A 72,089-nucleotide genomic window follows, 5' to 3' on the forward strand; every position below is an offset into this window, starting at 1 on the left:
GGCCGCCTTTCGTTCCAGTTCTCTGCTGCCTGTGACTGGAACGAATTGCAAAAATCACTGAAGTTGGAGACTTATCTCCCTCACCAACTTCAAACATCTGCTATCTGAGCAGCTAACCGATCGCTGCCGCTGTAAATAGTCTATCGGTAAATAGCCCACCCATTTTTACCTACCTCATCCCCATTTTTACCTACCTCATCCCCATACTGTTTTGATTTATTTTATTTTCTGCTCTTTTGCACACCAATATCTCTACCTGTACATGACCATCTGATCATTTATCACTCCAGTGTTAATCTGCAAAATTGTAATTATTCGCCTACCTCCTCATGCCTTTTGCACACAATGTATAGACTCTCCTTTTTTCTACTGTATTATTGACTTGTTAATTGTTTACTCCATGTGTAACTCTGTGTTGTTTGTTCACACTGCTATGCTTTATCTTGGCCAGGTCGCAGTTGCAAATGAGAACTTGTTCTCAACTAGCCTACCTGGTTAAATAAAGGTGAAATAAAAAAATTAAAATGTCCCCAGTCCACCTGGCCGTGCTGCTGCTCCAGTTTCAACTGTTCTGCCTTATTATTATACGACCATGCTGGTCATTTATGAACATTTGAACATCTTGGCCATGTTCTGTTATAATCTCCACCCGGCACAGCCAGAAGAGGACTGGCCACCCCACATAGCCCGGTTCCTCTCTAGGTTTCTTCCTAGGTTTTGGCCTTTCTAGGGAGTTTTTCCTAGCCACCGTGCTACTACACCTGCATTGCTTGCTGTTTGGGGTTTTAGGCTGGGTTTCTGTACAGCACTTTGAGATATCAGCGGATGTACGAAGGGCTATATAAATACATTTGATTTGATTTGATATATACAGGGGGTACCGGTACAGAGTCAATGTGGAGGCTATATACAGGGGGTACCGGTACAGAGTCAAAGTGGAGGCCATATATAGATAATAAACAGTGAGTAGTAGCAGTGTAAAAACAAAGGGGGGGGGGGTCACGTGGCTATTTGACTAATTGTTCAGCAGTCTTATGGCTTGGGGGTAGAAGCTGTTAAGGAGCCTTTTGGACCCAGACCTGGCACTCCAGTACTGCTTGTCGTGTGGTAGAAGAGCAAACGGTCTATGACTTTGGGCCTTCCTCTGACACCGCCTGGTGTAGAGGTCCTGGATGGAATGCCGAGCAGTTGCCATACCAGGCAGTGATGCAACCAGTCAGGATGCTCTCGATGGTGCAGCTGTAGAACCTTGATGATCTGAGGACCCATGCCTCATCTTTTCAGTCTCCTGAGGGGGAAAAGATGTTGTCGTGCCCTCTTCACGACTGTCTTGGTGTGTTTGGACCATGTTAGTTCGTTGGTGATGGGGACATTCACTCTCGATCCCCTACAGTACAGCCCCGTCGACACGAATGGGGGCATGCTCCGTCCTCATTTTCCCGTAGTCCACGATCATTTCCTTTGTCTTGATCACGTTGAGGGAGATTGTTCTCCTGGCACCACACTGCTAGGTCTCTGACCTCCCTACAGGCTGTCTCGTCGTTGTCGGTGATCAGGCCTACCACTATTGTGTCGTCGGCAAACTTAATGATGGTGTTGGAGTCGTGCCTGTTGTGGGTGAACAGGGAGTACAGCAGGGGACTAAGCACGCACCTGAGGGACCCCCATGTTGAGGATCAGCGTGTTTTGCCTACCTTTACCACCTGGGGGCGGCCAGTCAGGAAGTCCAGGATCCAGTTGCAGAGAGAGGTGTTTCGTCCCATGGTCCTCAGCTTAGTTATAATCTTTGAGGCCACTATGGTGTTGAACACTGAGCTGTAGTCAATGAACAGCATTCTCACATAGGTGTTCCCTTTGTCCAGGTGGGAAAGGGCAGTGTGGAGTACAATAGAGATTGCGGCATCTGTGAATCTGTTGGGGCAGTATGCAAATTGGAGTGGGTCTAGGGTTTTCAGGATGATGGTGTTGATGTGAGCCATGACCAGCCTTTCAAAACTCTTCATGGCTACAGACGTGAGTCATCTGTAAGGTCCTTTAGACAAGCAGTGAATTTCAACACAGATTCAACCACAAAGACCAGAGAGGTTTTCTAATGCCTCGCAAAGAAGGGCACCTATTGGTAGATGGGTAAAATGAAATGGAATATCCCTTTGAGCATAGTAGCTCCACAATATTAACCTAATTGACCGAGTGAAAAGAGGAAAGCCTGCACAGAATACAAATATTCCAAAACATGCATCCTGTTTGCAACAAGTCACTAAAGTTATATTGCAAAAAATGTGGCAAAATGATTAACTGTTTGTCCTGAATACAAAGGACCACTGTCCATATGTTCAAGCATAGTGGTGGCTGCATCATGTTATGGGTATGCTTGTCATTGTTAAGGACTGGGGAAAAAAAATAAAAAATGAATGTAGATCAGCACAGGCAAAATCCTGGAGTAAAACCTGGTTCAGTCTGCTTTCCACCAGACACTGGGAGATGAATTCACCTTTCAGCAGGACAATAACCTACAACACAAGGCCAAATCCTAGAGGAAACCCTGGTTCAGTCTGCTTTCCACCAGACACTGGGAGATGAATTCACCTTTCAGCAGGACAATAACCTACAACACAAGGCCAAATCCTAGAGGAAACCCTGGTTCAGTCTGCTTTCCACCAGACACTGGGAGATGAATTCACCTTTCAGCAGGACAATAACCTACAACACAAAAGCTCTTAGAGATTTACCCAGAAAGACTCTCAGCTGTAATCGCTGCCAAATGTCCTTCTACAAATGATTGACTCAGGTGTGAATATTTATGTAAATGAGATATTTCTGCATTTCTGCTTTCACTTTAATATGGGGTATTGTGTGTAGATGGACGAGAAGAAACAGGATTTTTAAAAATCCATTCTGAATCCGGACTGTAACACAACAAAATGTGGAACAAGTCAAGGGCTATGAATGCCTTCTGAAGGCACTGTACAGTATGTACGTGGAATATGTCCACTGGGGAAATGTCTGAAATGACGTGCCTGCATGTTTTCTTCGTGTTTTTTTAACCCTCTGGAATTTATGTCTGGTTTATCGTCTCCATGGTGAAGACGAAGAGAGAGAGAGAAACCTAAGCATGACAACCACAACCAACAACAGACATGACTGATCCAGGCTCTGATGTATGGCCCTGGCTTTGCCTTGGCGTCTAGGAACATTCTTTGCTCAAGGATGTAGTGTTGTCTACTCTGTAACGATTAGAAACCCTTCAAACCGTTAAATTGGTTCATGTGTTGGAGAATAAAGAATGTGTGTTTTGACTACAAACTGCTTATCATTTGTTTTGGGTAGATATGGTAGATTCCTGTGATTTATTATTCAGTTAGATTACCACTTTAAGACCAGTGTAACAGTACCGGCATTCCCTCACAGCTCATTAAAAACAGTTTACCAAGAGTGGTGAAACAGACGTGCTTACTATACAATACTGACTACTGAATGGTGATCTGGGAGATCGCTAGAGAATGTGACTGACAGATTATCGGAGGAGCTAGAGAATAGAATGCCTCAAGGAAAACACTGGTTCTTAGAATAGAACCTGGGTGGCTGCCCTAGATTATAAATATGAGGACATTTCTTCACTCTTTGGTTTTGGAGAGAAGTGCAGCAATTTAATACAATACAATACAATACATAGAAGGAGCAGACTGACAACAGTGAGACCGTTAGGAAAGGACCTGACCGTTAGGAAAGGACCTGACAGGAGACAGTTAGGAAAGGACCTGACCGTTAGGAAAGGACCTGACAGGAGACCGTTAGGAAAGGACCTGACCGTTAGGAAAGGACCTGACAGGAGACAGTTAGGAAAGGACCTGACCGTTAGGAAAGGACCTGACAGGAGACAGTTAGGAAAGGACCTGACAGGAGACAGTTAGGAAAGGACCTGACCGTTAGGAAAGGACCTGACAGGAGACAGTTAGGAAAGGACCTGACAGGAGACAGTTAGGAAAGGACCTGACCGTTAGGAAAGGACCTGACAGGAGACAGTTAGGAAAGGACCTGACCGTTAGGAAAGGACCTGACAGGAGACAGTTAGGAAAGGACCTGACAGGAGACAGTTAGGAAAGGTCCTGACAGGAGACAGTTAGGAAAGGACCTGACAGGAGACAGTTAGGAAAGGTCCTGACAGGAGACAGTTAGGAAAGGACCTGACAGGAGACAGTTAGGAAAGGACCTGACAGGAGACAGTTAGGAAAGGTCCTGACAGGAGACAGTTAGGAAAGGACCTGACAGGAGACAGTTAGGAAAGGACCTGACAGGAGACAGTTAGGAAAGGACCTGACAGGAGACAGTTAGGAAAGGACCTGACAGGAGACAGTTAGGAAAGGACCTGACAGGAGACAGTTAGGAAAGGTCCTGACAGGAGACAGTTAGGAAAGGACCTGACAGGAGACAGTTAGGAAAGGTCCTGACAGGAGACAGTTAGGAAAGGACCTGACAGGAGACAGTTAGGAAAGGACCTGACAGGAGACTGTTAGGAAAGGACCTGACAGGAGACAGTTAGGAAAGGACCTGACAGGAGACTGTTAGGAAAGGACCTGACAGGAGACAGTTAGGAAAGGACCTGACAGGAGACTGTTAGGAAAGGACCTGACAGGAGACAGTTAGGAAAGGACCTGACAGGAGACTGTTAGGAAAGGACCTGACAGGAGACAGTTAGGAAAGGACCTGACAGGAGACAGTTAGGAAAGGACCTGATAGGAGACAGTTAGGAAAGGACCTGACAGGAGACTGTTAGGAAAGGACCTGACAGGAGACAGTTAGGAAAGGACCTGACCGTTAGGAAAGGACCTGACCGTTAGGAAAGGATTAAACATTGAATTTGTAGGTTTAAAATATCCCTCTAGTGGCCAGGGTTGACCCCTTCTGCCTTTGGTTGGTGGGTATAAAGTCACCTTTGATGTGTTGATGAAGAATTTGTTCCAGGATATAATCACTGCCACCTGAGGTTAGCATAGGGCTAACACGTGCCATGTTATCTGATGGGATCAGCTACAATTTAGCATTTTGTCACTTGCAAGCAAATCAACGATTTAAATTGGCTGATTCACATTTTGAAAACCGTTTCCACATTTTAAATGGTTGCTTATCTTTGCAAGTATGGGCCCATAGTGTTGAGGAATGTGTTTCAAGCCAGGTCCATGTGCCTTGCATCATGTCCTCCCACCGCCACCGTCAGCCTGCCGTAGGGGAGACACACACACACACAGTCAGATCCACAACACTGAATCAATACCACGGTTAAATATCAGTCTGATAAACAGCATAGGGCCACTGAAGCACAGCCTGCAAACCTTTAGCGATCGACACACTGACTTAAGAGACTTTTAGAATCCATTCTTTAATATTTAAAAGATTTTTTCTGATATGAATGCAATCATAAGGCCTTTAAAGAACCCAATAAATATACTTATACATACTTATATGAACTAAATGTTTCCAAAGTGTGCAAGTGGTTCAGCATTTGGAAAGTATCCAGACCCCTTGTCCTTTTCCACATTTTGTTACATTACAGCCGTATTATAATAATTATAATTCTCCTCATCAATCTACATACAATACCCCATAACGACAAAGTCAAAATAGTGTTTTTCTAAATGTTTGCAATTTGGAAAGGTACACACCTGTCTATATAAGGTCCCACAGTTCCCATTGCATGTCAGAGCAAAAACCAAGCCGTGAGGTCGAAGGAATTGTTCGTAGAGCTCCAAGACAGGATTGTGTCGAGGCACAGATCTGGGGAAGGGTACCAAAACATTTCTGCAGCATTGAAGGTCCCCAAGAACACAGTGGCCTCCATCATTCTTAAATGAAAGAAGTTTGGAACCACCAAGATTCTTCTTTGAGCTGGCCGCCAAACTAAGCACTCGGGGGAGAAGGGCCTTGGTCAGGGAGATGACCAAGAATCTGACAGAGCTCCTCTGTGGAGATGGGAGAACCTTCCAGAAGGACAACCATCTCTGCAGCACTCTACCAATCAGGCCTTTATGGTAGAGTGGCCAGATGGAAGCCACTCCTCAGTAAAAGGCACATGACAGCACGCTTGGAGTTTGCCAAAAGGCACCTAAAGGACTCTCAGACAATGACAAAAAATATTCTCTGGTCTGACGAAACCAAGATTGCACTCTTTGGCCTGAATGCCAAGTGTCACGTCTGGAGGAAACTTGGCACCATCTCTACGGTGAAGCATGGTGGTGGCAGCATCATGGTGAGGGGATGTTTTTAAGCAACAGGACAACGACCCTAAGCCCACAGCCAAGTTAACGCAGGAGTGGCTCTATGAAAAGTCTCTGAATGTCCTTGAGTGGTCCAGCCAGAGTCTGGACTTGAACCTGATCGAACATCTCTGGAGAGAACTGAAAATAGCTGTGCAGCAATGCTCCCCATCCAACCTGACAGAGCTTGAGAGGAGCTGCAGAGAAGAATGTGAGAAACTCCCCAAATACAGGTGTGCCAAGCTTGTAGCGTCATACCCAAGAAGACTCAAGGCTGTAAACTCTGATAAAGTTGCTACAAGAAAGTAAGGTGAATGCACCAATTTGTAAGTCGCTCTGGATAAGAGCGTCTGCTAAATGACTTAAATGTAAAAATGTACTGAGTCTGAATACTTCTGTAAATGTTTATTTTATGCAAACATTTCTAAAAATCTGTTTTTGCTTTTTCGTTATGGGATATTGTGTGTAGATTGATGATGAAAAAAACAAACAATTGAATTAATTTTAGAATAAGGCTGAAACATAACACAATGTGGAACAAGTCAAGGGGTCTGAATACTTTCCTAAAGCACTGTATAACCACTCAAACAGAGAATTTTACATTACAGAACATGTTTAAATGTTTTAAAAATCCACAGGGAAAAAAACCCATGAATAGAAGTAGCATAGTATTTGCATATTTCAAGTGCAGAACAGTATATCTAGAACAAAGCACTTGATTTGATAAAGACAAAGTTCCCCATAGTTCCTTGGAGCAGGGGGCATTATGCCATGTCGATACATTTCAGGTCACTAGTGGTCAGAGACATGGAGGGTTAATCCCAGGCTGAGGTTCAGGGTCGGAGAGCAGCGCGGGCTCTCTCTAGGATCTCTGTCTGTATCAGAGGGTAGTCTGGGTGCTCTGTGAGGACCTGAGGGAGAACAGGCAGGTCAGGTAAAACACTCTCTCACTACACCGATCCTTAATCAATCATCCTCATCCTCTAAACTAAACTATGTCCTTTCCAATATTTCCAGTAGTGATAGCCTGGTACCAGATCTGTTCGTGCTGTCTTGCAGATCTGGGACCAGGCTACAGTAGTAATATTATCCACAGTACAGACCTTGTGACAAACCTCTATGGTCTCGTTGTACTGCTTGAACTTCAGGTAGTTGAAGGCCAGTCTGAAACCTGAACGGAGGAAGCAGAAGGGACACAACCATTAACATTACAGACCTTAAAACTTTAAAAAGGTGCACTATGCTGACATCACTTCTACATTTCCTGGTTGCAAAAATTATAATAGTTCACCTAATTTCAGTTAGTGACAAAACAAGCAAGTATAGTCCAGATAATCTTCTAAACTGCTGTACAACATATTTTCCATAACCAAAAATAATGTATTTTCAGCTGATGTACAAAACCGAAAGTAAAAGATACAAAACGAAATTTAAGAATGGGAAGCATAGAAATAGCACACATAGAACATATCTACAGATTATTAGAATGGCTTTCAATGAGAATGACAGATCTATAACACATAGAACATATCTACAGATTATTAGACTGGCTTTCAATGAAAATGACAGATCTATAACACATAGAACATATCTACAGATTATTAGACTGGCTTTCAATGAGAATGACAAATCTATGACGTAAATGTCTATGTGAATTTGGTCGGGTCGCCCAAAAAGTGAGAAAATGCAGCTTAAAGGGTGTCCACAGACTCACCCACGCTGGGGTTGACTCTGTTAGTGTAGAGCCAGGCGTGATCGTAGAACACTGATGCATCATGGTACGAATGTTCCTTCTCCCTGATGTAGCCCATGTACTCATACGCTCTGCTGCACGACTACAAACACATACATTACATACTCACTACTACACTACTGTCTACACTAATACACACTACTGTCTACACTAATACACACTACTGTCTACACTAATACACACTACTGTCTACACTAATACACACTACTGTCTACACTAATACAAACTACTACACACTACTGTCTACACTAATACACACTACTGTCTACACTAATACAAACTAATACACACTACTGTCTACACTAATACACACTACTGTCTACACTAATACACACTACTGTCTACACTAATACAAACTAATACACACTACTGTCTACACTAATACACACTACTGTCTACACTAATAGTTTTAGTTTTAGTTTAGTTACAGGGACAGTGCACATTAATCAACGTTTCAGTAAAAGTGCTGGTTTTAGCCAGCCGGCTAATTTTCAACCGCAGTCCCTGGGCAGGTTATTAAAAACAATTACAATATAGACAATAGCACCATAGAACAAGCAAGACATAGCAACATAGGACAAGCAAGACATAGCATACAGACAGAGCAACATAGAACAAAAAGCAGCAAAACAAAATTCATAAAAGCAACAAAGTGTTTCCACACCTCACAAGCTACAGACAACAGACAACATGGAAAGCGGCAACACACAGCTAGGTCGCCTTCTGGATGATAGCGGGGTGACCATGTTCACAAATCTGATTGACCTTTAGCCATGTCTTCAAGCATTTTGTGAAAGTGTGATATGTGGTGCAGTTATGTGTGTCTGATGGCAGTGTATTCCAGACATGGGAAGCTCTCACAGAGAATGCAGATTTACTAAAGGTGCTTTTCCTTAGGGGAACTATACAGTCACCTCTCATGGCAGACCTTGTGGATCTGCTGCCATATGTCTGGGTTTTCTGTTTAACAAAACTACTGATTGGAGGGGGAGCCAGGCCATTAAGGATCTTGAATACAAGACATGCGTCGGTGTATTGCACGAGATTTTCCCAACTCAAGAGCTCATGCTTTCTAAGGATGTGACAATGATGATGGCTATTGGGCTTCCTATCAAGCACTTTGAGAGCCTGTTTGTAGACAGACTGAATAGGTTTTAATATTGTACAGCAAGCTTGGGCCCAACTAGTCAAGCAGTATGTTAAGTGGGGGAGTATCATAGAATTGAAGTACAGTTTTGCTACCTCTGTAGTCAAACAATTTCGTATAAATCGGAAATTAGCTAGGTTGAATTTGGTTATTTGAATGACCTTTTTCACATGCTTTTTAAAAGAGAGGTTGGAATCAAGTATGATGCCAAGGTACTTAAAATCAGATACCACCTGGAGCTTCCCTACACACTTCAGTCTACACTAATACAAACTAATACACACTACTGTCTACACTAATACAGACTACTGTCTACACTAATACACACTACCTTCTACACTAATACAGCACTACTGTCTACACTAATACGCACTACTGTCTACACTAATACACACTACTGTACACACGAATACACACTACTGTCTACACTAATACGCACTACTGTCTACACTAATACGCACTACTGTCTACACTAATACAGACTACTGTCTACACTAATACACACTACTGTCTACACTAATACACACTACTGTACACACGAATACACACTACTGTCTACACAAATACACACTACTGTCTACACTAATACACACTACTGTCTACACTAATACACACTACTGTCTACACTAATACACACTACTGTCTACACTAATACACACTACCTTCTACACTAATACACACTCCCGTTTACACTAATACACACTACTGTACACACGAATACACACTACTGTCTACACAAATACACACTACTGTCTCACTAATACACACTACTGTCTACACTAATACACACTACTGTCTATTAGGAATATAATACACACTACTGTCTACACTAATACACACTACTGTCTACACTAATACACACTACTGTCTACACTAATACACACTCCCGTTTACACTAATACACACTCCACACTAACAGCATACAGCTCATCCTACACTGACACCTCAGACTCTGCTGGCTGGCTGTGTGAGTCTCCGTCCGTCCATCTGTCACTGTCTCTCTGTGTGTGTGTGTGTGTGTGTGTGTGTGTGTGTGTGTGTGTGTGTGTGTGTGTGTGTGTGTGTGTGTGTGTGTGTGTGTGTGTGTGTGTGTGTACCTGGTTGTATTTAATACAACGTTGCAGTAGATCACAGGCGATATCATACTTCCCAGACTTGATGTAAACATCAGCCAGCAGCAACCAGGCCGTCTCCAGGTCCTCTGACAGCTCCCAGCTCCACTCCACCTGTACAATAACCATATACAATACTGGAGTCCTCCAGGGCTCTGTTCTAGGCCCTCTGGAGTCCTCCAGGGCTCTGTTTTAGGCCCTCTGGAGTCCTACAGGGGCTCTGTTCTAGGCCCTCTGGAGTCCTCCAGGGCTCTGTTCTAGGCCCTCTGGAGTCCTCCAGGGCTCTGTTCTAGGCCCTCTGGAGTCCTACAGGGGCTCTGTTCTAGGGGCTTTGTTCTATGTCCTCTGGAGTCCTCCAGGGCTCTGTTCTAGGCCCTCTGGAGTCCTACAGGGCTCTGTTCTAGGCCCTCTGGAGTCCTCCAGGGCTCTGTTCTAGGCCCTCTGGAGTCCTCCAGGGCTCTGTTCTAGGCCCTCTGGAGTCCTACAGGGGCTCTGTTCTAGGGGCTCTGTTCTATGTCCTTTGGAGTCCTCCAGGGCTCTGTTCTAGGCCCTCTGGAGTCCTCCAGGGCTCTGTTCTAGGCCCTCTGGAGTCCTCCAGGGCTCTGTTCTAGGCCCTCTGGAGTCCTCCAGGGCTCTGTTCTAGGCCCTCTGGAGTCCTACAGGGGCTCTGTTCTAGGGGCTCTGTTCTATGTCCTTTGGAGTCCTACAGGAGCTCTGTTCTAGGCCCTCTGGAGTCCTCCAGGGCTCTGTTCTAGGTCCTCTGGAGTCCTACAGGGGCTCTGTTCTAGGGGCTCTGTTCTATGTCCTCTGGAGTCCTCCAGGGCTCTGTTCTAGGCCCTCTGGAGTCCTCCAGGGCTCTGTTCTAGGTCCTCTGGAGTCCTACAGGGGCTCTGTTCTAGGGGCTCTGTTCTATGTCCTCTGGAGTCCTCCAGGGCTCTGTTCTAGGGGCTCTGTTCTATGTCCTCTGGAGTCCTCCAGGGCTCTGTTCTAGGCCCTCTGGAGTCCTCCAGGGCTCTGTTCTAGGCCCTCTGGAGTCCTCCAGGGCTCTGTTCTAGGCCCACTGGAGTCCTCCAGGGCTCTGTTCTACGCCCTCTGGAGTCCTCCAGGGCTCTGTTCTAGGTCCTCTGGAGTCCTACAGGGGCTCTGTTCTAGGGGCTCTGTTCTATGTCCTCTGGAGTCCTCCAGGGCTCTGTTCTAGGCCCTCTGGAGTCCTCCAGGGCTCTGTTCTAGGTCCTCTGGAGTCCTACAGGGGCTCTGTTCTAGGGGCTCTGTTCTATGTCCTCTGGAGTCCTCCAGGGCTCTGTTCTAGGCCCTCTGGAGTCCTCCAGGGCTCTGTTCTAGGCCCTCTGGAGTCCTACCAGGGCTCTGTTCTAGGGGAGTCCTACTCTGTTCTATCTGTCCCTTTGGAGTCCTCCAGGGCTCTGTTCTAGGCCCTCTGGAGTCCTCCAGGGCTCTGTTCTAGGCCCTCTGGAGTCCTACAGGGGCTCTGTTCTAGGGGCTCTGTTCTATGTCCTTTGGAGTCCTACAGGAGCTCTGTTCTAGGCCCTCTGGAGTCCTCCAGGGCTCTGTTCTAGGTCCTCTGGAGTCCTACAGGGGCTCTGTTCTAGGGGCTCTGTTCTAGGGGCTCTGTTCTATGTCCTTTGGAGTCCTCCAGGGCTCTGTTCTAGGCCCTCTGGAGTCCTCCAGGGCTCTGTTCTAGGTCCTCTGGAGTCCTACAGGGGCTCTGTTCTAGGGGCTCTGTTCTATGTCCTCTGGAGTCCTCCAGGGCTCTGTTCTAGGCCCTCTGGAGTCCTCCAGGGCTCTGTTCTAGGCCCTCTGGAGTCCTCCAGGGCTCTGTTCTAGGCCCACTGGAGTCCTCCAGGGCTCTGTTCTAGGCCCTCTGGAGTCCTCCAGGGCTCTGTTCTAGGTCCTCTGGAGTCCTACAGGGGCTCTGTTCTAGGGGCTCTGTTCTATGTCCTCTGGAGTCCTCCAGGGCTCTGTTCTAGGCCCTCTGGAGTCCTCCAGGGCTCTGTTCTAGGCCATCTGGAGTCCTCCAGGGCTCTGTTCTAGGCCCTCTGGAGTCCTACAGGGGCTCTGTTCTAGGGGCTCTGTTCTATGTCCTCTGGAGTCCTCCAGGGCTCTGTTCTAGGCCCTCTGGAGTCCTCCAGGGTTCTGTTCTAGGTCCTCTGGAGTCCTCCAGGGGCTCTGTTCTAGGTCCTCTGGAGTCCTACAGGGCTCTGTTCTAGGCCCTCTGGAGTCCTCCAGGGTTCTGTTCTAGGTCCTCTGGAGTCCTCCAGGGGCTCTGTTCTAGGTCCTCTGGAGTCCTCCAGGGGCTCTGTTCTAGGCCCTCTGGAGTCCTCCAGGGCTCTGTTCTAGGCGCTCTGGAGTCCTCCAGGGGCTCTGTTCTAGGCCCTCTGGAGTCCTCCAGGGGCTCGGTTCTAGGCCCTCTGGAGTCCTCCAGGGGCTCTGTTCTTGGTCCTCTGGAGTCATCCAAGTGCTTGGTTCGAGGCCCTCTGGAGTCCTCCAGGGGCTCTGTTCTAGGCCCTCTCCTCTGACTGTCTCTGAGTGTCTGCTAAGCTACAGGACCAACATGTAAATCTACAAGAGTCCTAGTAAAAAAAGTCTACCTTGGTGAGCCTCTTGAGCTGGTTCCTGGCCCGAGGAGTTTGTTTTAGTAGCATGAAGGCCTGGCCCATCGCCAGCAAGTAGGGAACGTTGTTCACCTGAGGAGAAGAAGGTACAGGAGAAGAAGGTGGTGAAGGTACAGGAGGAGGAGGTGAAGGAGGGGGAGGAGAAAGAGGAAACCGTACCTGAGTAGAGACCAGCCAAGTGAAGGGGGTCCTACCTGAGTAGAGGCCAGCTCAGTGAAGGAGGTCCTACCTGAGTAGAGGCCAGCTCAGTGAAGGAGGTCCTACCTGAGTAGAGACCAGCTCAGTGAAGGAGGTCCTACCTGAGTAGAGGCCAGCTCAGTGAAGGAGGTCCTACCTGAGTAGAGGCCAGCTCAGTGAAGGAGGTCCTACCTGAGTAGAGGCCAGCTCAGTGAAGGAGGTCCTACCTGAGTAGAGGCCAGCTCAGTGAAGGCCTGCAGGGCTCTCTGGATGTGTTTGGGGTCTCTGGTGGCCATGAGGCAGAGGTTGACCAGCAAGGTGATTCTGTCTGACCGCTGACCTCCTGATGACCCATGACGTGGGCGGAACTCCTTCACCAGGTTCTGAGCCGTGGCCACGCCCACCTGCTCCCTGTGCTCAGCCCCGCCCAGCTGGCTCATACTGACCAATCAGAGACGAGAACAGACGTAAACATTTTATATCATGTATTAGTATCTCAATCAGGAACAATCAAACTAGGCAACACGGTATAGGATGTATACATCCTAATGTCCTCTATCCCAGACTGTCCACATTGGAGACAAAATACTGGAGTCTGTATACAGTACATCCTAATGTCCTCTATCCCAGACTGTCCACATTGGAGACAAAATACTGGAGTCTGTATACAGTACATCCTAATGTCCTCTATCCCAGACTGTCCACATTGGAGACAAAATACTGGAGTCTGTATACAGTACATCCTAATGTCCTCTATCCCAGACTGTCCACATTGGAGACAAAATACTGGAGTCTGTATACAGTACATCCTAATGTCCTCTATCCCAGACTGTCCACATTGGAGACAAAATACTGGAGTCTGTATACAGTACATCCTAATGTCCTCTATCCCAGACTGTCCACATTGGAGACAAAATACTGGAGTCTGTATACAGTACATCATAATGTCCTCTATCCCAGACTGTCCACATTGGAGACAAAATACTGGAGTCTGTATACAGTACATCATAATGTCCTCTATCCCAGACTGTCCACATTGGAGACAAAATACTGGAGTCTGTATACAGTACATCATAATGTCCTCTATCCCAGACTGTCCACATTGGAGACAAAATACTGGAGTCTGTATACAGTACATCCTAATGTCCTCTATCCCAGACTGTCCACATTGGAGACAAAATACTGGAGTCTGTATACAGTACATCCTAATGTCCTCTATCCCAGACTGTCCACATTGGAGACAAAATACTGGAGTCTGTATACAGTACATCCTAATGTCCTCTATCCCAGACTGTCCACATTGGAGACAAAATACTGGAGTCTGTATACAGTACATCCTAATGTCCTCTATCCCAGACTGTCCACATTGGAGACAAAATACTGGAGTCTGTATACAGTACATCCTAATGTCCTCTATCCCAGACTGTCCACATTGGAGACAAAATACTGGAGTCTGTATACAGTACATCATAATGTCCTCTATCCCAGACTGTCCACATTGGAGACAAAATACTGGAGTCTGTATACAGTACATCATAATGTCCTCTATCCCAGACTGTCCACATTGGAGACAAAATACTGGAGTCTGTATACAGTACATCCTAATGTCCTCTATCCCAGACTGTCCACATTGGAGACAAAATACTGGAGTCTGTATACAGTACATCCTAATGTCCTCTATCCCAGACTGTCCACATTGGAGACAAAATACTGGAGTCTGTATACAGTACATCCTAATGTCCTCTATCCCAGACTGTCCACATTGGAGACAAAATACTGGAGTCTGTATACAGTACATCATAATGTCCTCTGTCCCAGACTGTCCACAACATCAACTCAAATGTTATTTGTCACATGCGCCGAATACGACAGGTGTAGACATTACAGTGAAATGCTTACTGACAAGCCATTAACCTCTCTGGGATATGTGGGACACTAGTGTCGCAAAAGCCAGGGGAAATGCAGAGCGCCAAATTCAAATACATTTCTATAAAAATCCAGCTTTCATTCAATCACACATGCAAAATAGCAAATTAAAGCTACACTCGTTGTGAATCCAGCCAACATGTCAGATTTCAAAAAGGCTTTTCCGTGAAAGCAAACAATGCTATTATCTGAGGACCTCCGTAAACAAAGAGAGAAACCATATTTCAACCCTGGAGGGGGGTACCGGTACAGGGGGGTACCGGTACAGAGTCAATGTGGAGGCTATATACAGGGGGGTACCGGTACAGAGTCAATATGGAGGCTATATACAGGGGGTACCGGTACAGAGTCAATGTGGAGGCTATATACAGGGGGGTACCGGTACAGAGTCAATATGGAGGCTATATACAGGGGGTACCGGTACAGAGTCAATGTGGAGGCTATATACAGGGGGGTACCGGTACAGAGTCAATGTGGAGGCTATATACAGGGGGTACCGGTACAGAGTCAATGTGGAGGCTATATACAGGGGTACCGTACAGAGTCAATATGGAGGCTATATACAGGGGTACCGGTACAGAGTCAATGTGGAGGCTATATACAGGGGGTACCGGTACAGAGTCAATATGGAGGCTATATACAGGGGGTACCGGTACAGAGTCAATGTGGAGGCTATATACAGGGGGTACCGGTACAGAGTCAATATGGAGGCTATATACAGGGGGTACCGGTACAGAGTCAATGTGGAGGCTATATACAGGGGGTACCGGTACAGAGTCAATGTGGAGGCTATATACAGGGGGTACCGGTACAGAGTCAATGTGGAGGCTATATACAGGGGGTACCGGTACAGAGTCAATATGGAGGCTATATACAGGGGGTACCGGTACAGAGTCAATGTGGAGGCTATATACAGGGGGTACCGGTACAGAGTCAATGTGGAGGCTATATACAGGGGGTACCGGTACAGAATCAATGTGGAGGCTATATACAGGGGGGTACCGGTACAGAATCAATGTGGAGGCTATATACAGGGGGTACCAGTACAGAGTCAATGTGGAGGCTATATACAGGGGGGTACCGGTACAGAATCAATGTGGAGGCTATATACAGGGGGTACCAGTACAGAGTCAATGTGGAGGCTATATACAGGGGGTACCAGTACAGAGTCAATGTGGAGGCTATATACAGGGGGTACCGGTACAGAGTCAATGTGTACCCCTAGAAGCCCAGTCGTACCCCTAGAAGCTCAGCCGTACACCTAGAAGCCCTGCCGTACCCCTAGAAGCCCAGCCGTACCCCAAGAAGCCCAGCCGTACCCCAAGAAGCCCTGCCGTAACCCTAGAAGCCCAGCCGTACCCCAAGAAGCCCAGCCGTACCCCAAGAAGCCCTGCCGTAACCCTAGAAGCCCAGCCGTACCCCTAGAAACCCAGCCGTACCCCTAGAAGCCCAGCTGTACCCCTAGAAGCCCTGCCGTACCCCTAGAAGCCCAGCCGTACCCCTAGAAGCCCTGCCGTACCCATAGAAGCCCAGTCGTACACCTAGAAGCCCAGTCGTACCCCTAGAAGCCCAGTCGTACCCCTAGAAGCCCAGCCGTACCCCTAGAAGCCCTGCCGTACCCCTAGAAGCCCAGCCGTACCCCAAGAAGCCCAGCCGTACCCCAAGAAGCCCTGCCGTAACCCTAGAAGCCCAGCCGTACCCCTAGAAGCCCAGCCGTACCCCTAGAAGCCCAGCCGTACCCCTAGAAGCCCAGCTGTACCCCTAGAAGCCCTGCCGTACCCCTAGAAGCCCAGTCGTACACCTAGAAGCCCAGTGGTACCCCTAGAAGCCCAGCCGTACCGCTAGAAGCCCAGCCGTACCCCTAGAAGCCCTGCCGTACCTCCACTCCTCCTGGGGTGTCTCAAACACCTCCCCTCCGATGACCTCGTTGTCTGGGTTGAGACAGATGCGGATCATGAGCTCCATAGCCTGATCTCCCCACTCGTTGTCCCGCCGGGCCTTGTTCAGATGAAACAGAGCCTCACTCACCCTGTACACATGCCTGGAGGGGGGAGAGTTCTAGTTATCTTTGAACCATATCTTATTGTCTGCCAGTGGTTCTATACAGCTAGAGACTAGACACATGCTATAGACCTAGAGACTAGACACTCACTAAACAGCTAGTTCTATACAGCTAGAGACTAGACACTCACTAAACAGCTAGTTCTATACAGCTAGAGACTAGACACTTAATATACAGCTAGTTCTATACAGCTAGAGACTAGACACTTAATATACAGCTAGTTCTATACAGATAGAGACTAGACACTTAATATACAGATAGAGACTAGACACTTAATATGGTCCTGTGTAGCTCAGTTGGTAGAGCATGGCGCTTGTAACGCCAGGGTAGTGGGTTCGATCCCCGGGACCACCCATACGTAGAATGTATGCACGCATGACTGTAAGTCGCTTTGGATAAAAGCGTCTGCTAAATGGCATATATTATTATTAATATACAGCTAGTTCTATACAGCTAGACACTCACTAAATAGCTGGTTCTATACAGCTAGAGACTAGACACTTAATATACAGCTAGAGACTAGACACTTAATATACAGCTAGTTCTATACAGCTAGAGACTAGACACTCACTAAACAGCTAGTCCTACACAGCTAGAGACTAGAAACTTAATATACAGCTAGTTCTATAGAGCTAGAGACTAGACACTCACTAAACAGCTAGTTCTATACAGCTAGAGACTAGACACTTAATATACAGCTAGTTCTATAGAGCTAGAGACTAGACACTCACTAAACAGCTAGTTCTATACAGCTAGAGACTAGACACTTAATATACAGCTAGTTCTATAGAGCTAGAGACTAGACACTCACTATACAGCTAGTCCTACACAGCTAGAGACTAGACACGTAATATACAGCTAGTTGTATACAGCTAGAGACTAGACATTCACTAAACAGCTAGTTCTATAGAGCTAGAGACTAGACACTTAATATACAGCTAGTTCTATACAGCTAGAGACTAGACACTTAATATACAGCTAGTTCTATGGAGCTAGAGACTAGAAACTTAATATACAGCTAGTTGTATACAGCTAGAGACTAGACATTCACTAAACAGCTAGTTCTATAGAGCTAGTTCCGTAGCACTCACTTCCGTCATCATGAAGTGCTTTGAGAGACTAGTCAAGGACCATATCACCTCCACCCTACCTGACACCCTAGACCCACTCCAATTTGCTTACCGCCCAAATAGGTCCACAGACGATGCAATCTCAACCACACTGCACACTGCCCTAACCCACCTGGACAAGAGGAATACCTATGTGAGAATGCTGTTCATCGACTACAGCTCGGCATTCAACACCATAGTACCCTCCAAGCTCGTCATCAAGCTCGAGACCCTGGGTCTCGACCCGCCCTGTGCAACTGGGTACTGGACTTCCTGACGGGCCGCCCCCAGGTGGTGAGGGTAGGCAACAACATCTCCTCCCGCTGATCCTCAACACGGGGCCCCACAAGGGTGCGTTCTGAGCCCTCTCCTGTACTCCCTGTTCACCCACGACTGCGTGGCCACGCACGCTCCAACTCAATCATCAAGTTTGCGGACGACACAACAGTGGTAGGCTTGATTACCAACAACGACGAGACGGCCTACAGGGAGGAGGTGAGGGCCCTTGGAGTGTGGTGTCAGGAAAATAACCTCACACTCAACGTCAACAAAACTAAGGAGATGATTGTGGACTTCAGGAAACAGCAGAGGGAACACCCCCTATCCACATCGATGGAACAGTAGTGGAGAGGGTAGCTAGTTTAAGTTCCTCGGCATACACATCACAGACAAACTGAATTGGTCCACTCACACTGACAGCGTCGTGAAGAAGCGCAGCAGCGCCTATTCAACCTCAGGAGGCTGAAGAAATTCGGCTTGTCACCAAAAGCACTCACAAACTTCTACAGATGCACAATCGAGAGCATCCTGGCGGGCTGTATCACCGCCTGGTACGGCAACTGCTCCGCCCTCAACCGTAAGGCTCTCCAGAGGGTAGTGAGGACTGCACAACGCATCACCGGGGGCAAACTACCTGCCCTCCAGGACACCTACACCACCCGTTGTTACAGGAAGGCCATAAAGATCATCAAGGACATCAACCACCCGAACCACTGCCTGTTCACCCCGCTATCATCCAGAAGGCGAGGTCAGTACAGGTGCATCAAAGCTGGGACCGAGAGACTGAAAAACAGCTTCTATCTCAAGGCCATCAGACTGTTAAATAGCCACCACTAACATTGAGTGGCTGCTGCCAACACACTGTCATTGACACTGACCCAACTCCAGCCATTTTAATAATGGGAATTGATGGGAAATGATGTAAATATATCACTAGCCACTTTAAACAATGCTACCTTATATAATGTTACTTACCCTACATTATTCATCTCATATACATATGTATATACTGTACTCTACAACATCGACTGCATCCTTATGTAACACATGTATCACTAGCCACTTTAACTATGCCACTTTGTTTACTTTGTCTACATACTCATCTCATATGTATATACTGTACTCGATACCATCTACTGTATGCTGCTCTGTACCATCACTCATTCATATATCCTTATGTACATGTTCCTTATCCCCTTACACTGTGTATAAGACAGTAGTTTTGGAATTGTTAGTTAGATTACTTGTTGGTTATCACTGCATTGTCGGAACTAGAAGCACAAGCATTTCGCTACACTCGCATTAACATCTGCTAACCATGTGTATGTGACAAATAAAATTTGATTTGATTTGATTTAGAGACTAGACACTTAATATACAGCTAGTTCTATGGAGCTAGAGACTAGAAACTTAATATACAGCTAGTTCTATACAGCTAGAGACTAGAAACGTAATATACAGCTAGGTCTATACAGCTAGAGCCTAGACACTTAATATACAGATAGTTCTATACAGCTAGAGACTAGGCACTTAATATACAGACAGAGACTAGTCACTTAATATACAGATAGAGCCTAGACACTTAATATACAGCTAGAGACTAGACACTTAATATACAGCTAGTTCTATACAGCTAGAGCCTAGACACTTAATATACAGCTAGAGACTAGATATTCCCTACACAGATAGAATGAAAAGTAGAAGAGAGAAAAGTCACCTGTGTCATATTCCTCTTCCTAAAAAAATATATATATTTTTTTTACAACTTTTGGATATAAGACACTCACCAGTAGTAAAGGTCTTTACAGTAGTTGTTATATTAGACACTCACCAGTAGTAAAGGTCTTTACAGTAGTTGTTGTAATAGACACTCACCAGTAGTAACGTCCTTTACAGTAGTTGTATCCAGGCTCAGTGGTAGCTCCGTGGTTGTGGTGCTCACAGGCCTGAAACAGAGCCAGGGCGTCATCCAGTCTGGCTGACCGTCTCAGCACCTGGATGCACTTGGCCAGGAACACGTAGTTATCTATGGGACAGTAACAACACCATTACACAGCAGTATACAATATATGCTGCTATACACTGAATTCAAGATCCCTCAACTCTGGAACAGGACGCAAAGGGGCCTGATTTAGACCTGGGACACCAGGTGGGTGATTCCCCTCTCATCAGGGACTGATTTAGACCTGGGACACCAGGTGGGTGATTCCTCTCTAATCAGGGACTGATTTAGACCTGGGACACCAGGTGGGTGATTCCTCTCTAATCAGGGACTGATTTAGACCTGGGACACCAGGTGGGTGATTCCCCTCTAATCAGGGACTGATTTAGACCTGGGACACCAGGTGGGTGATTCCCCTCTAATCAGGGACTGATTTAGACCTGGGACACCAGGTGGATGATTCCTCTCTAATCAGGGACTGATTTAGACCTGGGACACCAGGTGGGTGATTCCCCTCTAACCAGGGACTGATTTAGACCTGGGACACCAGGTGGGTGATACCTCTCCAATCAGGGACTGATTTAGACCTGGGACACCAGGTGGGTGCAAATAATTATCAGGTAGAACAGAAAACCAGCTGTAATCTGGACCTCGTAGGGTCAGATTTGAATACCCCTGGGTACATAGGTAAGATACCCAGACAGAATCCAAATAAAGTCAAAATAAACATGAGACCCAGTAACAGTAGTCTGTTTAAAATATAACATGTTCCTTGGCATCATGTACCTGGGCATCTGTCCATCAGTCCAAGGAATATCTCCACAGACTCATCAAACTTCTCCTCCTTCAACTTGATATCTCCGTACACCTTCAGGCAGACACAGGAACATGATGCTTATGTCAACCTTCCCAGTGTACTCTAGCACGTATAATGTACAAAGAGGAGAGAGGACTAAACCATTGTGGCCTCTGGGGGATGTTAAAAAGAGGAGAGAGGACTAAACCATTATGTCCTGTGGGGGATGTTATTTCGAGGAGAGGACTAAACCATTGTGGCGTCAGGGGGTGTTATATAGAGGAGAGAGGACTAAACCATTATGGCCTGTGGGGGATGTTATATAGAGGAGAGAGGACTAAACCATTGTGGCGTCAGGGGGATGTTATATAGAGGAGAGAGGACTAAACCATTATGGTCTGTGGGGGATGTTATATAGAGGAGAGAGGACTAAACCATTGTGGCGTCAGGGGGATGTTACATCGAAGAGAGAGGACTAAACCATTGCGGCGTCAGGGGGGTGTTATATAGAGGAGAGAGGACTAAACCATTATGGTCTGTGGGGGATGTTATATAGAGGAGAGAGGACTATAAACCATTGTGGCTTCAGGGGGGTGTTATGTAGAGGAGAGAGGACTAAACCATTATGGCCTGTGGGGAATGTTATACAGAGGAGAGAGGACTAAACCATTGTGGCGTCAGGGGGGTGTTATATAGAGGACTGGATCTTTATATTTCCCACTTGGATCCTGTTTCAGTAATAATGCAATCAGGCCTTGTTGTTGAGTGTCTGATAATCTACTGTTTATATAAGAGTGGATAAAACACGCTAATAACGTCCTCTGAGTATGTCAAAAAAAAGATTGGTAGACCTCCACTGGTATATATCCACTGGTAGACCTCCACTGGTATATCTCCACTGGTAGATCTCCACTGGTAGACCTCCACTGGTAGATCTCCACTGGTAGATCTCCACTGGTAGATCTCCACTGGTAGATCTCCACTGGTAGACTTCCACTGATAGATATCCACTGATAGACCTCCACTGGGTGACCTCCACTGGTATATCTCCACTGGTAGACCTCCACTGGTATATCTCCACTGGTAGACCTCCACTGGTATATCTCCACTGGTAGATCTCCACTGGTATATCTCCACTGGTAGATCTCCACTGGTAGATCTCCACTGGTAGACTTCCACTGATAGATATCCACTGATAGACCTCCACTGGGTGACCTCCACTGGTATATCTCCACTGGTAGACCTCCACTGGTATATCTCCACTGGTAGACCTCCACTGGTAGGACTCCACTGGTAGACCTCCACTGGTATATCTCCACTGGTAGACCTCCACTGGTATATCTCCACTGGTATATCTCCACTGGTATATCTCCACTGGTAGATCTCCACTGGTATATCTCCACTGGTAGATCTCAACTGGTAGACCTCCACTGGTATATCTCCACTGGTAGACCTCCACTGGTAGACCTCCACTGGTATATCTCCACTGGTATATCTCCACTGGTAGACCTCCACTGGTATATCTCCACTGGTAGACCTCCACTGGTAGACCTCCACTGGTATATCTCCACTGGTATATCTCCACTGGTAGACCTCCACTGGTATATCTCCACTGGTAGACCTCCACTGGTATATCTCCACTGGTAGACCTCCACTGGTATATCTCCACTGGTAGACCTCCACTGGTATATCTCCACTGGTATATCTCCACTGGTATATCTCCACTGGTATATCTCCACTGGTAGACCTCCACTGGTAGATCTCAACTGGTAGACCTCCACTGGTATATCTCCACTGGTATATCTCCACTGGTAGACCTCCACTGGTATATCTCCACTGGTATATCTCCACTGGTAGACCTCCACTGGTATATCTCCACTGGTAGACCTCCACTGGTATATCTCCACTGGTAGACCTCCACTGGTATATCTCCACTGGTAGATCTCCACTGGTATATCTCCACTGGTAGACCTCAACTGGTATATATCCACTAGTAGACCTCCACTGGTATATCTCCACTGGTATATCTCCACTGGTAGACCTCCACCGGTATACCTCCACCGGTAGACCTCCACTGGTAGACCTCCACTGGTAGACCTCCACTGGTATATCTCCACTGGTATATCTCCACTGGTAGACCTCCACTGGTATATCTCCACTGGTAGACCTCCACTGGTATATCTCCACTGGTAGACCTCCACTGGTAGATCTCCACTGGTAGATCTCCACTGGTAGATCTCCTCTGGTATATCTCCACTGGTAGACCATCCATCCCTGGAGTTTTCCCCAGCCTTAAATGTTTTAATTGTATCTAGAAGTTCCTCCACTGGTAGATCTCCACTGGTATAATTGTATTAATTAAATGTATCTAGAAGTTCCTCCTCTGTAATTCACCTGAGTCTTTCTGTACAGATGTGAATATTACATTATTAATAGAAAAAATATCAGTACAATTATCATCAGATAGAGGTAATGGAGGAGACAAACAATAACATACACTTAAAGTACTTTGCTTCCTCTTTCAAAATATAATTTGGTGACTAAATTGTTTTTGGTAGCATTTCTATGTTTAAGTATTTTTCCACAAATTCCAAACTGTTGCCACAAAGTTGGAAGCACAGAATCGTCTAGAACGTCATTGTGTGCTGTAGCTTTAAGATTTCCCTTCCCTGGAACTAAGGGGCCTGAACCATGAAAAACAGACCCAGACCATTATTCCTCCTCTACCAAACTTTACAGTTGGTAGTGTTCTCCTGGCATCCGCCAACCCAGATTCGTACGTTGAAATGAGTTTCCACTGCTCCAGAGACCAATGGAGGTAAACTTTACACCACTCCAGCTGACGCTTGGCATTGTGCATGGAGATCTTAGGCTGCTCGGCCATGGAAACCCATTTCATGAAGCTTCCAATGAACAGTTCTTGTGCTGGTTTGCTTCCAGAGGCAGTTTGTAAACTCTGCAGTGAGTGTTGCAACCGAAGAACGACAATGATAACGCGCTACAGCACTCGGCGGGTTCCATTCTGTGCGCTGGTGTGGCCTACCACTTCGCGGCTGAGCCGTTGTTGCTCCTAGACGTTTCCACTTCACAATAACAGCACTTACAGTTGACCGGGGCATCTCTAGCAGGGCAGAAATTTGACGAACTGACTTATTGGAAAGGTGGCATCCCATGACGGTGCCACGTTTGAAGTCACTGAGCTCTTCAGTACGGGCCATTCTACTGCCAATGTTTGTCTATGGAGATTGCATGGCTGTGTGCTCAATTGTATACACCTGTCAGCAACGGGTGTGGCTGAAATATCTGAATCCACTAATTTGAACGTATATTGCATATATAGTGTATATAGAGGAGAGAGGATTGTACCATTGTGGCGTCAGGGTGGAGGGCATCCTTCGCCAGCACTTCTTCAACCTGCATCAGGGCTTCGTCCGTCTTCCCATTCTCCAGGTAAAACTGGGCTAACTCCAGACTGATCTGAGAGGGGAGCACAGATCAGATCTACAGAATATAGATACAGTTGAAGATATAGATCAGATCTACAGAATATAGATACAGTTGAAGACATAGATCAGATCTACAGAATATAGATACAGTTGAAGATATAGATCAGATCTACAGAATATAGATACAGTTGAAGTCGGAAGTTTACATCCACTTAGGTTGGAGTCATTAAAACTCATTTTTCAACCACTCCACAACTTTCTTGTTAACAAACTATGGTTTTGGATAAGTCTGTTAGGACATCTACTTTTGCATGACACAAGTCATTTTTCCAACAATTGTTTACAGACAGATTATTTCATTTATAATTCACTGCATCACAATTCCAGTGGGTCAGAAGTTTACATACACTAAGTTGACTGTGCCTCTCAACAGCTTGGAACATTCCAGAAAATGATGTCATGGCTTTAGAATCTTCTGATAGGCTAATTGACGTCATTTGAGTCAATTGGAGGTGTACCTGTGGATGTATTTCAAGGCCTACCTTCAAACTCAGTGCCTCTTTGCTTGACATCATGGGAAAATCAAATTAAATCAGCCAAGACCTAAAAATAAAAAAATGTAGACCTCCACAAGTCTGGTTCATCCTTGGGAGCAATTTCCAAATGCCTGAAGGAACCACGTTCATCTGTACAAACAATAGTACGCAAATATAAACACCATGGGACCACGCAGCCGTTATACCGATCAGGAAGGAGACGCATTCTGTCTCCTAGAGATGAACGTACTTTGGTGCAAAAAGTGCAAATCAATCCCAGAACAACAGCAAAGGACCTTGTGAAGATGCTGGAGGAAACAGGTACAAAAGTATCTACATCCACAGTAAAACGAGTCCTATATCGACATAACCTGAAAGGCTGCTCAGCAAGGAAGAAGCCACTGCTCCAAAACCAACATAAAAAAGCCAGACTATGGTTTGCAACTGCACATGGGGACAAAGAGCATAATTTTTGGAGAAATGTCCTCTGGTCTGATCAAACAAAAATAGAACTGTTTGGCCATAATGACCATCATTATGTTTAGAGGAAAAAGGGGGAGGCTTGCAAGCCGAAGAACACCATCCCAACCGTGAAGCACGGGGGTGGCAGCATCATGTTGTGGGGGTGCTTTGCTGCAGGAGGGACGGGTGCACATCACAAAATAGATGGCATCATGAGGACGGGAAATGATGTGGATATATTGAAGCAACATCTCAAGACATCAATCAGGAAGTTAAAGCTTGGTCGCAAATGGGTCTTCCAAATGGACAATGACCCCAAGCATACTTCCAAAGTTGTGTCAAAATGACTTAAGGACAACAAAGTTAAGGTATTGGAGTGGCCATCACAAAGCCCTGACCTCAATCCTATAGACAATTTGTGGGCAGAACTGAAAAAGCGTGTGCGAGCAAGGAGGCCTACAAACCTGACTCAGTTACACCAGCTCTGTCAGGAGGAATGGGTCAAAATTCACCCAACTTATTGTGGGAAGCTTGTGGAAGGCTACCTGTAAAATTTGACCCAAGTTAAACCATTTAAAGGCAATGCTACCAAATACTAATTGAGTGTTTGTAAACTTCTGACCCACTGGGAATGTGATGAAAGAAATAAAAGCTGAAATAATCATCTCTCTACTATTATTCTGACATTTCACATTCTTAAAATAAAGTGGTGATCCAATTTACCTAAAACAGGGAATATTTACTAGGATTAAATGTCAGGAATTGTGAAAAACTGAGTTTAAATTTATTTGGCTAAGGTGTATGTAATCTTCAGACTTCAACTGTATATATACACACACACACACATGCTAGATCAGTTCTCTAGTCACAGAGAAAACAACAAGACAAACTACCCACACTCCTCACCTCCTGTCTGTTCTCCTGATGGCTACTATAGCCTGGTTGTAGTAATATTAACCTTGTCTGTTCTCCTGATGGCTACTATAGCCTGGTTGTAGTAATATTAACCTTGTCTGTTCTCCTGATGGCTACTATAGCCTGGTTGTAGTAATATTAACCTTGCTGTCTGTTCTCCTGATGGCTACTATAGCCTGGTTGTAGTAATATTAACCTTGCTGTCTGTTCTCCTGATGGCTACTATAGCCTGGTTGTAGTAATATTAACCTTGTCTGTTCTCCTGATGGCTACTATAGCCTGGTTGTAGTAATATTAACCTTGCTGTCTGTTCTCCTGATGGCTACTATAGCCTGGTTGTAGTAATATTAACCTTGCTGTCTGTTCTCCCGATGGCTACTATAGCCTGGTTGTAGTAATATTAACCTTGTCTGTTCTCCTGATGGCTACTATAGCCTGGTTGTAGTAATATTAACCTTGTCTGTTCTCCTGATGGCTACTATAGCCTGGTTGTAGTAATATTAACCTTGCTGTCTGTTCTCCTGATGGCTACTATAGCCTGGTTGTAGTAATACTAACCTTGTTGTCTGTTCTCCTGATGGCTACTATAGCCTGGTTGTAGCAATACAAACCTTTTCTGTTCTCCTGATGGCTACTATAGCCTGGTTGTAGCAATACAAACCTTTTCTGTTCTCCTGATGGCTACTATAGCCTGGTTGTAGTAATATTAACCTTGTCTGTTCTCCCGATGGCTACTATAGCCTGGTTGTAGTAATATTAACCTTGTCTGTTCTCCCGATGGCTACTATAGCCTGGTTGTAGTAATATTAACCTTGTCGGTTCTCCTGATGGCTACTATAGCCTGGTTGTAGTAATATTAACCTTGTTGTCTGTTCTTCTGATGGCTACTATAGCCTGGTTGTAGTAATACTAACCTTGTTGTCTGTTCTCCCGATGGCTACTATAGCCTGGTTGTAGTAATACTAACCTTGTTGTCTGTTCTCCCGATGGCTACTATAGCCTGGTTGTAGTAATACTAACCTTGTTGTCTGTTCTCCCGATGGCTACTATAGCCTGGTTGTAGTAATACTTGGTCCTGTCTACAGCGGTCCTGCTACGGTAGTGTCTGGCCAGCTGACAACAGATGGAACACAGCACGGTTCTCTCCTGCTCCAGCAGCTCTGGGTGCTCTGTCTGACACCGCTTCAGGACACTCACCTGGACACTGTGGGCCTGGGAGAGACAAACACCGTGGAACACAGCCCATTTGTAAAGGAAGTGCTCCTCACACGAGGTACCATTAGTGAAAACAGATCACCACATAGCACAGTCACACACTGGCTACAGTCATACTGAGAGATACTAGTTACTGTACTGTCTGTTACGGACAACATTAACACAAGTGGAAAATGACTGTATCAACATGTCATTGTTCTAAGACCTTCTCCAAGAGGTCCTGGACTGATCAGCGTAGTGAGTCCAACCTTCTCCAGATAACCCTAACGCTAACCTTCTCCATAGTAACCCTAACGCTAACCTTCTCCATAGTAACCCTAACTCTAACCTTCTCCAGAGTAACCCTAACGCTAACCCTTCTCCATAGTAACCCTAACACTAACCTTCTCCATAGTAACCCAAACTCTAACCTTCTCCATAGTAACCCTAACCTTCTCCAGATAACCCTAACACTAACCTTCTCCATAGTAACCCTAACACTAACCTTCTCCATAGTAACCCTAACACTAACCTTCTCCATAGTAACCCTAACACTAACCTTCTCCATAGTAACCCAAACTCTAACCTTCTCCATAGTAACCCTAACCTTCTCCAGAGTAACCCTAACGCTAACCTTCTCCATAGTAACCATAACGCTAACCTTCTCCATAGTAACCATAACGCTAACCTTCTCCATAGTAACCCTAACCTTCTCCAGAGTAACCCTAACGCTAACCTTCTCCAGAGTAACCCTAACCTTCTCCAGAGTAACCCTAACGCTAACCTTCTCCAGAGTAACCCTAACCTTCTCCAAATAACCCTAACACTAACCTTCTGCATATTAACCTTAACGCTAACCTTCTCCATAGTAACCCTAACTCTAACCTTCTCCATAGTAACCCTAACCTTCTCCAGAGTAACCCTAACACTAACCTTCTTCATAGTAACCCTAACCTTCTCCAGAGTAACCCTAACACTAACCTTCTCCATAGTAACCCTAACCTTCTCCAGAGTAACCCTAACGCTAACCTTCTCCACAGTAACCCTAACCCTAACCTTCTCCATAGTAACCCTAACCCTGACCTTCTCCAGAGTAACCCTAACGCTAACCTTCTCCATAGTAACCCTAACCTTCTCCAGAGTAAGCCTAACGCTAACCTTCTCAAGAGTAACCCTAACTCTAACCTTCTCCATAGTAACCCTAACCTTCTCCATTGTAACCCTAACTCTAACCTTCTCCATAGTACCCTAACTCTAACCCAGACCTTCTCCAGAGTAACCCTAACTCTAACCCAGACCTTCTCCAGAGTAACCCTAACTCTAACCCAGACCTTCTCCAGAGTAACCCTAACCTGGGCCTTCTCCAGATTAACCCTAACTCTAACCGTGACCGTCTCCAGAGTAACCCTAACCTGGGCCTTCTCCAGATTAACCCTAACTCTAACCCTGACCTTCTCCAGAGTAACCCTAACCTGGGCCTTCTCCAGGTTAACCCTAACTCTAACCCAGACCTTCTCCATAGTAACCCTAACTCTAACCCAGACCTTCTCCATAGTAATCCTAACTCTAACCCTGACCTTCTCCATAGTAACCCTAACCCTGACCTTCTCCATAGTAACCCTACAGCTAACCTTCTCCAGAGTAACTCTAAGCCTTACCTTCTCTAGTGTGTCCTGGACTGATTCCTGGTCAGCATAGTGTGCTCTGGCGAGCAGCAGAAAGTACTGCACGTTGCTCCTCAGGCTGGAGACGGTCAGTGTACCATCATCACAGTGCAGAGCGGTCATCAGAGTCCTCTGGGCCTTGCCATAGTGACGCAGCTTCAGTAGCAGCTCTACCAGGTCCACCACCAGAGAGTCATGACCGCCCAGCTTCACTGCGCTCTCATAGTGACGGACAGCCTGCAAGACCAATTGGGTTAGATATAAATACTCTCATAGTTACTGACAGCCTGCAAGACCAATTGGGTTAGACATAAATACTCTCATAGTGACTGACAGCCTGCAAGACCAATTGGGTTAGACATAAATACTCTCATAGTGACTGGCAGCCTGCAAGACCAATTGGGTTAGACATAAATATTCTCATAGTGACTGACAGCCTGCAGGACAAATCAGGTTAGACATAAATACTCTCAGTGACTGACAGTCTGCAGGAACAACCAGGTGTAATATAAACACTCTCATAGTGACTGACCATAGTCCCTGTGCCCATGAAAGCGACGGTAACCTGCCTAAATGACTACCACCCCGTAGCACTCACCTCTGTAGCCATGCAGTGCTTAGAAAGGCTGGTCATGGCTCACATCAACACCATTATCCTGGACACTCTATACCCACTCCAATTTGCATACCACAACAACAGATACACAGATGATGCAACCCACACTGCCCTGTTTCACCTGGACAAAAGGAACGCATATGTGAGAATGCTGTCTATTGACTACAGCTCAGCGCTCAACACCATAGTGCCCTCAAAGCTCATCACTGCCTGGTATGGCAACTGCTCGGCCACAAGGCACTACAGAGGGTAGTGTGTACAACCCAGTACATCACTGGGGCCAAGCTTCCTGCCATCCAGGACCTCTATACCAGGCGGTGGTGTGTACAGCCCAGTACATCACTGGGGCCAAGCTTCCTGCCATCCAGGACCTCTATACCAGGCGGTGTCAGAGGAAGGCCCTAAAAATTGTCAAAGACTCCAGCCACCCAAGTCATAGACTGTTCCCTCTGCTAACGCACGGCAAGTGGTACCGGAGAGCCAAGTTTAGATCCAAAAGGCTTCTAAAGAGCTTCTACCCACAAGCAATAAGACTCCTGAACAGCTAATCAAATGGCGACCCAGACTATTTGCATTGACCCCCCCCCTCCCTCCCTCTGGAACGCTGCTGCTACTCTGTTGTTATCTATGCACAGTCACTTTAATAACTCTACCTACATGTACATATTAACCTCCATTACCTCGACACCGGTGCCCCCCCTGCACATTGACATTGTACCGGTACCCCCGTATATAAAGCCTCGCTACTGTTATTTACTGAGGATCTTTAATTATTTGTTATTCTTCCCTTTTACTTTTTTTGGGGGGTATTTTCTTAAAACTGCCTTGTTAGTTAAGGGCTAAGTAAGCATTTCACTAAGGTCTACACCTGTTGTATTCAGCATTTCACTAAGGTCTACTACACCTGTTGTATTCAGCATTTCACTAAGGTCTACTACACCTGTTGTATTCAGCATTTCACTAAGGTCTACACCTGTTGTATTCAGCATTTCACTAAGGTCTACACCTGTTGTATTCAGCACGTGACAAATAAAATGTGATATAATTTGAGTGGGACAGGATGTTAAGGGTGGAGCTCCAGATTGACTTAGAGGAGTCCACTTCCTGTGCAAACATACATCCGCAACGATACCAAGAGATTCCATACCTTTGTGGCTAATACGGTTGCAATGATCCGTGACCTACCGAAAGCAAAACAGTGGAGGTATTTGAACTCCAAAACACAACCCAGCCGACGATGCCTGAAGAGGATTATATGTTGAAACTTTCCTGAACTCAAAGAGATGGCGCAAAGGACCAGAGTTCCTGGAGAAAACAGAAACACAATGGCCGAAAGTCCCCGAGGAGCTTGGCTCCCACCCTCCGGATGATCCAGAGGTGAGAAAAGACGTAATCGCAAACAGTGTGGAAGAAAAGAGTCCGACCAGCAAACTGATTGAGTACTATTCAACATGGAACAGCTTGAAGAAATCAGATGCCTGGATGCTGAAACTGAAGAAACGTCTTCTACAGTTAAGCCAGAAAAGGAGTTCACAAAAACTGATCCAGGATCAGATCAGAGTCTAACAAACTCACTGAAGGAACAAATTAACAAGTTCAAACTGACGTTTGGACAAGAAAGTCTGTCTGTGGATGACCTAGATGAAGCAGAAACGGTCATCATCCGATTTAAACAAAGACCGTACTTTAAACAAGAAATTGCACTTGTTGTGAAAGGAAGACAATGTGCCGAGGGAAGCAGCTCAATCTGTAAACGTTATCCAATTGTTGAAAATGGCATTCTGAGAGTGGGAGGAAAGTTAAGCAAAGCTGCTATGAACTAAAGAATCCTATGATCCTTCCCAAAGACTCCTACATCTCTAGACTGATCTTACTCCACATCCATCAGCAGGTTGGCCACTCTGGGAGAGGCCACAATGCTTTCTAGACTTCACCAGCGATATTGGATACCCTGTGCTAACTCTTTAGCAAGGAAGATCCTTAAGAGCTGTGTCTTTTGCAGGCGGATGCAAGCTAGAGCTGGAGAACAGAGAGAACAGAAGATGGCCAACCTTCCACAAGATCAGTTTGTCACCTGATTTGCCTCCTTTCACCCTTGTGGGCATAGATTACTTCCGATTACTTCAGCCCCATAGAGGTGAAGCGGTATGGTGTGATCTTTAGTTGCCTTGTGAGTTGAGTTGTCCACCTAGAAGTAGCTAGTTACCTGGATACTGATTCCTGCATCAAAGTCCTGCGCAGGTTCATCTGTCGAAGAGGCCCAGTAACAAGTATCAGAACAGACAATAATACCAACTTTGTTGGAACACACAGAGAGCTAGGAGAAACTATGAAAGAGCTGGATCACAACAAGATTCAAAATGCATTACTGAAGGAAGGAGTGAAATGGTCACTCAACCCTCCCTCTGGAGCCAACTACAGGGGATCAGGGAGTATCTTCCACTTATGCAGGAGAGGAACAAGTGGAACCAAGCTAAGAGAAACAGTCCTGGAGGCCTTGTTGTCATCATGATGACACAGCCCCAAGATGGACGACACAGCCCCAAGATTGACGACACAGCCCCAAGATGGACGACACAGCCCCAAGATGGGGACGACACGGCCCCAAGATGGGGACGACACGGCCCCAAGATGGGGACGACACGGCCCCAGGATGGAGACGACACCGCCCCAAGATGGAGACGACACGGCCCCAAGATGGGGACGACACGGCCCCAAGATGGAGACGACACGGCCCCAAGATGGGGACGACACGGCCCCAAGATGGAGACGACACGGCCCCAAGATGGAGACGACACGGCCCCAAGATGGAGACGACACGGCCCCAAGATGGAGACGACACGGCCCCAAGGAACTCTTTGTTGATGAGATGTGTGGTGGAAGCCAATCAGGTTACATATAAACACTCAGTGACTGACAGCCTGCAGGACCAATCAGGTTAGTGATATAAACACACAGTGACTGACAGCCTGCAGGACCAATCAGGTTAGTGATATAAACACACAGTTACTGACAGCCTGTAGGACCAATCAGGTTAGTGATATAAACACTCAGTGATTGACAGCCTGCAGGACCAATGAGGTTAGTGATATAAACACTCAGTGACTGATATCCTGCAGGACCAATCAGGTTAGTTAAATAAACACTCAGTGACTGACAGCCTGTAGGACCAATCAGGTTAGTGATATAAACACTCAGTGACTGACAGCCTGCAGGACCAATCAGGTAAGAAATAGAGTGAGGAAGGAGGGAAACAGTATGAGAACGTTCCTTAGTAAAATGGCAAACAGATAGCGCTTTCACTCTTGAGAAATAGTGTAAAAAGGGAAGAATGTTCTGTGTGAGCACTGAGCAGTATTTGTGCTTGAATCTTTGCCGCAGCCTTTCCCGTCTACAATACCTGGTTGTACTGATGGCTCTTCACATAGGCTCGGCCCATCTTTCTCCACAGGGTTGCATCCCGAACCGTCCAGCTCATTGCCTCTTGATACACCTCAATAGCTCTCTCTGGCTGCAGAATAGAAATGGGATATTTGATATACCTGTCCGTGTCAATGCATTTGCAAAGCACTACTAACGTGATGTGGACAGTCCATAATACGCAGTACACAAGGTACTACTGGTGAGACCGTTAAAACATTCAACACCCTCTTTAATCCAATTACAGTAGTGGTGCATTTTAATATTGGTTTGGACCTATGGGTGGGCCCAGAAATCAAACACACTGTCCTGCCATTTCCAGATCCATGATCTACCTACTGAGTTACAGAGGACCAAGGTCTACCTACTGAGTTACAGAGGACCAAGATCCATGATCTACCTACTGAATTACAGAGGACCAAGATCTACCTACTGAGTTACAGAGGACCAAGATCTACCTACTGAGTTACAGAGGACCAAGATCCATGATCTACCTACTGAATTACAGAGGACCAAGATCTACCTACTGAGTTACAGAGGACCAAGATCCATGATCTACCTACTGAATTACAGAGGACCAAGATCTACCTACTGAGTTACAGAGGACCAAGATCCATGATCTACCTACTGAGTTACAGAGGACCAAGATCTATGATCTACCTACTGAGTTACAGAGGACCAAGATCCATGATCTACCTACTGAATTACAGAGGACCAAGATCCATGATCTACCTACTGAGTTACAGAGGACCAAGATCCATGATCTACCTACTGAGTTACAGAGGACCAAGATCCATGATCTACCTACTGAGTTACAGAGGACCAAGATCCATGATCTACCTACTGAGTTACAGAGGACCAAGATCTACCTACTGAGTTACAGAGGACCAAGATCTACCTACTGAGTTACAGAGGACCAATATCTACCTACTGAGTTACAGAGGACCAAGATCCATGATCTACCTACTGAGGTACAGATGAGCAGCTCTTGTTATACCTCTTGTACATTGATGTAGGCGTCCCCCAGAAGGATAGAGGACTGAGGCCCGGGTAGTTCGTCTCTGATCTCCCTATAGCAGGCTATGTACAGCTTCTTGTCTTTGCGTTTCTGCAGGTATATGAGGGCCATCTTCTCCTTGGCCGCTGCGTAGTGCGTCTGAAGAGAACAAGAAGAAATGTTCTCTATTGCCCATTCAGTTAGAAAGAACGGAACAGTGTCTTCACAACCTGGTCCGGTGTGATGCCTCTGAGGACGCTGAGGGCTGTGTCCAGGTCATCTTTAGCCAAGGCCATGTCCACGTTAGCTATTGTCACACAGATCTCCTCTGGGGTACCAGCGAACGCCACGATAGCGTCCTGCAGCACCATGGTCGACTCATCCTGGCAGGAGAGGAGGAGGGATGGAAGGGGTTTATAGACACACACTGCACTGTCTACCTGGCACCAGCTCTGCTAGTAAGAAGTGCAGAAGATGAGAAGTGTGGTTCACAGCCATGAAAGTGTTACAGGATTGCATGAGGTCAGAAAATGCACTTCCACAAACTAACCAAAACTGAACATGTGACTAGAGCATTGGACTCTATAGCCAAAGTAAAAGCCATCAATATAGGTAGAAGTGGAAGGAAGTAATCATGGGACATGACGGACTACCATAAGCAAAGTAGTAATCAATCAACCAGTCAGTCAATCAATCAATGTATAAATGTAGTGTACCGGTTCTCCGTGTAGTCTCAGTGCCTCAGCCAGCTCCAGGAACACAGACACACTGTTGCTGACGTGGGCCTCTTTTCCTGCTTGGATCCCCATCGCCACCTTCAGGGACTTGATAGCCTCCTCCAGCTCTCCAACACCTCGCAATGCACGGGCTTTGAGTTGGTGGTACTGGGGGAAATCTAGCACCTAGGGAGGGGTGGAGAGAGGTGGAGGGATGGAAAGAGGGAAAGAGGGAGAAAGAGAGAGGGGGAGGGATGGATGGAAAGAGAGAGAGGGGGAGGGATGGAAAGAGGGAGAGAGGGAGGGATGGAAAGAGGGAGAGAGGGAGGGATGGAAAGAGGGAGAGGGATGGAAAGAGGGAGAGAGGGAGGGATGGAAAGAGGGAGAGAGGGAGGGATGGAAAGAGGGAGAGAGGGAGGGATGGAAAGAGGGAGAGAGGGAGGGATGGAAAGAGGGAGAGGGATGGAAAGAGGGAGAGAGGGAGGGATGGAAAGAGGGAGAGGGATGGAAAGAGGGAGAAAGAGAGAGGGGGAGGGATGGATGGGATGGAAAGAGGGAGAGGGATGGAAAGAGGGAGAGGGATGGAAAGAGGGAGAGGGATGGAAAGAGGGAGAAAGAGAGAGGGGGAGGGATGGATGGGATGGAAAGAGGGAGAGGGATGGAAAGAGGGAGAGTGATGGAAAGAGGGAGAAAGAGAGAGGGGGAGGGATGGATAGGATGGAAAGAGGGAGAGGGATGGAAAGAGGGAGAAAGAGAGAGGGGGAGGGATGGAAAGAGAGAGAGGGGGAGGGATGGAAAGAGGGAGAGAGGGAGGGATGGATGGAAAGAGGGAGAGGGATGGAAAGAGGGAGAGAGGGAGGGATGGAAAGAGTGAGAGGGATGGAAAGAGAGAGGGGGAGGGATGGAAAGAAGGAGAGGGATGGAAAGAGGGAGAGAGGGAGAAAGTAATGTAACACAATCAATAGAACCCATCTATTTACCTGGAAGTTGTGGCTGACTCTGGTCTGGTCTCCACTAGTTTACCTGGTAGTTGTGACTGACTCCGGTCTGGTCTCTACACTAGTTTACCTGGTAGTTGTGGTTGACTCTGGTCTCTACACTAGTTTACCTGGTAGTTGTGACTGACTCTGGTCTGGTCTCTACACTAGTTTACCTGGTAGTTGTGACTGACTCCGGTCTGGTCTCTACACTAGTTTACCTGGTAGTTGTGGCTGACTCTGGTCTCTACACTAGTTTACCTGGTAGTTGTGACTGACTCCGGTCTGGTCTCTACACTAGTTTACCTGGTAGTTGTGACTGACTCCGGTCTGGTCTCTACACTAGTTTACCTGGTAGTTGTGACTGACTCCGGTCTGGTCTCTACACTAGTTTACCTGGTAGTTGTGACTGACTCCGGTCTGGTCTCTATACTAGTTTACCTGGTAGTTGTGGCTGACTCCGGTCTGGTCTCTACACTAGTTTACCTGGTAGTTGTGACTGACTCCGGTCTGGTCTCTACACTAGTTTACCTGGTAGTTGTGGCTGACTCCGGTCTGGTCTCTACACTAGTTTACCTGGTAGTTGTGACTGACTCTGGTCTGGTCTCTACACTAGTTTACCAGGAAGTTGTGACTGACTCTGGTCTGGTATCCACTAGTTTACCTGGTAGTTGTGGCTGACTCCGGTCTGGTCTCTACACTAGTTTACCTGGAAGTTGTGACTGACTCTTGTCTGGTCTCTACACTAGTTTACCTGGAAGTTGTGGCTGACTCTGGTCTCTATACTAGTTTACCTGGAAGTTGTGGCTGACTCTGGTCTCTATACTAGTTTACCTGGAAGTTGTGACTGACTCTGGTCTCTACACTAGTTTACCTGGAAGTTGTGACTGACTCTGGTCTCTATACTAGTTTACCTGGAAGTTGTGACTGACTCTGGTCTGGTCTCTACACTAGTTTACCTGGAAGTTGTGACTGACTCTGGTCTCTCCACTAGTTTACCTGGAAGTTGTGACTGACTCTGGTCTCTATACTAGTTTACCTGGAAGTTGTGACTGACTCCGGTCTGGTCTCTACACTAGTTTACCTGGAAGTTGTGACTGACTCTGGTCTCTCCACTAGTTTACCTGGAAGTTGTGACTGACTCTGGTCTCTATACTAGTTTACCTGGAAGTTGTGACTGACTCCGGTCTGGTCTCTACACTAGTTTACCTGGAAGTTGTGGCTGACTCTGGTCTGGTCTCTACACTAGTTTACCTGGAAGTTGTGGCTGACTCTGGTCTCTATACTAGTTTACCTGGAAGTTGTGACTGACTCTGGTCTGGTCTCTACACTAGTTTACCTGGAAGTTGTGACTGACTCTGGTCTCTACACTAGTTTACCTGGTAGTTGTGGTTGACTCTGGTCTCTATACTAGTTTACCTGGAAGTTGTGGCTGACTCTGGTCTGGTCTCTACACTAGTTTACCTGGAAGTTGTGACTGACTCTGGTCTGGTCTCTACACTAGTTTACCTGGAAGTTGTGACTGACTCTGGTCTCTACACTAGTTTACCTGGAAGTTGTGGCTGACTCTGGTCTCTACACTAGTTTACCTGGAAGTTGTGGCTGACTCTGGTCTCTATACTAGTTTACCTGGAAGTTGTGGCTGACTCTGGTCTGGTCTCTACACTAGTTTACCTGGAAGTTGTGACTGACTCTGGTCTGGTCTCTACAATAGTTTACCTGGTAGTTGTGGTTGACTCTGGTCTCTACAATAGTTTACCTGGTAGTTGTGACTGACTCTGGTCTCTACACTAGTTTACCTGGAAGTTGTGACTGACTCTGGTCTGGTCTCTACACTAGTTTACCTGGAAGTTGTGGCTGACTCTGGTCTGGTCTCTACACTAGTTTACCTGGTAGTTGTGGTTGACTCTGGTCTCTACACTAGTTTACCTGGAAGTTGTGGCTGACTCTGGCCTGGTCTCCACTAGTTTACCTGGTAGTTGTGGCTGACTCTGGTCTCTACACTAGTTTACCTGGTAGTTGTGGTTGACTCTGGTCTCTACACTAGTTTACCTGGAAGTTGTGGCTGACTCCGGTCTCCAGACACTGAAAGCAGAGGTTGTAGTCTCCCTCATGGAGGTGTATCCTGGCCTGCAGCAGGTGGACCTCAGCGATGGTCGGGTCTCTCTGCAGACAGAAATCCAGGAACTGCTGAGCTGACTGGCTGTCACCTGACAGGAGACATAACCCAGACAGCGAGATAGATGTTTAAAGAGAGTAATATTGTATATAATAAAGTAAGTAAACCGGCTCACGGGAGCAGGAGGCAACTAGTCTGTTGCAGGGACTTATCCCAATCAATGTTATATTGGTAGTTTATCATGTTAACTTCATGTCACAATTCAGGTTGCCTTGTCCATCATGTTGGTCTCACCTGAGAGGAACTAGACATGAGCTATGTGATATAGACGCCTACGCTCCTTGTCCTAGCCTGCCACGTAAGTTGTCCTAACCTGCCACGTCAGTTCTCCTAACCTGCCACGTCAGTTCTCCTAGCCTGCCACGTCAGTTCTCCTAGCCTGCCACGTCAGTTCTCCTAACCTGCCACGTCAGTTCTCCTAGCCTGCCACGTCAGTTCTCCTAGCCTGCCACGTCAGTTCTCCTAGCCTGCCACGTCAGTTGTCCTAGCCTGCCACGTCAGTTCTCCTAGCCTGCCACGTCAGTTCTCCTAACCTGCCACGTCAGTTCTCCTAATCTGCCACGTCAGTTGTCCTAGCCTGCCACGTCAGTTCTCCTAGCCTACCACGTCAGTTCTCCTAGCCTGCCACGTCAGTTCTCCTAGCCTGCCACGTCAGTTGTCCTAGCCTGCCACGTCAGTTGTCCTAGCCTGCCACGTCAGTTCTCCTAGCCTGCCACGTAAGTTCTCCTAGGCTGTCACGTCAGTTCTCCTAGCCTGCCACGTAAGTTCTCCTAGCCTGCCACGTCAGTTGTCCTAGCCTGCCACGTAAGTTCTCCTAGCCTGCCACGTCAGTTGTCCTAGCCTGCCACGTCAGTTCTCCTAGCCTGCCACGTCAGTTCTCCTAGCCTGCCACGTCAGTTCTCCTAGCCTGCCACGTCAGTTGTCCTAGCCTGCCACGTCAGTTCTCCTAGCCTGCCACGTCAGTTCTCCTAGCCTGCCACGTCAGTTCTCCTAGCCTGCCACGTCAGTTGTCCTAGCCTGCCACGTCAGTTGTCCTAGCCTGCCACGTCAGTTCTCCTAGCCTGCCACGTCAGTTGTCCTAGCCTGCCACGTCAGTTGTCCTAACCTGCCACGTCAGGAGAGGCAGCGAGGAGAGGCAGCGAGGAGAGGCAGCGAGGAGAGGGAACGAGGAGAGGCAGCGAGGAGAGGGAACGAGGAGAGGCAGCGAGGAGAGGGAACAGGGAGAGGCAGCGAGGAGAGGGAACGAGGAGAGGCAGCGAGGAGAGGGAACGAGGAGAGGCAGCGAGGAGAGGCAGCGAGGAGAGGGAACGAGAGGCAGCGAGGAGAGGCAGCGAGGAGACCTTAATAAAAATAAATAAGACCCTCCTTATCCACACACCAACCATTAGGCTAAAGACGTGTACAGGGGTGGATCCCAAAATAAATGACGTTTACAGGGGTGGATCCCAAAATAAATGACGTTTACAGGGGTGGATCCCAAAATAAATGACGTTTACAGGGGTGGATCCCATAATAAATGACGTTTACAGGGGTGGATCCCAAAATAAATTATGTTTACAGGGGTGGATCCCAAAATAAATGACGTTTACAGGGGTGGATCCCAAAATAAATTATGTTTACAGGGGTGGATCCCAAAATAAATTATGTTTACAGGGGTGGATCCCAAAATAAATGACGTTTACAGGGGTGGATCCCAAAATAAATTATGTTTACAGGGGTGGATCCCAAAATAAATGACGTTTACAGGGGTGGATCCCAAAATAAATGACGTTTACAGGGGTGGATCCCATAATAAATGACGTTTGCAGGGGTGGATCCCAAAATAAATGACGTTTACAGGGGTGGATCCCATAATAAATTACGTTTACAGGGGTGGATCCCAAAATAAATTATGTTTACAGGGGTGGATCCCAAAATAAATGACGTTTACAGGGGTGGATCCCAAAATAAATTATGTTTACAGGGGTGGATCCCAAAATAAATGATGTTTACAGGGGTGGATCCCAAAATAAATGACGTTTACAGGGGTGGATCCCAAAATAAATTATGTTTACAGGGGTGGATCCCAAAATAAATGACGTTTACAGGGGTGGATCCCAAAATAAATGACGTTTACAGGGGTGGATCCCATAATAAATGACGTTTACAGGGGTGGATCCCATAATAAATGACGTTTACAGGGGTGGATCCCAAAATAAATGACGTTTACAGGGGTGGATCCCATAATAAATGACGTTTACAGGGGTGGATCCCATAATAAATGACGTTTACAGGGGTGGATCCCAAAATACATGTATAAAAATAAAAACAAATGAAGTTAGTTAAGACATTTTACAGGTAAAACGATATGTAGCATATTGTTTTTGAATGTATTCTTGGTTTTCTCCTCCAATTATCCAACAGCTGATTCAAAGGGAGTGTGGCAGATATCAAAATTCTTCCTGGTAAAATTTACTTGTGCTTCCTCGCCAAATGAGGCTATCGAGGAGAGGAGGCCCATCTTCCGTTTGACTACTAACAAAATGACACACTCCTCGACCACTGATCGGTTTCTGGGTCATGGAGGAGAGAGGACGGAGAATGCAGACACCCTGATAGGCTCCTACCTGAAAGGAACTTGACATGGGCCATGTGGTAGGCTCCAGGCAGCAGTCCGGGGGCCATCTTGACCACAGGCTGCAGGACCATTCCAGAGTGACTCAGGCCAAAGGGGACGGGCTGACCTGCCGTCAGGGGCTTCTCCTGGGAGGGAGGGGAAATACTGCTAAAGAACTGTCCCTCCTGCATGGAAATGCTATAAATTAAATCAAATTTTATTGGTCACATACACATGGTTAGCAGATGTTATTTTTTATGAATACATTTTTAATTTCACCTTTATTTAACCAATTCGTAGAGAGAGTGTTGGAGGCTATTTTGTAAATGACATCATTAAAGTCAAGGATCGATAGGAGAGTCAGTTTTACGAGGGTATGTTTGGCAGCATGAGTGAAGGAGGCTTTGTTGCAAAATAGGAAGTCAGAACTGTCCAGAGTAGTGATGCTAGTCAGGCGGGATTGCTGCGGGCAGCAATCGGTTGAAGAGCATGCACTTAGTTTTACTAGCATTTAAAAGCATTTGGAGGCCAAGGAAGGAGTGTTGTATGGCATTGAAGATCGTTTGGAGGTTAGTTAACACAGTGTCCAAACAAGGGCCATATGTATACAGAATGGTGTTGTCTGCGTAGAGGTGGATCAGAGAATCTCATGTCCCCAGCTAGCCATGTTTCCGTGAAGCAGAGTACGTTACAATCCTGGGTATCTCTTTGGATAGAAACTCCTGCCCCAATTTCGTAGTCTTTGTTAACCTCTCTTGGGTAGGGGGCAGTATTTTCACCTCCGGTTGTTACTCAGGCCCAGAAGCTAGGATATGCATATCATTGGTAGATTTGGATAGAAAACACTCTAACGTTTCTAAAACTGATAAAATAATGTAATAATAATAATAATAATATATGCCATTTAGCAGACGCTTTTATCCAAAGCGACTTACAGTCATGTGTACATACATTCTACGTATGGGTGGTCCCGGGAATTGAACCCACTACCCTGGCGTTACAAGCGCCATGCTCTACCAACTGAGCTACAGAAGAATAATAACAGAACTGATATGGCAGGTGAAACCCCGAGGACCAATCATCCAGGGGGATAAAAATTGAGGTCATAGGATTTTCCAATTGTTTTCTATGGGACTCCCTTATTATGAGGAAGATGGTTGCAGTTCCTATGGCTACCACTAGATGTCAAGTTGTTCGATGTTTATTGTTTGAGAAATGAAGAAGTAGTCCTATTCATTTTAAGTGTCACTCCAGGTGGACTCTACTCTTTTGGTGCGCGTGAACTGGAGCGCGCAGTGTTTTTATCCGGTATTAGAAACAGTTTACGCCGTCTTAAATTGTGTTGATTATTTACGTTTTAGGGTACCTGCGGTTGGATTAGGAACGTTGTTTGAAATGTTTGGACCAAGTTTACAGGTAACTTATTAGACACTTTGTAGGCATATTGGGCGAGTTGAAACCGGTGTATTTCTGAAATCAAAAGCATAGAATAAATTGACATTTTTGGGACATAAAGAAGGACATTATCGAACAAAAGGACCAGTTGTGATGTTTCTGGGACCTTTTGGAGTGCCAACAGAAGAAGATCTTCAAAGGTAAGGCATTAATTATATCATTATTTCTGACTTTTGTGGAGCACCTGCCTGGTTGAAATATGATTTTCATTTGTTTGTATGCGGGGCGCTGTCCTTAGATAATTGCATGGTTTGCTTTCGCCGTAAAGCCTTTTTGAAATCTGACACCGCGGCTGACGCTATCGTCCCACCTGCCCATAAGAAGTTAACAGGGGACTGGACATTAGCGAGTAATATACTCGGAAGGGGTATTAAACTGATCCTACATTACCCATGTTGTCTAGACCAGGAGTATTAAACTGATCCTTCATTACCCATGTTGTCTAGACCAGGAGTATTAAACTGATCCTACATTACCCGTATTGTCTAGACCAGGGGTATTTAACTGATCCTTCATTACCCATGTTGTCTAGACCAGGGTTATTAAACTGATCCTACACATTACCCATGTTGTCTAGACCAGGGCTATTTAACTGATCCTTCATTACCCATGTTGTCTAGACCAGGAGTATTAAACTGATCCTACATTACCCATGTTGTCTAGACCAGGGGTATTTAACTGATCCTTCATTACCCATGTTGTCTAGACCAGGAGTATTAAACTGATCCTTCATTACCCGTATTGTCTAGACCAGGGGTATTAAACTGATCCTTCATTACCCGTGTTGTCTAGACCAGGAGTATTAAACTGATCCTTCATTACCCGTGTTGTCTAGACCAGGGGTATTAAACCGATCCTTCATTACCCATGTTGTCTAGACTGGTAACTGGCCCAACACTCTTAACTGCTAGTCTACCTACGAATTACATCTGATTTTCGGTTCTACCTGATAATTATTTTCACCCACCCGGTGTCCCAGATCTAAATCAGTCCCTGATTAGAGGGGACTAACCCACCTGGTGTCCCAGGTCTAAATCAGTCCCTGATTAGAGGGGAATCACCCCCTGGTGTCCCAGGTCTAAATCAGTCCCTGATTAGAGGGGAATCACCCACCTGGTGTCCCAGGTCTAAATCAGTCCCTGATTAGAGAGGAATCACCCACCTGGTGTCCCAGGTCTAAATCAGTCCCTGATTAGAGGGGAATCACCCGCCTGGTGTCCCAGGTCTAAATCAGTCCCTGATTCGAGGGGAATCACCCACCTGGTGTCCCAGGTCTAAATCAGTCCCTGATTCGAGGGGAAGAATTTTAAAAGCAGTGGAATTGGCTGCCAGGTCCAGAGTTGAATTTGAGGGGTCTAAGGGTTTACCTGGAAGAAGGAAAGGTAGAGGGTGACCACTTGGAAAATAAAGTCGGGGTGGAGCCTGTGGAAGTAGTCTGGTCCCATTGGTCGCCCTCGCAGGTCCAGGAAGTGAAGGTCGGTGGCCTCCTTCAGTAAGGGTGACATCACCGCTAGCCCCGCCCCTCTCTTGTGGACCAGGAGAGCCTGCAGAAGGACCAGCTCCTACAGTACAGACAGGGGAAGATACAGTTCCCTTTACTATACTCTTCTTACCACGTTCCTAATCAAACAAAATCTCAACACCCCCCCCAACCTCATTCAATTTATGGGACCTTGTGACCTCAGTGATAGATCAGTGTAATGTGATTGGTCACTCAGGAGAATGCTGCGTGTCATACCGCTGACTGGCCAATGGACTGGTGGATCTCTCTGAGGAACTCCAGCTGATTGGATGCTTCCTGTAGCTGGCCGTCCATCAGCTGGCAGCGGATCAGTCCTAGAAAAACAAACACCTCAGTGGCCTCACCACAACACTCAACATACAGCAAGTTCAAGGATATTGCCTTAAGAAGCATAGGAAATACACTAAATATACACAAACGTCTGTGGACACCACTTCAAATTAGTGGATTCCGCTATTTCAGCCACACTTGTTGCTGACAGGTGTATAAAATCAAGCACACTGCCATGCAATCTCCATAGACAAACATTGGCAGTAGAATGGACCGGATTGAAGAGCTCAGTGACTTTCCGGCACCGTCATAAGATGCCACCTTTCCAACAAGTCAGTTAGTCAAATTTCTGCCCTGCTAGAGCTGCCCCGGTCAACTGTAAGTGTTGTTGTTGTGAAGTGGAAATGTATAAGAGCAACAACGGCTCATCTGCAAAGTGGTAGGCCACACAAGCTCACAGAACGGGACCGCCGAGTGCTGAAATGCGCAGTGTGTAAAAAATAATGTCGTCAGTTGCAACACTCACTACCGAGTTCCAAACTGCCTCTGGAAACAATGTCAGCACAATAACTGTTTGTCGGGAGCTTCATGAAATGGGTTTCCATGGCCGAGCAGCTGCAAAACAAGCCTAAGTGGTGTAAAGCTCGCCGCAATTGGACTCTGGAGCAGTGGAAATGCGTTCTCTGGAGTGATAAATCACGCTTTACCATCTGGCATTCCGACGGACAAATCTGGGTTTGGTGGATGCCAGGAAAACACTACCTGCCCCAATGCATAGCCAACTGTAAAGTTTGGTGAAGGAGGAATAACCACCTGCCTTACATTCCACTCCATGAGGTGCTTGCATGGCAGGCTGACCACCTGTTACGTGAGGGCAGCAAGAAGCCAAGGTAAGTTGCTAGCTAGCATTAAACTTACCTTATAAAAAACAATCAATCGTAACATAATCACTAATTATCTACACATGGTTGATATTACTATATTATTATCTAGCGTGTCCTGCGTTGCATATAATCGATGCGGTGCCTGTTAATTTCTCATCGAAACACAGCCTACTTCGACAAACGGGTGATGATTTAGCAATGTCGTTGCACCAAACATCAATGCCTTTATTTAAAATCAATACACAAGTATATCTTTTTAAACCTGCATATTTAGTTAATATTGCCTGCTAACATGAATTTCTTATAATTAGGGAAATTGTGTCACTTCTCATGCGTTCCGTGCAAGCAGTCAGGGTACATGCAGCAGTCAGGGTATATGCAGCAGTTTGGGCCGGCTGGCTCGTTGCGAACTGTGTGAAGTCCATTTATTCCTAACAAAGACCGTAATTAATTTGCCAGAATTTTACATAATTATGACATAACATTGAAGGTTGTGCAATGTAACAGCAATATTTAGACTGATGGATGCCACCCATTAGATAAAATACGGAACGGTTCCGTATTTCACTGAAATAATACATTTTTTGTTTTTGAAATGATAGTTTCCCGGATTTGACCATATCATTGACCAAAGGTTCGTATTTCTGTGTGTTATATAAATAAGTCTATGATTTGATATTTGGTAGAGCAGTCTGACTGAGCGATGGAAGGCAGCAGCAGGCTCGTAAGCATTCATTCAAACAGCACTTTTGTGTGTTTGCCAGTAGCTCTTTGCAATATTCAAGCATTGAGCTGTTAATGACTTCAAGCCTATCAACTCCCGAGATTAGGCTGGTGTAACCGATGTGAAATGGCTAGCTAGTTAGCGGGGTGCGCGATAATAGCGTTTCAAACGTCACTCGCTCTGAGACTTGGAGTAGTTGTTCCTGGTTCGAGCCCAGGTAGTGGCGAGGAGAGGGACGGAAGCTATACTGTTACACTGGCAATACTAAAGTGCCTATAAGAACATCCAATAGTCATAAGGTTAATGAAATACAAATGGTATTGAGAGAAATAGTCCTGTAATTCCTATAATAACTACAACCTAAAACCTTTTACCTGGGAATATTGAAGACTCATGTTAAAAGGAACCACCAGCTTTCATATGTTCTCTTGTTCTGAGCAAGGAACTGAAACGTTTTTTTTACATGCCACATATTGCACTTTTACTTTCTTCTCCAACACTTTGTTTTTGCATTATTTAAACCAAATCGAACATGTTTCATTATTTATTTGAGGCTAAATTGATTCTATTGATGTATTATATGAAGGTAAAAGAAAAGTGTTCATTCAGTATTGTTGTAATTGTCATAATTTTTTTATCGTCTGATTAATCGGTATCTGTTTTTTTGTGGTCCTCCAATAATCGGTATCGGCGTTGAAAAATCATAATCGGCCGACCTCTAGTTCCAACATCTAGTCGAAAGCATTCCCAGAAGAGTGGAAGCTGTTATAGCAGCAAAGGGGAACCAACTCCATATTAATGACTTCCCAGAAGAGTGGAGGCTGTTATAGGGGGGGTTCAACTCCATATTAAAGCCTTCCCAGAAGAGAGGAGGCTGTTACAGCAGCAAAGGGGGGACCAACTCCATTGTAATGCCCATGATTTTGGAATGAGATGTTCGAGCAGGTGTCTACATACTTTTATTTTTACTCACCAGTGCTATCACATTTTTTTTTAAAGCTAAGAAGATGCACATCAACACACTGGGAAAGCAGGAGAGCTGTGTGTATGAATGTGTAGACACTAACCCACCTACCTGCCAGGGCTGGGACACTGCTGGTGTCAATGTCGAGAGCAGTAGAGTACCACCTGGTGGCCTCCTTAGTCTTCTTCTGTAGGGACAGAAGGTAACCCATCTCATTGGCCACATCAGCATTCCCAGGGGCTTTAGAGTACGCCCTCTCTGTAAATGGAGTCAGCAGCTGAAGGATCTCTGGGTGGCCTCCACACTACAGACAGGCAGAGGACGTCATAGTTCTACATCCAAATGGGACAGTACAGTCATGTATAGATCTCTCTGGAACAGCAGATTTCATGTGTCGTATTGGGAGGCTGACATACCGATGTACTTCAATATGTGAACATACTCAACATATTATTACCCCCCAACCCAAAGTCATGTTTTAACACAAAAACCCTGATACACAAAGACCCAGAACGTTGTGCTCCAAGGGACTGGGAGACCCCCAGCTGGCTAAAACAACTGGTTCCATGGAAACAGAGGCCAAGGGACTGGGCTGGGAGACCCCCAGCTGGCTAAAACAACTGGTTCCATCGAAACAGAGGCCAAGGGACTGGGCTGGGAGACCCCCAGCTGGCTAAAACAACTGGTTCCATAGAAACAGAGGCCAAGGGACTGGGCGGGGTGACCCCCAGCTGGCTAAAACAACTGGTTCCATAGAAACAGAGGCCAAGGGACTGGGCTGGGAGACCCCCAGCTGGCTAAAACAACTGGTTCCATAGAAACAGAGGCCAAGGGACTGGGCTGGGAGACCCCCAGCTGGCTAAAACAACTGGTTCCATAGAAACAGAGGCCAAGGGACTGGGCTGGGAGACCCCCCAGGTGGCTAAAACAACTGGTTCCATAGAAACAGAGGCTAAGGGACTGGGCGGGGAGACCCCCAGCTGGCTAAAACAACTGGTTCCATAGAAACAGAGGCCAAGGGACTGGGCGGGGAGACCCCCAGCTGGCTAAAACAACTGGTTCCATAGAAACAGAGGCCAAGGGACTGGGCTGGGAGACCCCCAGCTGGCTAAAACAACTGGTTCCATAGAAACAGAGGCGAAGGGACTGGGCTGGGTGACCCCCAGCTGGCTAAAACAACTGGTTCCATAGAAACAGAGGCTAAGGGACTGGGCGGGGAGACCCCCAGCTGGCTAAAACAACTGGTTCCATAGAAACAGAGGCCAAGGGACTGGGCGGGGAGACCCCCAGCTGGCTAAAACAACTGGTTCCATAGAAACAGAGGCCAAGGGACTGGGCTGGGAGACCCCCAGCTGGCTAAAACAACTGGTTCCATAGAAACAGAGGTCAAGGGACTGGGCGGGGAGACCCCCAGCTGGCTAAAACAACTGGTTCCATAGAAACAGAGGCCAAGGGACTGGGCTGGGAGACCCCCAGCTGGCTAAAACAACTGGTTCCATAGAAACAGAGGCGAAGGGACTGGGCTGGGTGACCCCCAGCTGGCTAAAACAACTGGTTCCATAGAAACAGAGGCCAAGGGACTGGGCGGGGTGACCCCCAGCTGGCTAAAACAACTGGTTCCATAGAAACAGAGGCGAAGGGACTGGGCTGGGTGACCCCCAGCTGGCTAAAACAACTGGTTCCATAGAAACAGAGGCCAAGGGACTGGGCGGGGAGACCCCCAGCTGGCTAAAACAACCCTGAAGGTTCTTTGGTTCAGCAAACTACCTTTTAGTTCTACATTATGTTTTCTAATCCAGCACCTGTGATAAGTGATATCACCCCATTGGATCCATGTGGGTATTCGCTGGTAAAAGTGAGCACAGATTAGCCCACACCAGCCAAAAACAGGCTAGCCCACACCAAGCCCACCTCAAGCCCACACCAGCCAAACACAGTTTAGCCCACACCAAGCCCACACAAGCCAAATACAGGCTAGCCCACACCAGCCAAACACAGGCTAGCCCACACCAACAACCACAGGTTAGCCCACACCAAGCCCACACCAGCCAACCACAGGTTAGCCCACACCAGCCAACCACAGGTTAGCCCACATCAAGCCCACACCAGCCAACCACAGGTTAGCCCACACCAAGCCCACACCAGCCAACCACAGGTTAGCCCACACCAAGCCCACACCAGCCAACCACAGGTTAGCCCACACCAAGCCCACACCAGCCAACCACAGGTTAGCCCACACAAACATGCAGTTTCTCCCTGCAGGCAGTTGCTGAGTCCGAGGTGCTAAAGGAGCTCCATAAACTTGACCCCAAAAAACATCCGGGTCAGATGGTTTAGACCCTTTCTTCTTTAAGGTTGCTGCTCCTGTCATCGCCAAGCCTTTCTCTGACCTTTTTAACCTGTCTTTTCTCTGGGGAGGTTCCCATTGCTTGGAAGGCAGCCGCAGTTTGTCCTTTATTTAAAGGGGGAGATCTCGCTGATCCTAACTGTTATAGGCCTATTTCTATTTTGCCCTGTTCATCAAAATTGTTGGAAAATCTAATCGAAGATCAACTGACTGTCTTTCTTAATGTCTATAGTATTCTCTCTGGTATGCAATCTGGTTTCCGCTCAGGTTATGGATGTGTCACAGCAACCTTAAAGGTCCTCAATTATGTCACCATTGTCCTTGATTCTAAGCAATGTTGTGCTGCTATTTTTATTGACTTGGCCAAAGCTTTTGATACAGGCGACCATTCCATTCTTGTGGGCCGGCTAAGGAGTATTGGTGTCTCTGACGGGTCTTTGGGATGGTTTGCTAACTACCTCTTTTAAAAAGAGTGCAGTGTATAGTCAGAACATCTGCTGTCTCAGCCACTGCCTGTCACCAAGGGAGTACCCCAAGGCTCGATCCTAGGCCCCACGCTCTTTCTCAATTTACATCAACCATATAGCTCAGGCAGTAGGAAGCTCTCTAATAATTTATATGCAGGTGATACAGTCTTGTACTCAGCTGGCTCCTCCCCGGATTTTGTGTTAAACTCTCTACAACAAAGCTTTGTTAGTGTCCAACAAGCTCTCTCTACCCTTAACCTTGTTCTGAACACCTCCAAAACAAAGGTCATGTGGTTTGGTAAGAAGATGCCCCTCTTCCCACAGGTGTTATTACTACCTCTGAGGGTTTTGAGCTTGAGGTAGTCACCTCATACAAGTACTTGGGAGTATGGCTAGACAGTACACTGTCCTTCTCTCAGCACATATCAAAGCTGCAGGCTAAAGTTAAATCTAGACTTGGTTTCCTCTATCGTAATCACTCCTCTTTCACCCCAGCTTCCAAACTAACCCTGATTCAGATGACCACCCTACCCATGCTAGATTACGGAGACATAATTTATAGATCGGCAGTTCAGGGTGCTCTCGAGCGGCAAGATGTTCTTTACCGTTCAGGCATCAGATTTGCCACCAATACTCCTTGTAAATAAGAATTTGTTCTTAACTGACTTGTCTAGTTACAGTTGAAGTCTGAAGTTTACATACACCTTAGCCAAATACATTTAAACACAGTTTCACAATTCCTGACATTTAATCCTAGTAAATATTCCCTGTTTTAGGTCAGTTAGGATCACCACTTTATTTTAAGAATGTGAAATGTCATAGTAGAGAGAATTATTTATTTCAGCTTTTATTTCTTTCATCACATTCCCAGTGGGTCAGAAGTTTACATGCACTCAATTAGTATTTGGTAGCATTGCCTTTAAATGGTTTAACTTGGATCAAACGTTTTGGGTAGCATCCCACAATCAGTTGGGTGAATTTTGGTCCATTCCTCCTGACAGAGCTGGTGTAACTGAGTCAGGTTTGTAGGCCTCCTTGCTCACACACACTTTTTCAGTTCTGCCCACTAATTTTATATCAGACCAGAGGACATTTCTCCAAAAAGTACAATCTTTGTCCCCATGTGCAGTTGCAAACCGTAGTCTGGCTTTTTTAATGGCGGTTTTGGAGCAGTGGCTTCTTCCTTGCTGAACGGCCTTTCAGGTTATGTTGATATAGGACTCGTTTTACTGTGGATATAGATACTTTTGTACCTGTTTCGTCCAGCATCTTCACAAGGTCCTTTGCTGTTGTTCTGGGATTGATTTTCACTTTTCGCACCAAAGTACGTTCATCTCTAGGAGACAGAACGTGTCTCCTTCCTGATCGTTATGACGGCTGCGTGGTCCCACAGTGTTTATACTATTGTTTGTATAGATGAACATGGTACCTTCAGGCGTTTTGAAATTGCTCCCAAGGATAAACCAGACTTGTGGAGGTCTACAATTTGTTTTTCTGAGGTCTTTGATTTTCCCATGATGTCAAGCAAAGAGGCACTGAGTTTGAAGGTAGGCCTTGAAATACATCCACAGGTACACCTCCAATTGACTCAAATTATGTCAATTAGCCTATCAGAAGCTTCTAAAGCCATGACATCATTTTCTGGAATTTTCCAAGCTGTTTAAAGGCGCAGTCAACTTAGTGTATATAACTTCTCACCCACTGGAATTGTGATACAGTGAATTATAAGTGAAATAATCTGTCTGTAAACAATTGTTGTAAAAATGACTTGTGTCTTGCACAAAGTAGATGTCCTAACTAACTTGCCAAAACTATAGTTTGTTAACAAGACATTTGTGGAGTGGTTGAAAAACGAGTTTTAATGACTCCAACCTAAGTGGATGGAAACTTCTGACTTCAACTGTAAATAAAGGTTAAATAATGTTAATATACATTTTCCATGGGTTTACTGACCACAATCCATTGAATTAATATTAGGAAGTGTTGTTTATTTGGCGTCAGGAGAGCACAGCGCATGGAGATATGCAACACAGCCTTATGCTTCTGCAAAACCCCCCCAGTCAGCCCCAGGTCTTCAGGGCTAAACCGCCCCAGTCAGCCCCAGGTCTTCAGGGCAGCCCCAACCCCCCAGTCAGCCCCAGGTCTTCAGGGCAACCCCCCCCAGGTGTCAGCCCCAGGTCTTCAGGGCTAAACCCCCCAGTCAGCTCCAGGTCTTCAGGGTTAAACCCCCCCAGTCAGCCCCAGGTCTTCAGCCCCAGTTAAACCCCACCAGTCAGCCCCAGGTCTTCAGGGCTAAACCCCCCAGTCAGCCCCAGGTCTTCAGGGTTAAAGTCCCCCTTCAGTCAGCCCCAGGTCTTCAGGGCTAAACCCCCCAGTCAGCCCCAGGTCTTCAGGGCTAAACCCCCCAGTCAGCCCCAGGTCTTCAGGGTTAAACCCCCCAGTCAGCCCCAGGTCTTCAGGGCTAAACCCCCCAGTCAGCCCCAGGTCTTCAGGGTTAAACCCCCAGTCAGCCCCAGGTCTTCAGGGAAACCCCCCCCAGTCAGCCCCAGGTCTTCAAACCCCCCAGTCAGCCCCAGGTCTTCAGGGCTAAACCCCCCCAGTCAGCTCCAGGTCTTCAGGGCAAACCCCCCCAGTCAGCCCCAGGTCTTCAGGGAAACCCACCCCTCAGTCAGCCCCAGGTCTTCAGGGCTAAACCCCCCAGTCAGCCCCAGGTCTTCAGGGCTAAACCCCCCAGTCAGCCCCAGGTCTTCAGGGCTAAACCCCCAGTCAGCCCCAGGTCTTCAGGGCTAAACCCCCCCCAGTCAGCCCCAGGTCTTCAGGGCTAAACCCCCCAGTCAGCCCCAGGTCTTCAGGGCTAAGCCCCAGGTCTTCAGCCCCAGTCAGCTCCAGGTCTTCAGGGCAAAGCCCCCAGTCAGCCCCAGGTCTTCAGGGCTAAACCCCCACAGCCCCAGGTCAGTCAGCCCCCAGGTCTTCAGGGCTAAACCCCCCAGTCAGCCCCAGGTCTTCAGGGCTAAACCCCCCAGTCAGCCCCAGGTCTTCAGGGCAAAGCCCCCAGTCAGCCCCAGGTCTTCAGGGAAACCCACCCCTCAGTCAGCCCCAGGTCTTCAGGGCTAAACCCCCCCAGTCAGCCCCAGGTCTTCAGGTCTAAGCCCCAGATGTTCTGTATGTCTAGTGGCGTCCCTGGTGCATCACATACCACCCCACTAAACTCAGCTAAATACTTACCAGTCTGCTGATGGGCTGGGTGAGACTGACGTGGAGACCGGGAGAGCATGGCTCTGAGACCTCTGCTGCACTAACCAGGGCCTGCAGATGTTCCTTGGCCTACAAACGTAACATAACCATCAGCTCCTAATATTGACATCTGCCAAATGGCAGAATTTAGCATTGGCATATAAGATGTATATTTCACCAGCCACGTTGGCGGTTGGGTCAGGGCTCCAAGGCGATTCACTCACATTTGTGAATAAAAAGTCAAGTATGATCACATGTTTAGTAAAATAAATGCCGCAGTAGCTGTTTTCAAAAAATTTCATAGCTGGTAAATTAAATCGCACAATGTCAAAGAACGACGAATCGTATAGGCTACCCCACCCCGTGCTAAAACTCTGCCTGACTGGGAGCTGAGTACAAGTGAAACACTCCTTTTAAGAAGTGCTGCGCACACGCATAAAACTTGGTCTAATTTACTTGAAAGTGAAACTGAATTGAATCTTTGTCCTTGTTTCTTGGCTAATTCTTGGCTAGGGTGTTTTTTAATGTTTGAGTTTCAACTGCTTGGGAAGAGAAGATCACGCTTCTACTAGACCCAATCACACAGACACAAACATGGCTCGAGTCACACTACCATGGTAATTACCGCCCTGCCCCTCGCTGTTCCCCCCGCGGGACGGTTGCGCTAACGTAGGCTAATGGGATTGAGGTTGTAAGTAACACATTTCGCTAACGTAGGCTAACATAGGCTAATGGGATTGAGGTTGTAAATAACACATTTTGCTAACGTAGGCTAATGGGATTGAGGTTGTAAGTAACACATTTCGCTAACGTAGGCTAATGGGATTGAGGTTGTAAGTAACACATTTCGCTAACGTAGGCTAATGGGATTGAGGTTGTAAGTAACACATTTCGCTAACGCTAATGTTGAGGCTAATGGAATTGAGGTTGTAACACATTTCGTAACACAAAGGGATTGAGGTTGTAAGTAACACATTTCGCTAATGTAGGCTAATGGGATTGAGGTTGTAAGTAACACATTTTGCTAACGTAGGCTAATGGGATTGAGGTTGTAAGTAACACATTTCGCTAACCTAGGCTAATGGGATTGAGGTTGTAAGTAACACATTTCCCAGGACATAGACATATCTTATATGGGCAGAAAGCGTAAATTCTTGTTAATCTAACTGCACTGTCTAATTTACAGTAGCTATTACAGTGAATGAATACCATGATATTGTTTGAAGAGAGTACACAGTTATGAACTTGAAAATGTATTAATAAACCAATTAGGCACATTTGGGCAGTCTTGAGACAACATTTTGAACAGATATGCAATGGTTCATTGGCTCAGTCTAAAACTTTGCACATACACATCCAAAATCTAAATTGCGCCTGGGCTGGAATAATACATTATGGCCTTTCTCTTTCTCTCCATCTAGTGGCCAAATTGTAAATTGCACCTGGGCTGGAATAATACATTATGGCCTTTCTCTTGCATTTCAAAGATGATGGTACAATAAAAAGCATGTTTATTCTTTGAATTCTCTTCTACCAGATCTAATGTGTTTTATTCTCCTACATTCATTTCACATTTCCACACACTTCAAAGTGTTTCCTTTCAAATGGTATCAAGAATTTGCATATCCTTGCTTCAGGTCCTGAGCTGCAGGCAGTTCGATTTGGGTCATTTTAGGTGAACATTTTAAAAAGGGTCGGATCCTTAAGAGGATTTATTAAAGGGACAGGTGAACATTTTTCTCATCTGTGATATTTTGGTTAAAAGGTTCGGGTCACACATTTTTTCATTAAACATAAACTGGGTGGTTCGAGCCCTGAGTGCTGATTGGCTGACAGCCGTGGTATATCAGACAGTATACCACAGGTATGACAAAACATCTATTTTTACTGCTCTAATTACGTTGGTAATCAGTTTATAATAGCAATAAGGCACCTCAAGGGTTTGTGATATATGGCTAATATACCACAGCTAAGGGCTGTGTACAGGCACTCCGCAATGTGTCGTGCATAAGAAGCCGTGGTATATTGGCCATATATCACACCTCCTCAGGCCTTATCGCTTAATTATGCCACATTACTTGTATTGCTTTAGAAACATTACAAAGCAGGCTCATCCGGGTTTCCTTGTGTTTGGTTGGTATAATTTTAGCGGAAGAAAAATAATTTTACTTGTAAATAAATCTGAGTGGCTGGTAGATTTTTAAATGTACCTGCCACAGTGGCTGGTTGGCCAAAAAATAAAATTGTATCTACTGTATTACCAGTCTCGTACAACCACCAGGAAGTGTTGCCAGCTTCCATTCTGTTTGGCTACCGCATTCATCAGTCTGGTTATACGATGCTACTGTACTACAGCATGTAGCACCATATACTGAACTCACCTTGACCAGATCCCCATCCCTCACAATGGTATGGATGGCGAGAACTTGGATAGCGTTCAGATTCTGCCCATCTTGTTGTAAAATCCTGAATAAAATATGCGATACCAGTCAAAAGTTTGGACACACCTACTTATTCCTGGGTGTGTCTTTATATTTTTTACTATTTTCTACATTGTAGAATAATAGTGAAGACATCAAAACTATGAAACAACACATATGGAATCATGTAGTAACCAAAAAAGTGTTAACCTCTTGAAACTAGGGGGCACTATTTTTAGGGGGAAAAATAACGTTCCCAAAGTAAACCGCCTATTTCTCAGGATCAGATGCTAGAATATGCATATAATTGACAGCTTAGGATAGAAAACACTCTAAAGTTTCCAAAACTGTAAAAATATTGTCTGTGAGTATAACAGAACTGATATTGCAGGCAAAATCCTTAGAGAAATCCAATCAGGAAGTGACTCTTATTTTGAAACCACTGTCTTTCTATGCATCACTATTGCTCATTGAAAAGGATATCAACCAGATTCATTTTTCTGTGGCTTCCCTAAGGTGTCTACAGCCTTTAGACATAGTTTCAGGCATTTATTTTGAAGAATGAGTGTAAACGACTACATTGCGTCAGTGGCCAGCTGAGGGCTCTCAGCTGAGGGCTCTCAGCATAAAAGACAGCAGTAGTCATTTTTCCTCTCGCTCCTACTGAAAATCCAATTGTCCTGGTTGATATATTATCGAATAGATATTTGAAAAACACCTTGAGGATTGATTATAAAAAATGTTTGCCATGTTTCTGTCAATATTATTATCGGCGTTGCCGTGACCGCTATTTCCGGTAGATTGCTCAACACAACGTGACCAACAAAAGGAGGTATTTTGGGTATAAAAATAATATTTATGGGACAAAAGGAACATTTGCTGTCTAACTGGGAGTCAGTGAAAACATCCAAAGATCAAAGGTAAACGGTTAATTAGCTTTTCAGATTTTCGTGACCAAGCTTCCTGCTGCTAGCTGGACATAACGCTATGCTAGGCTATCGATAAACTTACACAAACACTTGTCTTGCTTTGGCTGTAAAGCATAATTTCAAAATCTGAGATGATAGGGTGATTAAAAAAATCAAAATATATTTTATATTTGAGATTCTTCAAAGTAACCACCCTTTGCCTTGATGAAAGCTTTGCACACTCCTGGCATTCTCTCAACCAACTTCACCTAGAATGCTTTTCTGAAATTTCCCACATATGATGAGCACTTGTTGGCTGCTTTTCCTTCACTCTGCAGTCCAACTCATCCCAAACCATCCCAATTGGGTTGAGGTTGGGTGATTGTGGAGGCCAGGACATCTGATGCAGCACTCCATCACTCTCCTTCTTGGTCAAATAGCCCTTTACACAGCCTGGAGGTGTGTTGGGTTATTGTCCTACTGAAAAACAACTGATAGTCCCACTAAACCCAAACCAGATGGAATGGTGCATCGCTGCAGAATGCTGAGGTAGCCATGCTGGTTAAGTGTGCTTTGAATTCTAAATAAATCACTGACAGTGTCACCAGCAAAGCACCCCCACACCATCACACCTCCTCCTCCATGCTTCACAGTGGGAACCACACATGCGGAGATCAGCCGTTCAACTACTCTGATTCACACAAAATTCCACAAATTAACAAGGCACATCTGCTAATTGAAATGCATTCCAGGTGACTACCTCATGAAGCTGGTTAAGAGAATGCCTAGAGTGTGAAAAGCTTTCATCTAGGCAAAGGGTGATTACTTTGAAGTATCTCAAAGAAAATATTTGCATTTGTTTAACACTTTTTTGGTTACTATATGATTCCATATTTGTTATTTCATAGTTTATGTCTTCACAATTATTATACAATGTAGAAAATAGAAAAAAGAAAGAAAATCCTGGAAAGAGTAGGTGTTCACACTTTTGACAGGGACTGTATAACAGAGATGTATTCATCACTAAAACAGCGATTCACGGTTGAGTTACAGTATACCAATATAGTATAACTAGAACTACGTATAACAACAGCTAGCCAGTCTCGTAGGGTTAGGGATCAGGAGTCCTAGTTACCTAGCAGCTGTATCCAGGGCCTGCTCCCAGTCCTGTAGAGCCAGGAACAGCTTCATCTTCAGCATCAGACCAGGGAGGAAGTCTGAGTGGGAGGTCACTATCTGATTCACCACCTGCTGGGATCCAGTGAAGTTATGCTGGTTCATAAAGTACTTAGCCTGTGAAACAAGGAATAGAAACCATCAGGTTAAATTAAATTATCAACAAATGTTAGGGAACTTTTCCTTGGACTGCTGTGCCTACAGCCAACCATCACAGCGGTAGCCTCTCAAACAAATACTTTTATAAGAATAGTTTAGAATCAGTGAACCAAAGGGAGAGCTGCTGCTGTGCATTGTGGTACCTTTCCCATCATGCCGAACACATCCCTGGAGTGCTGTCCTCCTCCGTCCAGGTAGCAGATAGCGTTGTTCCTCTGAAACTCATCCTCGGAGTTCATATCCACCCAGCCCTTCAGGATGGACCCCTGGCAACGAGAGGAACAACTAGAGTTTCACCACAATGTCGACTGACCAAAGCACGGTATTACTGTGGAACTACAGAAAATATCATTCATAGATTTGTCATGCACTTTAGTAAACCTGACTGTTCATGTGCTATGTTTGAAATCATACTATATAGCTTCATATGAGCCTAAATAACGGCTGAATAATACTGGTGTCATTCATGGGTACGGACCTCTTTTGAGGACTTGGATATCTTCAGTATCTTGTCAATGTAGTCTTTGGCCTTGTCAACGTGGCCCAACAGCCACAGGAACAGGGCTCCATAGAACAGAGGCTTCTCTCCCGCCGTCTTACGGATATTCCTCACGCGGGTCTCCAGGGCTGCCACAGCCTCGTGATCTGCAGACAAGAGATAAACACACTTTACATAACGCGTAGCCTGATACTCTGCCATTTCATATCAAACAAAAGGATGGGAGGTTGTTTGAGGCTAAGGACAACTAGAAGATTAGCCTATTGGAACAGACCATTAAATCTAGGCCTATCCACCCACTCACCAATCATGTCACTTTGCTTGTGTGCACAGATAAGAGCCATGCTGGAACATATGGCCACAGTCGGCTTGTCCTTCACCTGCTCCAGCTCTCTCATGGCCTCCTGGGTTCGACCTACCATTGAATAATGCATAACGGTAGTGATCAGAATCTGCCATCAACAATGTTGAGTCAATGCACTATTGTAAAGTGACTGTTCCACTGGATGTCATAAGGTGAATGCACCAATTTGTAAGTCGCTCTGGATAAGAGCGTCTGCTAAATGACTTAAATGTAAATGTAAATGTAATACACGAACGAGTCCAAATATACGGTTGTACCTTCCATTAGTATCCCAAAGCCTTTAAAAAACAGCAGAACAGGATCCTTGCTGTACATCTTCAGGTAGTACTCGGCTGTGTGTATGGATCGCCTGTAGAACTTCTCACCCATGAAGTAAATCAGTGACGCCTGAGGATGAGAGTAGACATTAAAGCTTACTTTCAGTAATAGATACAGTATCATTGTAAGAAGCTGTGTTTTACCCCCCTCCAACATAAACCTGTTAGACACAACTAGCTAACGTTGAATATCTAACTAGCCAGACAGTTAACACTAACCAACTGGCAGGCAACTTCATCAAATAAATCATATCCGAGTTTAAAAGTCTAGCTAGCTAACGTTAGCCAATAAACATATTACCTAATAAAAAATTAACTTACTAAACAAACTGGATCTGTGTCAGCCATGTCTTCCTGATAAACTTCTCGACTTAGAGAGTGTGTTGTTGATGTTATTGTCCCTGTTTCCGGTTGCTTTCCGTTCCTCAGTGATGCTAAACCTCTTAGAGAGTCAGAGAGGCTGACGTCGGGCTGTTTCCGGTTGCTTTCCGTTCCTCAGTGATGCTAAACCTCTTAGAGAGTCAGAGAGGCTGACGTCGGGCTGTTTCCGGTTGCTTTCCGTTCCTCAGTGATGCTAAACCTCTTAGAGAGTCAGAGAGGCTGACGTCGGGCTGTTTCCGGTTGCTTTCCGTTCCTCAGTGATGCTAAACCTCTTAGAGAGTCAGAGAGGCTGACGTCGGGCGTTTCCTGTTGCCTAACAACCGACGAAGCAGCCGCTTAAGGCGTGGCTAATCACACACAGAGCTCTGATCTCTGATCCATGCTGTGAAAACAGAACGCCTTGATAGACTTCCACCGAGAAATAGATCAAAACGATCTCAGAATAGTGACAGCTCGTTTTGCAGTGAAACTCACAGGGATCGATACATGGTTCTTCTGTAGTACAAAATGTAACGAATAAACCTGGTGTAATATGTCAATGACCTGTAAGATTCAGAATTGATGTGTTTCTCATTTATCTCCCAATTTTACAGTGTGTACAAGAGCATAAAGAACTAAAGAACTTGATTATAGACTCATTTAACTAAAATTATTTAGAATCAACGCATGGGAAATACTGGGAAATATTGATCTTCCAAGTAAGATCCATCGCCATTACACAGTAATGAACTAAAGAAGCAAAAATGTTTTAAAGATGAGCTTATGAATAAATTGAATGTTCTTTTAGAAAAGGATACCCTTTCAAGCAGAGGATGAAACAGATTTGAATCTTGAATAGAACTAGATCAAATGAACATTGATTTCGCTAAAGGGGCTTTTATTAGATGTAGATGCAAGATGGGTCGACGAGGAGATATCGTTTTGCTCTTAAAAAAAAGAACTATAAGAGAAAATATGTCTTAAACCTTGTAAAGACCTTAACATCATCTCGACCTGTATATTATTTCTATGAACATCTGTACACATCTAATTTAATGGAACTGAATGTGAACCTTTTATAAAACATGTCCTTGGTCATGTTATTACTGATGAGTTCAAGTCCATATGTGAAGAGGAGTTTCTATTGTAGAGATGAACGATGCTCTTATATCTATTAATATCAAGGAGGCTGATGGTTGGACTCTTACAATGATTAATAATCCAAAGGGGTTGGCAACAGAATGGACGTGGACAGGCAAGAGAATGGTCGTGGACAGGCAAGAGAATGGTCGTGGACAGGCAAGAGAATGGTCGTGGACAGGCAAGAGAATGGTCGTGGACAGGCTAGAGAATGGTCGTGGACAGGCTAGAGAATGGTCGTGGACAGGCTAGAGAATGGTCGTGGACAGGCAACAGAATGGTCGTGGACAGGCAAGAGAATGGTCGTGGACAGGCAAGAGCATGGTCGTGGACAGGCAAGAGAATGGTCGGGACAGGCAAGAGAATGGTCGTGGACAGGCTAGAGAATGGTCGTGGACAGGCAAGAGAATGGTCGTGGACAGGCAAGAGAATGGTCGTGGAGAGCATGGTCGTGGACAGGCAAGAGAATGGTCGTGAGGCAAGAGAATGGTCGTGGACAGGCAAGAGAATGGTCGTGGACAGGCTAGAGAATGGTCGTGGACAGGCTAGAGAATGGTCGTGGACAGGCTGGTGGTCGTGGACAGGCTAGAGAATGGTCGTGGACAGGCAAGAGAATGGTCGTGGACAGGCAAGAGAATGGTCGTGGACAGGCAAGAGAATGGTCGTGGACAGGCAAGAGAATGGTCGTGAGAATGGTCGTGGACAGGTAACAGAATGGTCGTGGACAGGCAACAGAATGGTCGTGGACAGGCAAGAGAATGGTCGTGGACAGGTAACAGAATGGTCGTGGACAGGCAACAGAATGGTCGTGGACAGGCAACAGAATGGTCGGACAGGCAAGAGAATGGTCGTGTGGACAGGCAAGAGAATGGTAGTGGACAGGCAAGAGAATGGTCGTGGACAGGCAACAGAATGGTGGACAGGCAACAGAATGGACAGGCAAGAGAATGGTCAGGACAGGCAACAGAATGGTCGTGGAACAGAATGGTCACAGGCAACAGAATGGTCGTGGACAGGCAAGAGAATGGTCGTGGACAGGCAAGAGAATGGTCGTGGACAGGCAACAGAATGGTCGTGGACAGGCAAGAGAATGGTCGTGGACAGGCAACAGAATGGTCGTGGACAGGCAACAGAATGGTCGTGGACAGGCAAGAGAATGGTCGTGAACAGGCAAGAGAATGGTCGTGGACAGGCTAGAGAATGGTCGTGGACAGGCTAGAGAATGGTCGTGGACAGGCAAGAGAATGGTCGTGGACAGGCAAGAGAATGGTCGTGGACAGGCAAGAGAATAGTCGTGGACAGGCAAGGGAATTGTCGTGGACAGGCAAGGGAATGGTCGTGGACAGGCAAGAGAATGGTCATGGTCAGGCTAGAGAATGGTCGTGGACAGGCTAGAAAATGGTTGTGGTCAATCTATGAAGAAGGACCTGGAACAGATGGTCTTTCTATTCTATATTAGAGATTAGAGATGCTCTTAAATCTATGAAGAAGGACCTGGGACAGATGGTATTTCTATTCTATAGTAGAGATTAGAGATGCTCTTAAATTTAATGAAGAAGGGCAAAGCACCTGGGACAGATGGTATTTCTACTCTATAGTAGAGGTTAGAAATGGTCTTAAATCTATGAAGTAGGACCTGGGACAGATGGTCTTTCTGTGGAATTTTATATAGACTTTTGGGAATATTTAAAGGAACCAGTATTCAACATGTTCCAAGAATGCCTAGCTAATGGTGAGATGATTACTACCATAGAGCCAGGGGTAAAGATCCCCTGTTCATAGATAATTAAAGACCTATTGCATTATTAAATACAGATTATAAATGGACAACTTTAGCATATGCTAATAGACTTAAAATGGGTCTAAACCACCTTATTAATGACATCTAAACTGGTTTCATGAAAGGTCACCACACCAGCTGTAACATTGGGTTCGTTTTAGAGTTGACTGCTCATTTAATTGACTCCGTGTCACGTTGGTCCCGACGCCACCGTTTTCTTTTCGTCGCCACCGATCCACGTTTCATTTTCTATTTGTTTTGTCTTTATTGTACACACCTGGTTTCCATTCCATAATTATTGTTCCCTATTTAACCCTCTGGTTCTCCTATGGTTTTTGTGCTTGTTTGGTCATGTTTAGTTCTTTATGTGTGAGCTGGACTATTTTTTCTCCTTCATGGAATATTGTTTTGGTTCTTGAGTCCGTGTCCTGCGCCCGACTCCGCCTTACCTGCATTCACATAGACTCTTGACACTCGAAGGCTATTATTTTATCCCTCTACGTTTGTAAAGCATTTGACACAATAGAACACACATTTCTAATAATAAATAAACATTTCTAATACATTTGTTATGCACTTTTGGTTTCGGGACTAGCTCTTTCTCTGTTATCAATATGTTTTTTCTAAAGATATGAATAGTTATATTATGATTAATCGTAACACATCTAAAATATATAATATTCACCGTAGTATTCGGCAGGTTTAAGGTTTCTTATTCCTTTTAGCTGTAGAATATCTATTAGCATTTTGAACAACCAGGAATTATAAGGTATTTCAATATCAGTTAACAGATGATACAACTCTGCTTCCAAAAGACAAGGATCAAGTTGCTATTGCACTTAATATTATCAAATCATTCTCTCTCATTTATGTATTTATCCTTTATTTAATTAGGTTTCAGCTTCTGGTCTGGAACTTAACTTAAATAAATGTGACATATTGTCCCTGCATAACTCAAATGACCTGTTGAGAATATTCCAGCGAAAGTTAATGTGAAATATTTAGTGGCGAAAAACCATATTGTTCGTTCTCTCAAAGATTAAAGAAAACAAAATCCGTCTTTAATAACTGGCTCCAGCGTGACCTCTATTATTGGAAGGGTTTTATTGTCCAAAGCAGAGCGTCTGTCACATCTTTAATAACTGGCTCCAGTGTAACCTCTCTACCATTGGAAGGGTTTTATTGTCCGAAGCAGAGCGTCTGTCACATCTTTTAATAACTGGCTCCATCGTGACCTCTATTATTGGAAGGGTTTTATTGTCCGAAGCAGAGCGTCTGTCACGTTTGTCTACCTTTAATAACTGGCTCCATCGTGACCTGATCTAACCATTGGAAGGAAATCAAGCAGAGCGTCTGTCCTAGACTTTAATAACTGGCTCAATCAACACTTTCCATTGGAAGGGTTTTATGTGGGAAATCAACAACACTTTCACTTTATCTAAATCAACCCTTTCCCTTTATATGGGAAATCAAACCAGCAAGGAAATCAACAACACTTTCCTAGACTTTATATGGGAAATCAACAACACTTTCCTAGACTTTATATGGGAAATCAACAACACTTTCCTAGACTTTATATGGGAAATCAACAACACTTTCCTAGACTTTATATGGGAAATCAACAACACTTTCCTAGACTTTATATGGGAAATCAACAACACTTTCCTAGACTTTATATGGGAAAAATAAACAACACAAACTTAAGAAGTCTGTAATATCAAACCAAAGAGCTGATGGTGAGCTTGAAGTACTAGAGTTCATTGATATCAACAACACCTTTAAATTAAACTGGATAAAAATATGTTTACCTCTGAATCTTTATGGTACTTCATTCCCTGTCATATTGTTATCAAATTGTGTGGTCTTACATTTTTGTGGAAGTGCAACTGTTCCCTTGCAAAATTACCCATCAAACTTCACTAACAAGCCCTTTTAGCCTGGAAACTATGTTAATGTCCACAACTTCTCCCTCCACAAGGCCCTTCTGTGGAACAACAAAGATATTGTTGTTAAAAACAAGTCTTTATTCTTCCCTAAGTGGTTTGAAAGAAACATTATATTTGTGCTTGATTTATTTGATAAAGAAGGAAATATACTCTCTATTATAGAAAGGTCTTAGAAACATATAACTTACCAATACATTATAAATAATTAAATTCTTCATGGAAAGCATATCTATTACTCAATTTAATTTAATTTTCAAAGCAATACCTTCAGAACTTACTCAATTAATGAAATCTCATTAGTGTTTTGGAGAACATGTCGAGATATATGCACAATTTATGTTAGAAGGTTGCCCCCTGCTGGATCAGAAATGTAATGACAAATTCACAAGAAGATGTGAACTCCTGGAGGGTAATTCGTCTTGAATGTATATATAACTGAAATTGAATGGAAGAAAGCTTGGTTGCTCCCTCACAAATGTTGTATAGCAAATACAGTAAAATAAATTCACTTTAAAATCTTTGACAAAATATACCCTTGCAATAACTTGTTGTCTAAATTCATGGACTTAAAGTATGCCTTTTCTGTGATAAAGAAGGGGAAACTATCATTCACGTGTTTTAGTGTGTGACTGTGAAGTTACTGTGAAGTTAAGTATTTACATTGTTTCATTTCATCAATAAGACCCCTGTATTGATGTATTTAATGAGAGATGTAATAAACTCAGCAAATAAAAGAAACGTCCCATTTTCATGACTCTGTCTTTCAAAGATAATTCATAAAAATCCAAATAACTTCACAGATCTTCAGTGTAAAGGGTTTAAACAATGCTTGTTCAATGAACCATAAACAATTAATGAACATGCACCTGTGGAACGGTCGTTAAGACACTAACAGCTTACAGACGGTAGGTCACAGTTATGAAAACTTAGGACACTAAAGAGGCCTTTCTATTAACTCTGAAAAACACCAAAAGAAAGATGCCCAGGGTCCCTGCTCATCTGCGTGAACGTGCCTTAGGCATGCTGCAAGGAGGCATGAGGACTGCAGATGTGGCCAGGGAAATAAATTGCAACGTCTGTACTGTGAGACGCCTAAGACAGAGCGACAGGGAGACAGGAGGGAGACAGGAGGGACAGTTGATCATCCTCGCAGTGGCAGACCACTGTTAGGTACATCAGTGGCAGACTACTGTTCGTACATCAGTGACAGACTACTGTTCTGTACATCAGTGGCAGACTACTGTTCGGTACATCAGTGACAGACTACTGTTAGGTACATCAGTGACAGACTACTGTTAGGTACATCAGTGGCAGACTACTGTTAGGTACATCAGTGACAGACTACTGTTAGGTACATCAGTGACAGACTACTGTTAGGTACATCAGTGACAGACTACTCAGTGACAGACTACTGTTAGGTACATCAGTGACAGACTACTGTTCTGTACATCAGTGACAGACTACTGTTAGGTACATCAGTGACAGACTACTGTTAGGTACATCAGTGACAGACTACTGTTAGGTACATCAGTGACAGACTACTGTTAGGTACATCAGTGACAGACTACTGTTCAGTACATCAGTGGCAGACTAGACATCAGTGGCAGACTACTGTTAGGTACATCAGTGACAGACTACTGTTAGGTACATCAGTGACAGACTACTGTTAGGTACATCAGTGACAGACTACTGTTAGGTACATCAGTGGCAGACTACTGTTCAGTACATCAGTGGCAGACTACTGTTAGGTACATCAGTGGCAGACTACTGTTAGGTACATCAGTGGCAGACTACTGTTAGGTACATCAGTGACAGACTACTGTTAGGTACATCAGTGACAGACTACTGTTAGGTACATCAGTGACAGACTACTGTTAGGTACATCAGTGGCAGACTACTGTTAGGTACATCAGTGACAGACTACTGTTAGGTACATCAGTGACAGACTACTGTTAGGTACATCAGTGACAGACTACTGTTAGGTACATCAGTGGCAGACTACTGTTAGGTACATCAGTGGCAGACTACTGTTAGGTACATCAGTGACAGACTACTGTTAGGTACATCAGTGACAGACTACTGTTAGGTACATCAGTGACAGACTACTGTTAGGTACATCAGTGGCAGACTACTGTTCAGTACATCAGTGGCAGACTACTGTTAGGTACATCAGTGGCAGACTACTGTTAGGTACATCAGTGGCAGACTACTGTTAGGTACATCAGTGGCAGACTACTGTTAGGTACATCAGTGACAGACTACTGTTAGGTACATCAGTGGCAGACTACTGTTAGGTACATCAGTGGCAGACTACTGTTAGGTACATCAGTGACAGACTACTGTTAGGTACATCAGTGACAGACTACTGTTAGGTACATCAGTGGCAGACTACTGTTAGGTACATCAGTGGCAGACTACTGTTCTGTACATCAGTGGCAGACAACAAAAACACTTTATTTTATTTTCACCTGTGACCCCTGGCCTTTATTTAATTTGAGGTACTTTAACTTTTAAAAGTCAATTCTTGTGATTTTTTTTCCTACTTGTAATGTTATTTTGTGTGTAGTGATGTCCTATGTGTGTTTGGATTTTATATTGTAATTTTAAAAAACGATATATATATATATATATTTTTAAGCATGAAAAAAATAACAACGCACGACGTGTCTGTCATCTAAATTGATACGTTTTGCTGGCAGTAGATTCTCTGTCTGTCATCTATATTTCTATGTTTTGCTGGCAGTAGATTCTGTGTCTGTCATCTATATTGATAAGTTTTGCTGGCAGTAGATTCTCTGTCTGTCATCTATATTTCTATGTTTTGCTGGCAGTAGATTCTGTGTCTGTCATCTATATTTCTACGTTTTGCTGGCAGTAGATTCTGTGTCTGTCATCTATATTGATACGTTTTGCTGGCAGTAGATTCTGTGTCTGTCATCTATATTTCTATGTTTTGCTGGCAGTAGAATCTGTGTCTGTCATCTATATTTCTACGTTTTGCTGGCAGTAGATTCTGTGTCTGTCATCTATATTGATACGTTTTGCTGCCAGTAGATTCTGTCCGAGCTGGAGGCAGATTCCGTATTCCGTCCGAGCTGGAAGCAGATTCCGTATTCCGTCCGAGCTGGAGGCAGATTCCGTCCGAGCTGGAGGTAGATTCCGTCCGAGCTGGAGGTAGATTCCGTCCGAGCTGGAGGCAGATTCCGTCCGAGCTGGAGGTAGATTCCGTCCGAGCTGGAGGTAGATTCCGTCCGAGCTGGAGGTAGATTCCGTCCGAGCTGGAGGTAGATTCCGTCCGAGCTGGAGGTAGATTCCGTCCGAGCTGGAGGTAGATTCCATCCGAGCTGGAGGCAGATTCCGTCCGAGCTGGAGGCAGATTCCGTCCGAGCTGGAGGTAGATTCCGTCCGAGCTGGAGGCAGATTCCGTCCGAGCTGGAGGCAGATTCCGTCCGAGCTGGAGGCAGATTCCGTCCGAGCTGGAGGCAGATTCCGTCCGAGCTGGAGGCAGATTCCGTCCGAGCTGGCAGTAGATTCCGTCCGAGCTGGCAGTAGATTCCGTCCGAGCTGGCAGTAGATTCCGTCCGAGCTGGCAGTAGATTCTGTCCGAGCTGGCAGTAGATTCCGTCCGAGCTGGCAGTAGATTCCGTCCGAGCTGGCAGTAGATTCCGTCCGAGCTGGCAGTAGATTCCGTCCGAGCTGGCAGTAGATTCCGTCCGAGCTGGAGGCAGATTCCGTCCGAGCTGGAGGCAGATTCCGTCCGAGCTGGAGGTAGATTCCGTCCGAGCTGGAGGTAGATTCCGTCCGAGCTGGAGGCAGATTCCGTCCGAGCTGGAGGCAGATTCCGTCCGAGCTGGAGGCAGATTCCATCCGAGCTGGAGGCAGATTCCGTCCGAGCTGGAGGCAGATTCCGTCCGAGCTGGCAGTAGATTCCGTCCGAGCTGGCAGTAGATTCCGTCCGAGCTGGCAGTAGATTCCGTCCGAGCTGGCAGTAGATTCCGTCCGAGCTGGCAGTAGATTCCGTCCGAGCTGGCAGTAGATTCCGTCCGAGCTGGCAGTAGATTCCGTCCGAGCTGGAGGCAGATTCCGTCTGAGCTGGAGGCAGATTCCGTCTGAGATGGAGGCAGATTCCGTCCGAGCTGGAGGCAGATTCCGTCCGAGCTGGAGGTAGATTCCGTCCGAGCTGGAGGCAGATTCCGTCCGAGCTGGAGGCAGATTCCGTCCGAGCTGGAGGCAGATTCCGTCCGAGCTGGAGGCAGATTCCGTCCGAGCTGGAGGCAGATTCCGTCCGAGCTGGCAGTAGATTCCGTCCGAGCTGGCAGTAGATTCCGTCCGAGCTGGCAGTAGATTCCGTCTGAGCTGGCAGTAGATTCCATCCGAGCTGGCAGTAGATTCCGTCCGAGCTGGCAGTAGATTCCGTCTGAGCTGGAGGCAGATTCCGTCTGAGCTGGAGGCAGATTCCGTCTGAGCTGGAGGCAGATTCCGTCTGAGATGGAGGCAGATTCCGTCTGAGCTGGAGGCAGATTCCGTCCGAGCTGGAGGTAGATTCCGTCCGAGCTGGAGGCAGATTCCGTCCGAGCTGGAGGCAGATTCCGTCCGAGCTGGAGGCAGATTCCGTCCGAGCTGGAGGCAGATTCCGTCCGAGCTGGAGGCAGATTCCGTCCGAGCTGGCAGTAGATTCCGTCCGAGCTGGCAGTAGATTCCGTCTGAGCTGGCAGTAGATTCCATCCGAGCTGGCAGTAGATTCCGTCCGAGCTGGCAGTAGATTCCGTCTGAGCTGGAGGCAGATTCCGTCTGAGCTGGAGGCAGATTCCGTCTGAGCTGGAGGCAGATTCCGTCTGAGCTGGAGGCAGATTCCGTCCCGTCGAGCTGGAGGCAGATTCCGTCCGAGCTGGAGGCAGATTCCGAGCTGGAGGCCGAGCTGGAGGCAGATTCCGTCCGAGCTGGAGGCAGATTCCGTCCGAGCTGGAGGCAGATTCCGTCCGAGCTGGAGGCAGATTCCGTCTGAGATGGAGGCAGATTCCGTCTGAGCTGGAGGCAGATTCCGTCTGAGCTGGAGGCAGATTCCGTCTGAGCTGGAGGCAGATTCCGTCTGAGATGGAGGCAGATTCCGTCCGAGCTGGAGGCAGATTCTGAGCTGGAGGCAGATTCCGTCCGAGCTGGAGGCAGATTCCGTCCGAGATGGAGGCAGATTCCGTCTGAGCTGGAGGCAGATTCCGTCTGAGATGGAGTAGATTCCTCCTCAGCTGGAGAACACATTTATTCAAGTTACGAGCTGGCAGTAGAAAACAAAAAACAAAACATTTTTTATTAATTAAAACTGGCAACTGTAGATTGCGAGCTGGCAAGATTCCGTCAAGCTGGAGGCAGTATCTGAGCTGGGGCAACTTGAGGTACTGGATACTATTCCGTCCAGCTGGAGGCAGTTCCGCCAGCTGGAGGTAATGCACAATTAAATGTTAGATTCCGTCACCTTGAGCTGGAGGCAGATTTTGTCTGAGCTGGAGGCAGATTAATTCAGCTGGACTGCAGATTCCGTCCAGCTGGCATAGATTCCGCTGAGCTGGCAAACAAATGTCCGATTCTACTGGCAGTAGATTCCGTCCGAGCTGGCAGTAGATTCCGTCCGAGCTGGCAGTAGATTCCGTCCGAGCTGGCAGTAGATTCCGTCCGAGCTGGCAGTAGATTCCGTCCGAGCTGGAGGCAGATTCCGTCTGAGCTGGAGGCAGATTCCGTCTGAGATGGAGGCAGATTCCGTCCGAGCTGGAGGCAGATTTCAGAAAATGGGCCAGATCTTACAGCTGGAGGCTTCCTGTCCAGCTGGAGGCAAAACCTTTGAATAAATAAAGGGAGCATGGAGGCAGACAATGAGCTGGCAATATTTGATGAGCTGGCAAAAGGATATAGGCCGAGCTGGCAGTAGATTCCGTCAGAACTGGCAGGCAGATTAGGAGCTGGAAAATTCCATGACTGAGCTGGAAAATTGACCAAGCTGGCAGTAGATTCCGTCTGAGCTGGAGGCAGATTCCGTCTGAGCTGGAGGCAGATTCCGTCTGAGATGGAGGCAGATTCCGTCTGAGATGGAGGCAGATTCCGTCTGAGCTGGAGGCAGATTCCGTCTGAGCTGGAGGCAGATTCCGTCTGAGATGGAGGCAGATTCCGTCTGAGCTGGAGGCAGATTCCGTCTGAGATGGAGGCAGATTGCTCCTCAGCTTAGAGAACACATTTATTCAAGTTACCTTAGTAAAAAACAAAAAACGAAACATTTTTTATTAATTAAAACTGGCAACTGTAGTTTGCGATGGGTACAACTTCAACGTAGTATCTGACGGGGGAACTTGTGGTACTGGATACTATGTCCATGGGGTAGCTTGCTAGTTAGCCAGCTGTAATGCACAATTAAATGTTACACTGCTACACCTTGATATCAGCAGAGTTTTGTCTGGCAGCGAAACAGTTAATTCAGCCTCATTTACTGCCTTTACAAAAACAGCTGATATTGGCTGACTTGCTTAAACAAATGTGGATTCTACTGACAATTGAGATGTGCAAACCATGACATACGGGGACGGCGAACACGATAAGAGACAATCCGTAATTGAATTTAAGACATTAATGAGCGAGCATGGATGGACGTAGTCACTATAACTATTTGCACTTTTGAAATGTACAGCGACAGAATTCAGAAAATGGGCCATTCTTACAGTGTTCTCCCTGTACACCAGGTCAAAACCTTTGAATAAATAAAGGGGCATTTAAGCAGACAATGAAAGCTCTTACAATATTTGATGATGACATTTCTCTAAAACAGGATATAGGCTACATGCGCACTACCAAGTCAGAACAGTAGGCTAAATTAGGAAGGGAAAATTGACCATGACGCACATGGAAAATTGACCAAATTATTAGGGTGACGCACATGGGCAACTAATAGCTTACTACACAACATACACTTATTATTACTTTCTTAGCTACAGTCTACACATCTCCCTGGCATATTACATCACTTTTTGCAGCAGCAGACAAGACATTATAGGACACTTTTGGACTCACCTTGTTGTGCTGTGCTCACTTGAACAGGAAGTGTCGTGGAGAATCGTTTCAAAATATAACACTTACAAGAACTTGTGAAATCAATAAAGGCTTTTAATACAGAATATCAGAAGCCGAGCTGGTCGGCGGAACAACTCCCTTCCCTGAGCTCTGGCTCTGTATTTATACACACGTAACATATGCGTCCATCCCATATTCAAATGAAGTTACTTCCCTCAGTCCATCTGCCACCATTATATCCCAATCTGTGCTTCCTGCTTGTTCACGCCCAATAACGCCCACATCTGCTTTCAGTTACGTTATAATGGAGGCAGGACCTCTTCATGTCCCAAACATAATACATGCCCATCTTATCCTATGGGCCCCTTATGTTTAGCTTGGTGTGTTCTTTGATATGTCTGTCCTTATTAGGACTAGTAGACTATGTGTCTCTTCTCTTCATTTCCTAAAAATATATGCCCTATGTCTATAGTCCATCCTTTGTGTGTCCCTCTGACCTTGGTATGTCCAGCTGTCCTATGCTCTCATGGCCTTGCTTTGGCTTCCTGTCCTCTACAATAGACAATACATTTTACCCTAAACATTTATACATTTTATGGCTTTGGCCATTACGTCTGTTATTTCTTGATTTTCTGTTTTTACCAGAATGGCAAATGCACTCTAAGTGTGTCCTCGTCCTCTTGTGGTCTAATGTACACCTTTACAGTATTATCTTTGTCCCTATATGTACCTTTTGCTCCCACAAATGGTGAGGCGCAGGCACATTTTTTCATCAAAGTCTGGCATTCTCTGGATTTATGGTTCTTTCAAGACAACTGGGAACTAGACGAGAAACAAGGTTGAATGATGATGACGTCAGTGATCTTCAGGTCAGAGAGCTCTAGAAAGAGTTGTGATCTTCAGGTCAGAGAGCTCTAGAAAGAGTTGTGATCTTCAGGTCAGAGAGCTCTAGAAAGAGTTGTAATCTTCAGGTCAGAGAGCTCTAGAAAGAGTTGTAATCTTCAGGTCAGAGCTCTAGAAAGAGTTGTAATCTTCAGGTCAGAGCTCTAGAAAGAGTTGTGATCTTCAGGTCAGAGCTCTAGAAAGAGTTGTAATCTTCAGGTCAGAGCTCTAGAAAGAGTTGAAAGAGTTGTATCTTCAGGTCAGAGCTCTAGAAAGAGTTGTGATCTTCAGGTCAGAGCTCTAGAAAGAGTGTAATCTT

At 45.8% G+C, this 72,089-nt stretch overlaps 1 protein-coding gene across 2 annotated transcripts; it reads right to left on the reverse strand.

The window, feature by feature from the left end:
• Positions 1-6,701: 6,701 nt before the first annotated feature.
• Positions 6,702-59,296, reverse strand: LOC124039081 (tetratricopeptide repeat protein 21B-like). Of its 2 annotated transcripts, XM_046354959.1 has the most exons (29): positions 58,934-59,296; positions 58,553-58,682; positions 58,236-58,346; positions 57,911-58,077; positions 57,576-57,698; positions 57,233-57,390; positions 55,151-55,235; positions 52,761-52,859; positions 46,833-47,025; positions 44,096-44,193; positions 43,725-43,919; positions 40,913-41,048; positions 38,180-38,337; positions 35,151-35,336; positions 34,665-34,817; positions 34,435-34,593; positions 33,418-33,528; positions 29,396-29,638; positions 27,564-27,755; positions 24,551-24,661; positions 21,175-21,256; positions 20,322-20,472; positions 16,876-17,037; positions 13,298-13,511; positions 12,870-12,965; positions 10,249-10,377; positions 7,966-8,086; positions 7,355-7,422; positions 6,702-7,162 (listed from the first exon to the last, which is right to left on the reverse strand). In XM_046354959.1, the coding sequence occupies exons 1-29, from the start codon at positions 58,958-58,960 to the stop codon at positions 7,085-7,087; spliced, it is 3,936 nt and encodes a 1,311-aa protein (XP_046210915.1). In that variant the 5' UTR covers positions 58,961-59,296; the 3' UTR covers positions 6,702-7,084. The 2 variants fall into 2 exon arrangements, with proteins under 2 accessions (XP_046210915.1, XP_046210916.1); XM_046354960.1 differs by lacking the exon at positions 52,761-52,859.
• Positions 59,297-72,089: the final 12,793 nt, after the last annotated feature.

The sequence above is a fragment of the Oncorhynchus gorbuscha genome, linkage group LG07 (genome assembly GCF_021184085.1).
Source record: "Oncorhynchus gorbuscha isolate QuinsamMale2020 ecotype Even-year linkage group LG07, OgorEven_v1.0, whole genome shotgun sequence".
Taxonomy (NCBI): Eukaryota; Metazoa; Chordata; class Actinopteri; order Salmoniformes; family Salmonidae; genus Oncorhynchus; species Oncorhynchus gorbuscha.

Coding starts and splice junctions, on each gene's coding strand:
- LOC124039081 (XM_046354959.1), bottom strand. CDS start 58,960: ATGGCTGACACAGATCCAGTTTGTTTA. Junction 57,699..57,910: donor TATCCAAGTCCTCAAAAGAG/GTCCGTACCCAT, acceptor TCTCGTTGCCAG/GGGTCCATCCTGAAGGGCTG. Junction 24,662..27,563: donor TCGGGAGAACAGACAACAAG/GTTAGTATTACT, acceptor CTCCCCTCTCAG/ATCAGTCTGGAGTTAGCCCA.